The sequence below is a fragment of the Hakea prostrata genome, chromosome 7, assembly GCF_041222555.1.
Source record: "Hakea prostrata isolate BN-2017 chromosome 7, UWA_Hpros_2, whole genome shotgun sequence".
Classification (NCBI taxonomy): Eukaryota; Viridiplantae; Streptophyta; class Magnoliopsida; order Proteales; family Proteaceae; genus Hakea; species Hakea prostrata.
In genome coordinates this window covers 43873561-43945649 of record NC_142606.1, presented here as the reverse complement: position 1 = coordinate 43945649, position 72089 = coordinate 43873561, and the positions used below count along the sequence as shown (strand labels likewise).

The following is a 72089-nucleotide window of genomic DNA, read 5'->3' as shown; positions in this document are numbered from 1 at the left end:
CAGTCAGAAAAGGAAATAAAAACTACAGAAAACTAAAGATGGAGAAGAGAGGAGGGGTGATCACATACCTTGTGATGCAAATGCAAGAGAATTGACGAAGATCCAACAAGAAAACCACCAAGGATACAAAGGAGATGACTTGGGAGAGCTTTGGTTCATTCCAGGAAGTTTGGAGGCACAAAAGACGAATTGAAGTTGGGCTTAAATAGAGAAGCCAAGACCTAATTCCACAAAACAGATTTCATTGGTCGATTGATTGGTCGACTAGCCCAATCGACCAAGCAGTCGACCAATCAAGACAGTAAGGCCAAAATAGGGAATTGAAGGTCCAGATCAAATCCAAACTTAAAGGGGTTTTGCACACACACCAAGTGGCTTACCTAGCATGTAGAAAGGCCTTCGAACCAAGTCAGAAAATACTCTAAGTCCATCAACTAATCCCATCTTCATCAGGGTGCAATTTCCTTTTCAGTCCTGAACAAGTTTCCATAAATGGAACACTGTCATCAACTTCCACGGATTCTAAGCCAAACACCAAGTCTTCCACTGAGATTGTAAAATCCAGCCCTATCCTAACCCTGACCCTAACCAGGATCCATTGTTGTTTATAGGTCCGAAGACCCGAAGCGGTGGTAGAAGAAACTTGTGGACCCTTTTGATTGATAATCTTAAGTCGGAGTTCGAGCCCATGGACATTGACGATGATACCCCTTACTTGAGTACATTGTCGGTGCTTAGTGAGAATATGCGCATCAGAGAAGAGTGAATTAGTTGAAGTACCTAATGGACTCCCGTGCAAAATCCGAAGGTATTTCCCAAAACTAGACTTCTTGATTGAATTGTAGAAGAAAACCCCATTCAATTTTGTAGAAGAAAACCCCATTCAATTTGACCCTGTATAGCCCTCCAAATCCCTGTCCAAAGTTGCTGAACTAATTTTGATTTTCTGTTGAATTTTGTTTTGGTCGATCCATCGACCAAAGACCATCGACCAAAGTTTCCCAGACTCGAAGTTAATGATTCTTTGGAATATTCCCTATTCTATTTATACTAGCCTCGTGTTTTGAGCTCTATTCCAATCATTGTCACTCCTGAGAACGTGGGGAGAGCTTCCCAAAGCACCTCCTAGGCATTTGTGAAGAAGATTCCACCAAAAATCATTGTCTCCTTATTCCTTGACTCCATCAACAACTACAAGGTATGATTCATCACTCTCACTCTCTATTCTATTCTTTTCTATTCTTTCTATTCTTTCTATCCCTCTTCTTGTTGTTGAGACCTTGGAGATGGTGCTGCAACCTTGCCACCATCACTCCAAGTGCTCACTCTTGCTTAACCTATGATCCTCTCACTTGTCCCTTGATGCTATGCTTTCATTTCAAGCCTTGCACATGCATTCCTTGATTTTCTTCTTAACTTCATGCTTTCTTGTCTAAAATTGAGGTATATAGTGTGCTATATATGTTTATCACTAGCATATGATCATAATCAAATTCCTATAAGTTCCCCTGCTAATGCATGCCTTTCCATTGCAAATGCAATTGATTTCAATCCATGCCATGATTCTTGTCTATTGAACTTAGTAGTCTAATTTGGGGCTTTTAATTTAGACCATTGGATTGTGTTAAATTCTTGATTTGTAGTGTTCTTATACTGTTCTTAAGCATCCCTCCAAGTTCCGGATCAATCCGAGCCCTAGAAGACCAATTTTGGACCAAAATCCCCAAAACCCATTATGCAACCCCGAAGACAATTTTGGTCGATCATCTTTGGTCGATGCCATCGACCAAAAGCATCGACCAAATTTGTTGTTGATAGCAACTTCAACCAGTTTTGACCCGTTCAACATCCGATCTTCCTGATTTCTTCTCTAATCTATTATTTATGTTTGTTTAGGGTCTTAACACTACTTTTGATCATTCCTTGGTAACTCTTGAATTGTCATCAACTCAACCTAAGGTAAGGATGGTTATCGCCATAAACACATAGGCTATGTACTTATGTTTTGATGCTTATAACTTAGTGAACATAGTCTCTTAATTGCTTCGAGTATCATAGGACTGCTATACATGTTTTAGAATAGTAGTAATGTGATTTCATACTCTATTGTTATAATGACTTATTATTCTTGCTACTTGTATATATGATGGATCACTTCGATGTTATGATTTAACTTTTATCATGATGATGTATCAAATGTTTGAGATATGATGGACTTGAGTATGTGATTGCTTAGGTATAACTTGGGATTGGGGAGTGTCCTACTGACGCTTCTGTCCTTGGGCATCAGAGGGAATAGTATGGGATGTTCTCCGAAGGTGCCTATTGACACTTTCTCGGGTTATTGGATGACATACATAGGATTGTCTAGTTGTGTGGCTAGGATTGTCCTTGTCATGTCAAACCCGAATCGGAAGGGCATTGAGACCAAACGACCCGTGGTAGTATATGGTTTGATGGGCACTCAAGACCAGTAACCAACCCGAGGGAGGACATAAACCATGCTACGGATACCCGAAAGGGGCCATTTATTGGTAGGGTTGCAAATAGCTAGACTTGGGCTCACGGGCGCTCGAAGATCGGTGAGTCATATCCGTGAGAGGACGTGAGAGCTTCCCGAATACTCTTTGTGGATGACCAATAGGGTTGATGAGTTCGGTGGGTAATATCCATACTCTAGTGTGAAGGATATCGGAAAGGATTGCCCGGGGCAAGGAATGGACGTATCCGGATCTGACTTGATACGACTGAGTAAATGACTTCCATTGGCCTAGGCTTTACCTTGACATGCGCCAATAGTTAGACCAAATGGTGATGTGAGAGAGCGGTGACCGAAACCCAAACCATGGATTTGTCCGAGAGGGATGCAAGGACCCAATTCCCCCCGTATTGAGTGGCTGAGACTTACCTAAAGAAGTATGGTGCTATGGCTTAAAGCATGTCTACCATAGAGACTAGCATTCATAGAGTTAGAATCATACTTGCATCACATGTTTCATATCATATTGCATTATGTTATGATTTGTACTCATATGGTTATGAATTATGGAATAACTACCTTGCTGAGTTCTTTTGAACTCATTCCTTTTGTGCAAATGTTGTTAGATTTTCCCGTAGGTGTTGAAGACTCTGATGACAGAAGAAGTTCTTTTGAACTCATTCCTTGACTCATTCCTTGTACATCTTGGTGCTTCCTGGGTGTATAGTAAAGACTGACTGGTGTGCTTCCTTCAATATTTCCTTTTTAATTTCTTCGTTTGCAGGCACGCACAGGCTTCCTCTAAACAATAAAGCACCATCCATGGATATACCAAAGTCGGGGTCCAACTCAGGATTCGATGAAATCTTCTCAACTTTGATCAAAAGTTCTTGATCGAACTCTTGGCGAGCAACAATCTTATCTTTAAGGCCAGATCTTGCCATCATGGCAGAAAGAATAAAATCAGAATTCTCAGGGACAATTTCCAAATCAAAAGCTCTCAATAGAAGACCACAATGGTAAACTCAAAGCATTCAAATCCAAAGTCTTCTTCTGGTTCTTCCTACTAAGAGCATCAGCAACAACGTTTGCCTTCCCAGGGTGATACTGAATATCACAATCATAATCAGAGACTAGTTCCAACCATCTCCTTTGTCTCATGTTCAACTCCTTTTGGGTAAAGAAGTATTTCAAACTCTTATGATCCGTGAAAATGGCAATCTTCTCACCGTAGAGGTAATGTCTCCAAATCTTCAAAGCAAAGACAACAGCGGCAAGTTCTAGATCGTGAGTGGGGTAATTCCGCTCATAATCTTTCAATTGCCGAGAAGCATAGGCTATGACCTTGCCATGTTGCATCGATCGCAACCCAATCCAATCTTTGACGCATCGGTAAAAGCGTCCTGTCATACCACCGGAACTATCGGGTATAGTCAAAACCGGGGCACTTGTCAATCTATCTTTCAACTCTTGGAAATTCTTCTCACAAAGCGTCGGACCAAACAAACTTCTCTTCTTTCCTGGTCAACTTAGTCATAGGAGCAGCCAACCGAGAAAAGTTCTCAATAAACCTTCTGTAGTAACCCGCCAATCCAAGAAAACTTCTTATTTCCGTTCTCGACTTCGGTCTTTCCCAATCAGCCACAGCTTGGACTTTTTCAGGATCGACACGAATACCTTCGGCTGAAACCACATGTCCAAGGAATACTACTCTCTTAAGCCAGAAATCACACTTGCTAAACTTGGCGTACAACTTCTTTTCTCGCAATCTTTGCAAAGTGAAACTTAGATGGCTCGCATGCTCTTCTTCGCTCTTCGAATAGATCAAGATGTCGTCGATGAACACAATCACAAACTTATCAAGCACATCGTGAAATACTCGGTTCATGAGGTCCATGAACACCGCAGGAGCATTGGTCAATCCGAAGGGCATGACCCTAAACTCGTAGTGGCCATACCGTGTTCGGAAAGCTGTCTTGAAGATATCACTAGACTTCACTTTCAATTGGTGATATCCGGATCTTAAGTCAATCTTTGAGAACACAACTGCACATTTTAACTGATCGAAGAGATCATCGATTCTGGGCAGCGGGTATCTATTCTTGATAGTCAGCTTATTCAACTCACGGTAGTCGATGCACAGGCGCATACTACCGTCTTTCTTCTTGACAAACAAGACCGGAGCTCCCCAAGGTGATACACTAGGTTGTACGAAACCTCTATCAATGAGCTCATTCAACTGGTTTTGCAACTCTTTCAACTCAGTAGGAGCCATCCTATACGGAGCTTTAGATACCGGAGCGGCACCAGGGACGAGATCAATAGAAAACTCGACATCCCTGTCTGGAGGCACTCCTGATAGATCATCAAGGAAGACATCAACAAAGTCACAGACAACCCTGACTTCATCGACTCTTTTCTCCACTTTACCCTTGCCTTCAGATGAAGCATCATCCATTAGGGCATAGACTTGCATCGGTCTGGAGACAAGCACCTTCTTACAAACCCTTCTCTTCTCACCATGAAATTCTAAGACCGGACTTCCACAAATATGGAACTGAATCTTCTTTGAGGAACAAAGAAACACAGCTTTGTGGGCTGTTAACCAATCAATTCCCAAAATAACATCGAAGTCCTTCATATCAAGAAGTACAAAATTGGCTTCCAAGTTCTTCTCACCAATCAACACAGGACATTTAGATAACCCCTTATCTAGTTTCACAACGGGACCAGTAGGTGTACTAATCAATAAACAACTAGACAACTTCTCGGGGATTAGGTCGGTCTTCTTGATGAATGCGAGATGACATGAACGAATGAGATGCACCCGTATCAAATAAGACAAATGCGAAATAGAAGCAACTAACAATGTACCCGTAATCACTTCATGGCTTGGATCTGCTCGGCAAAGACCGGAAATACTGAACACTCTACCCGAGGGAGGAGTAGGAGCACTCTTCACCACCGGAGCGGGGCTGCTTTGGACGAGCCCGCCGGACAGGCACGAGCGAAAGGACCAGCTTGCTTGCGGTAAAAGCAAACGGGATTGCTTTGGGTCCAACGGGGGTAGCTGCAACGAGGGCTTCTAAACAAAAGGCCTAGGATTCGCATTCACAGGCCTAGCACTTGCACTCACTGGTGGTCGGTTTCCGCCATACTGTCTAAACTGGCCGGGCTGCTGAAAACCCGAGTTCTGACCTACACTCCTAGGCTGAAAAGTAGGAGTGGGGTAGGGTGTAGGTCTCACAAAACGCCGATCATTACGATCCACCAACCCAGGGTTCCTTGGCTGCCAGGGCCTTTGCACACGTGCACTCTCCTTCTCTGTTTCTTCCAACTTCTTTGAGTTCTGCACCACTTGAGCATAGCTCACTATAGGCTGAACTGTGAGGTAAGCTTTAATGGCAGGGCGCAGTCCTTTGAAGAACTTCTTCGCTTTGGCGAGATCGACCTTCAGAGAATCTGGAGAAAAGAAATGAAGCTCCTCAAACTTCTGTTGGTACTCCAACACAGACAAAGATCCTTGTGTGAGAACCATAAACTCAGCTTCCTTCGCATCTTTCACCGCCTCGGGGAAATAATTCAAGCAAAAAGCCTCTTTGAACAACTCCCAAGTTACAACTCCTGCATGCAAACCTTCCAAAACATGCCGAGTGGAGGTCCACCATGCATCGGCTTCTTGTTGCAACTTCGTTCAGCAAACAGAATCTTCGAGCTTCCGAGCATTGCGGATGTCGGAAAGCCTTCTCCAACTCACGAAGCCACTTGTTAGGAAACAAGGGATCCTTGGTAACTCCGGTGAAAGTGGGTACTTGCATCTTGAGAAAACTCTCCATCAAAGCAGTATGAGGAGTTCCAGCTAAACCTCCCGCATTCAGGACTGCGGCATGAGGATTCACATTAGCACCAGTTCGAGTCTCATTATGTAGAGTCATGAAACCCACCAACATCTGGTTGAACTGAGCTGCTTGCTGCTGCATCATATTGCCCATAATATTGGCAATATCACGGAAGCTTCCAACATTCGGGGCACCGGGTATCTCATGGGTACCCTGATCAACATTAGGTATCTCACCACCTCCATGAGGTATTTCACCACCCCCATGAGGTATTTCACCATCTCCCTGAGGTATTTCACCACCTCCTTGACCACTGGATTCACCACGCCCACTTCTCAGAGTAACCATTCTGCAAAAACTGAGAACATCAAAATACCGAATTTCGAAGTTTCAACATAAACCACAAGTCCAAATGATTTGAAAACTTAAATCATGCTTAAATATATTCATATAGTCATCAAACAATAATCCATAAGGCAAAAATCACATTTTCAAAAAATTCAACAGCAAATGAGGTCTCTGTGACCATTGGTCGAGTGATTGGTCGACTGACCCAGTCGACCAATGAGTCGACCAATCAAGACAGAATGCGAAAATTCGCATTATAAGCCTCATTTCCACATTCCAACTTCATTTTTTCCTCCTTCAAAGGTGAGAGAGCTCTAGGGAAAATCTCCAAAGGTTCTTACAAGTGCTCTTGAGGTGTTTTGGTGCTTCAACAACAACACTTCAACACACAACCATCACAAACAAGGTAAATCTTTCATTCTTTCTTCCATTTTCATCTTCTCATTCTTGCATTTCCATCAAAACCATGCTTTGCTTGTATCCAATGCTAGAAGTCATGCTTAGGAATGCTTAGAAACATATTACTTAGGTTTTAAACACAATGCCATGCATAGACAACAAGTTCTAACATATTGGTGTTCATCTCGCAACGTTTTCATACCGAAATTGTTATCTTTAGAAAATTTTCGTTTTCTCACAAACCGCTTGAAATTTCCGCACGAAATCAAATGCTACATGCTCAAGATGATATTGTAGATAGGTCGATAAAATTTGATTTAACCAATTTCAACTTTTCAAAAATCCAATTTTGACCTAAATTGCAAAATCCCCAAATTTTCCTTCTTGCTGAATTTTTCGCTTTAATTCAAGTTTTCGATCGATTTTCTTCAAACAAACTTCATAGACATGAAATTCCAAGTATTGCGCACATGCTAGTATGTTCAAATCAAATTTTCCCCAAATTTGAAATTTTTTCGAAAAATTACGAAAATACCCTTTTTGCTCAAATCTTAAAGTAGCACTAACTGGAAATGTCTCTTGTCTCTTTCTCAGATACACACTATGCAGAGGGGAGGGCGAGGTAGAGGTAGAGGTCGTGGTCGCATTGTAGGGGCACTTAGGGGGCGAGGGTCGGGTTCCTTCAGAGCCTAGACAGGAGGTTCGGAGACCGGACATGTTCGACACACCTCAAGCCGAGTTTTTGTACGAGGCCTACTTTAGTTACTGTAACATCGAGTTGGGACATCTGCTTCACCTACGCCAGCTCAGAGTCTGTAGGATTCGGCAGAGATTCGACACGTTGTAGTGGACACATCTCTTCACTGAGGATCTGCCGGTATACCCGGAGCTAGTGAGGTTGTTCTTCAGCAACCTTACCTACACAGAGGAGGCTCGAGGTCAAGGACATCCACTTAGACTTGTCCTAAGGAGCAGGGTCTTCTAGACTCAGATTCGCTTTTCCACCCGAGCACTAGGCTGAGATCTTGCAGGTTCCTTACTATCCATAGCAGTGTGTGTGGATACCTGCAGGAGCAGATTTGGACAGCTATCTGATGCCGTACGAGCTACGCGAGATATGCTCTACACTATGGGATAGTCGTCGATGCTTCACTCCGTGGACTAGCGGACGGATGACGGATTCTGTACGGATTATCGATCGCATAGTCGGCCGAAACATTATGCCGAAGGCCGGACATCACCATCGGGTCACAGTGATGGAGGCCTTAGTCATCTACCGCATCTACATGGGCTTCGAGATCGATCTCTCCTACATCATTCAGCAGGTCATGCTGGACTTGGTTCTGCGCGGCCTAGCATGCGGAACCTTTGCTATGGGAGGCTACCGACCTTGATCTTCGGCATTTCGGGGTGAGTTTCGAGGATACACCAGTGGACACCGGTTCACGGGGGATACGTCATCGGGACTCGGACCATTCGTCGGATGAGACTGCAGCGATCCGAGAGATCTCCCGGTCCGGAGGGTGAGGAGGATGATGAGGAGTCGGAGGATGAGGATCGGGAGTCGGAGGATGGAGGAGAGGATATCGGTCCCGATAGTGATGATCAGGCCGGAGACGATACTGAGAGATGCACGAGGCTGAGCCGGTGCATCACGAGTTTCCTTCATCACACTTCGAGCGCGGTGGCCCTTCTCATGCAATTCCGGAGACTTCAAATCTTGGGGCACGAGATGAGATCGATGACTTCCATGCTAGAGAGGATGGAGGTCGGACAGGAGCAGATGTATGAGAGGATGGAGTCACGACAGGGATAGGATAGAGCATCGGGTGACTCGGCTAGCGGAGGAGTTCGGAGCATACGAGAGATCGGAGAAGATCACCTAGATAGACTCAGTACCCTAGGATTTTTATTTATGCATTTCAGATGCAATCGTTGTAAAAGCTTTTGAAATTAATGAAGTTCATTTTGTTTCACTTAATTATTGTATATTATGCACCTTTCTTTTATTTGCATTAGTGACATTTGTTTAAGTATAATTATGGTATGTTATTCAGAAATGTTCTGTTATGCTTCATAGGTTAAGTTTCTAATCCAAGTGTTCTATTATTCACTTCTAAGAGTAGAGGAGTCATTTCAGATCTATTACTCAGGAATGTTCAGTTATTGTCCTTTGTGGTTAGGATTTCCTCGAACCTTGGGCTCTGATACCAATCAGTCACATCCTCCAAGCCGGTACCCTATCTGGCATACCCGAGAGTGTGATCCACAGCCCGAAGATCAGGTATCGAGTAATCAACCTCCCACATAAACAATAACATAATCATGAACAATAATAATAGATGTGCGAAAGATAAACCATAGATCCAAATAAGGAAAGAATGAATCATATATAAATCAGAGTACTAAATATAATGAGAGTGTCTAAATCAGATAAGTAAAGTGAGGCGAAATCCCACTCTACAACCAGCGGAAAAGTAGTTCTAAAAGAGAAGAAACAGGATAGAATCTAATCCCAATAGCAGGTACAATAGGTAACTAAATTGTTCTCAATCTTATAGACAATATGCCTATAAGTATAAATCTCATAAACGGCACAAGGGCGCTTCCACTCTATGGTCGGACTAAGCATCGTACGGAGCATAACCACTCGCGGGATCTTCATTGTAATTGTCGTAACCGCAATCACCTTCCTGGAGATATGCCTCTTCTCCTTGCGCTTCTTCATACGAGCCATCATGATATTCAGAACCTGTAGAATAGTCTAACAAACATTGTACAATAAAGGAATGAGTTTCAAAGAAACTCAGTAAGGCAGTTAAATCCATAATAACATAAATGGCAAGATTACAAAACAAACATAGATGCAATATGGTATGAGACAAACAATGAATGTATGAATCTAACTCTATATATGCTGGTCTCTATTGGCAGACATGCTTTAAGTCATAGCACCGTACTTCTTTAGGAAAGTCTCAATCACTCATCATCAGTTGGTAATGGGTCCGGCATCCCTCGGGACATTCCATGGCTGGGGGTATAGGTCACCACTCTCTCACATCACCATTGGTCTAAGTACCGGCGCATGTCAGGGTTAAGACTAGCCAAATGCAAGTCTTCTACTTAGTTACATCAAGTCAGATCCAGATACGTCCATTCCTCGTCCCTGACGATCCTTTTCGGTATCCTTCACACTAGACTCCTCATAGTCCCTGACTACGGACTCATCAACCCTATTGGTTATCCACATATGGTAAACGGGAAGCTCTCACGTCCCCTCACGGGTTGGTTACCGGTCTTGAGCGCCCGTGAGCCCAAGTCTAACCATATGCAACCCTACCAATAAATGGCCCCCACAATGTGATTCCTGTCCTCTCACAGGTTGGTTACCGGTCTTGAGCGCCCATGAATCCCCATTGCTACCACGGGTCGTTCAGTCTCAATACCCCTCCGATTAGGGTCTGACATAACGGGACATCCTAGCCCAACACTACTAGACAGTCCTAGATATGTCATCCAACAGTTTAGGAAGGTGTCCAGAGGGCATCTCCGGAAACATCCCATAATATTCCCGTAGTAGTCCAAGGACAGAAGTGTCAAAAGGACACCTCTCCTTTCCAAACCATACTTAAGCATACACAAGCATCAATTCATAACATCACATATATGGTAACTTCATATATGGAAAGAAATCAATAATTACAATCAACTTGTATATAACTGGTAAGTAAATCATACATGAGTCAATTCAATATAAATAAGTAATGCTACTGATATCAAGACAGTACCACAGTAGTATAACATTATAAGAATCTAATTAAATAAATAAATTAACAAGATTTAAATATGGAAACTAAGATATGCAATTTATGTTGTTAAAGAAGTAACCATCCTTACCTTTTATAACTTGCAAAGGAATCCTAAGAAATCAAGTAAGATCTTGACAAACTTGAGAAGAAGGTCCTAAACAAATGTATACAACATATTAGGAAAGATCCCTAACAGAAAAGATACCAAAACATCCAAAACAGACCAATTCTGGAGTTGCTGTACTCATTGGTCGATTGGATTGGTCTACTGCCCCAGTCGACCAATGAAGACAGTAGCCTACAAAATCAGAGTTTTAAGATATAAAATCCGAATTTGGTGGTTCAAAAGGGTACTAATCAAGGGGTAAACTACATTAGTAGTATCCTAACATATAGGGGACCTCGAAACACTAATCGAATCAAGTCTTCAAGATACAAATTAGGAAACAAAAAGTTACCATAATTAGATCAATCATGGTTCTTGAAGAATTCAAGATAGAAATCATAGACAAGAACAATAGGAGAATGAATCATTGATTCAAATAAAGATATCATGGAAGGCATACTTAGATCTTCAAGAAAATAGACCTAAGAGCATAAATCTAAATAAGGAAACAAAACCTACCATATATGTAACTATCATGATTCATGAAGAAAGCATGGAATGGTAGAAGAGAAACAACTAGAGATTGATAGATCATGGATCATGAAAAGAAAACACAGCAATTGACTATTAACATGATCAATATAGTAGATCTAAGAAGATCAGAATTCAAATCAAAAGATAAACAAAGACAAGATCATGATTTGATCATGATTCCTTCAAAAGCTTGCAATGATCATGGTTAAGATCATTGCATTAGCCATTAATCCTTAGGAAGATCATGAGAGACAAGTCCAGAGATGTTTGCAACAGAGAATGCAGCATCTCCTCTACTGTCTCAACTCAAAAAGGAAAGAAAAACAGAGATGGAGGAGAAGAAGAGAGTGTAGACATACCTTTGATGCAAAAGGAAGATTTTTGACGAAGATCCGTCAAGAAAACACCAAGGATGCAAGGGAGATGACTTGCAGAGGTCTTTGGTTCGTTCCAAAGAGTTTGGAGGCAGAAAATACGAAGTAGACTCGAGATTGGACTTAAATAGAGCAAGCAAGACCTAATTGCCAAAGACAGAACCCATTGGTCGAGTGGATTGGTCGACTGGTCCAGTCGACCAATCAGTCGACCAATCAGTTCAGCAACTCCTAAACAGGGAATTGAAGACCCAGATCAAATCCAATCCTAAAGGGGTTTTGCACACATATCAAGTGACTTACCTAATAGGTAGAAATGCCTTCAAACCATGATAGAGAGCACTCCAAGTCCATCAACTAATCCGATCTTCATCAAGATTCAGTTTCCATAAATAGAACCTCATCATCAACTCTCATGGATTCAAAGCCAGACACCAAGTCCTCCACTGGGATGGCCCAAAGCAGACTTCTTACTTTACTTCGGGTCACTGGACCTACAAATAACAAGGTTTCCGGGTCAAGGTTAGGGCTGGGTTTTACAAATAATCTGGGAAAGAGTCAAGGGGCACCATAGGAAATGTCCCATACCATTTTCACTAATGTCTAGAGATAGAAACATCAAAGGACATTTCCCAATCCCAAATTATACTTAAGCAATCACATTCCCAAAATCAGTCATTCACTTACACAACCGATAATTCAATACATAGAAAATAATCAATATGAACAAGACCTACTGTAGTTGAAGAAAGTACAACAGTAATATAATAATCAGAAAAATAAGACAACAGTAGTATGATCATGCAAATCCGAATCATAAACCAAAGATCATGCATTCTAGGTTATTAGAGAATCAATCGTCCTTACCTTAAATAACTTCGAATAATTCCAGAGGAACAAAGAGGATAGGTCCAAGGTTAGCAAACAAGCCCTAAACAAGCATAGTTCAATCATTAGGAACAACCCCTAGAAGATTAGAAGTCAAACAGATCAAAATAGATGAAGAAATCCACTACTGTCAGCTTGGGCTAATTGGCCGGGTCGATTGGTCCAATCAACTTAGGCAGTTGACCCAATGAACAGTACAAAGCAAAAATCAGAATTTTGATTCGAACTCATCTTCTGGTATTCAAAACACTCCAAAAATTCAAAGGAACTTCTAGAATAGTAATCTAAGATTAACTAGTATAGATTAGACATAAACATTGATCAAAATAGTAGAATTCTAAATTGATAAAAAAAAAATTGGGTTTTCAGAGGAAACAGTCCGTGGATTCAACGGAGATGCTAGAGAGAATGAGAATTCACTCTAGAAGAATAACAACAATAGATCAATGATAGAAACCAATATATGAGTGAATCTAGCATGCTGTGATATCAAAAACAATAGAATGATCATACCTTCATGAAGATTTCACAAGATCTCTTCATGAAATTCAATTGTGTAGATCATAAGACCATTAGAGTGAATGGAGATTCACTCACAACAACAAAGATTGAAGAAGGGGTGTTTGCAAGGATACAAAACCATCTTCATAATCACAGCGATGAGAAACCATCAATAGAAGAGTAGAGCATAGAAGATTAAGAGAGATTACTAACCTTAATGAGGAATAATTGCCGAAGAACTTGGGAACTCGCACTGGATCTTTCCACACACCAAAGAAAGGGCTTGAGAGAGGTTCTCCACATTTTCCAGAGGTTTTAGAAACAAGAGTGGCTGAAAACCACGTAGTCCTATTAAATAGAGCATCAAAACCCTAAATCAGGAGTTTAAAACTAAACCCTGAGACTGTGGGTTGATTGGCTGGGTCGATTGGCCCAGTCGACCCAAGTAGTTGACCCCAGGCTAATAGCAAGCCCAAGTCAGGGAATTGAAGCACCAAACCTCAATATTTTCAATGGGGCTTCTCCCAACTCAACAAGCAACTCACCTAGCATGGAGGAATGCCTTCAAACCATGTCCATTTTGCTTTAAGTCCATCAACCAAGCTCTTCTTCATCAAGGTGCAGTTTCTTCTCCAACTCTGACAAGGTTTCCAAGTATGGAACTCCATCATCATTTTCCATGGGTTCTAGGTCAAACACCATGTCTTCCATTGAGATGGCCCATGGTTGTCTTCTACCTTCACTTCAAGTCTTTGGACCTACAAACAACAGGGTTTCCGGGTTAGGGTTAGGGCTAGATTTCACACAAACGAAGTAAAATACAAGTTGAACAACCAGCTCAAATAGGAACATTGTATCAGCAACAAGATGAAAACAAACCTAGAAAAAACCCTACTCGCCATTCCCAAATTCCACCCTTGTACCACCATCTTCTCAAACCCAATCTATATCAATATGAATGTGATGATAAGCTTAATGAAGAATGCACTTGCAAACCACATCTTCCCCTTGACTAAGGCCTTGCTCTTGTTCATGACATGAAAACCCTTGAATTTACGCCAGATAATACTAATATAAACAATTCCACTTAAATACAAGACAAGAAGAACAATAACAAGTATGTACCGACAACAGTTCAAGGATCGACTGTGATTAGGGCATGCACGAAGAGAACCACTTCAATAACATTGTAAATGAAAACTATGAGAAAATTCCACAGGAAAGTGACCATGAGGCATTTCCAAACCTTAGGGACAACGGTCATGATTTTCTTGAAGGTCAATTCTTTGCCGTTATAAATAGAAGCCACAAATTTTACAATGGAAAATGTGGAAATAAGGGAGAAGATGAGAAGAAAAACGAGGTATGCCACCTTGAAGAGTTAGAAAGCGATCCATTCCAACTTCATTCATGTACATGCTCTCTCGCTCACTGTCTCCACCCACTGCAACTACCAAGTCTAGCGACGACCATTGCAATTCACTGTCTTGAGTGAAGACAATGACTGAATAAAAAATGGGGGTATTTATGTAATTTTTATCCAAAGAGTACAGAGCATGGTAGGAAAAATTGCCGAATTTCGGTTGTCAGCGAACCAAAATCCTTGCCGAGATTCAATCTAGCGAGATATCGCCGATTTCTTGGCGAAATCTCTCTAATTTATCGCCAAACTGGCGATATATCATGATTTAGAATTTCGGTGATAAATGTGAAAGTTCGCCAAATTTCGGCGAATTATCCTCTTAATTTATTTAATTTTCTCTCTCCTCCCCCAAACCTCCCAGAGCTTCTCTCTCCTAGTTTTTGGTGTTTTGGCCATATTTTCGTCCGATCTTTGACATGAAACCTTAGTTCTCACTACATTATTGATGGGTATAGCATTATTCGCGACAATCAAGCGAGATTTCACACAGATTTGAGTGTTTTGTGGAGTTTTTCATTTGAGAGGTAAACTGTTTTTCTCTAAACTTTTTTTTTTTTTTAAATGCATGCCATAATGTTGTTGGATGGGTATGAAATTAATATATGTTGAATATAGTAGGCCGATCTACAAACTCACGTAGTTGGAATTTTTTTTCGCTAAGTAATTTATTTATTTATTTTCGGGCGTCAAAAATTGTATTTTTCTACATTTTAAATGCTTGCTTTTTGCATGATATATGTGTTGTATCGTGATTGAAAAAATATATGTGGATCTTCATGGGCCGATCTACAGACTCAAGGAGTCGGAATATTTTTCGACCCAATAAATAATTTTTTGATTTTTTGAAATTTATTAAAATATTAATATAAAATATAAATTTGCTTAGATTTACTACCATACTTGTATTCTCTTAGTACAATATTACTGTTGTAAGTACTTCAAGTATAGTAGTACCTTGTTCATGTATTCTTTATTATTTATGAATACTTATTCTTGTCATTTACATATTCGATTGATCATGTTTATATGTATCTGTCTGTATGATGAGATATCAGTTGTGTATGTTATGACTGAATTGGGGATGTGATTGATTAGGTATGATTTGGGATTGGGGAATGTCCTTTTGACATTTCTGTCCTTGGACATCAGTGGGAATAGTATGGGATATTTTCAATGGTGCCCTTTGACGCTTTCCCGGATTATTGGTTGTCATACCTAGGGCTTGTCTAGCGGTGTTTGGCTAAGATGTCCCTGTTATATTAGACCCGATTCAGAAGGGTATTGAGACTGAGTAACCTGTGGTAGCAATGAGAATTTCTGGGTGCTCACAGACCAGTAACCAACCCATGAGAGGACATGAGAGCTTCCCGTCTATTATTTGTGGATGACCAATAAGGTTGATGAGTCCGTAGTCCGAGTTGGTTGTAGCCTTAGGATACGCTAACTCTAGTGAGAAGGATACTGGAAAGAATCGCCCGGGGCGAGGAATGGAAGTATCTAACTCTGACTTGATATAACCAAGTAGATGACTTGCATTTTGCTAGGCTTTACCTTGACATGCGCCAATACTTAGACCAATGGTGATGTGAGAGAGCGGTGACCTAAACCCTAGCCATGGAATGTCCCGAGGGATGCAGGACCCAACTACCACCGGCAGACTCAAGATATCAAGATGGTTGAGGGGGAGTGATTTGAGACCTACCCAAAGAAGTATAGTGTTATGACTTAAAGCATATCTGCCTATAGAAACCAACATACATAGAGTTAGATTCATACATGCATTGTCTGTTTCATATCATTTTGCATTTGCTATGTTTTGCTATCATGTTATTTATGTTGTTGTGGAATAATTTGTCTTGCTATGTTCTTTTAAACTCACTCCTTTTTGTGCAAATATTTTTGTTAGATTATCCTGCAGGTACTGAAGAATCTAAAGGCCAGTACTACGAAGCGCAAGCTGATAAGGCATACTACTCTCAAGGTGCTAGCAGTTACGAAGATTACGTTGAAGATTCTTCATGTGATCATGCTGGTGTACAGGATTAGCCCTACCTTGGAGTGGAAGCGGCTGTGTTTAGTTTGTTTAGTTTATGAAAATACACTTTATAAGTTAGAAGAGACATTAGCTTAGTTTGATTACTTCTTTTCTTTCCTTTCTTTTGGAAATCGGTTGTAATCTTCTTTTTAGTTTTCGTGTTACATTTCCGCTGTAGTTGTGGAGTGACTTTTCCGCACACTCTACATTTTGATTTATATATTGGTATCATTCTTTCCGCACTCTAATTATGTTGTCTTTCTCTTCTTCTTATCTTGATCTCATTGTTTATATAATGTTATTTTGATTATATGTTGTTCATGATTATGTTATTGAATATGTGGGAGGATGATTTCCTCGATACTTGATCTTCGGGGCTGTGGATCACACACTCGGGTATGCCAGGTAGGGTACTAGCTGGGTGGATGTGACATATATAATTATATAAGTAGGATTTTTGGTAAGCATTAAAGTATTAACTTAATTTATTTGTGATAATGTAGTTGAGTGGTGGGTTTTGTATGGGGACAATGCAGAAAACCTATGGACAGTGGCAATGAAGATCCTCTCCCAAACTTGCTCTGCCTCTGGGTGCGAGAGGAACTGGAGTACGTTTGGTAGGATTCACTCCCAGAGGAAGAACAAATTGGGAAGTCAACGCCTGAATGACCTCGTGTATTGCCACTACAACATGAGGCTGAAGTTAGAGCATGCCAGTTTAAATGGTACCCGTGAGATGGACAGGGACATCCAGCTCGATGATATCTACGAGGTCACTGCAGATGAACAGCATCCCCTCACTGATTGGTTGTTGGACAAGGGTGAGCTAATGTTAGATCAGCCTAGAGGTAGGCCAGACCAAATCATTGCTCAAGTTGCAGGAGTTTATGTAGATGAGTACATGGCATCTTGAGAGGGGCAAGTACATGTACAAGCAGCTGACGCCACAGCGGATGAAAGTTGGATGGTGCAGCCTGGCACGCACGAGGATGATCCAGATGACACCCTTGCTCCCAGTCCTAGTCAGACTCGGAGGGATGATGATGATGGCGATGATGATGACGATGGTCTTGGTGGTGGTGGTGGAGGAGGAGTACATGAGCGATTACATGTTCCATTATCAAAGACACAACATCCCCCCCAGAGATACACTGGAGAGACTCAGTACACACATGCCACCCAGGATGACGATCATAGTGGTGAGCTTTTATAGTGGTCGTCCTATAAGCTACACTCGGCCAGGGAGGGGGAGGCTCATGGGGGGAGCAGCAACACATGCATGGGTATGGGCCGTATGGCTATGGTTATAGTGACGATACTCAATCATATGGCTCATACGACCATTTCGATCAGATGGACAAGTTGTCGGGAGTGATGGGGTCCATGAGCTTGGAGGAGTTTGTAGGCTCCACACCTGCTTATGACTATGGTGTCCCTTCTGCTTATGGACACAATGATACATGCCTGTCTTCTAGGAGTTCGCACTACCATGAGTATAATGATGGATCTTCCATGAGCTTGTGTTCGCAGGATGGTAGCACGTATAGGGGTTATGATGGTTGGGGTCATCATCATCAGAGTGTCCTGCTTATGCCTCCATTTGGCTCGGAGACAACTGCTATGTTGGAGGCAGCATACCGCTATCCTTTCGATCATATGATGCCAATTGAAGAGCTCCGTTCATGTAACCCCCCCTGATGGGAGTAGTTTTACAGCCATAGATGATGCCAATTATAGAGCTTTGGTTTCTTCGTATGTCAACAACCATCAGCATGAGATGTCTTGGAGTGACTTCAAGAAAATAATGGAGCATAAGTTTGAAATTGTAGCCTTTGGGCCTTGTGCCACACTATCAGGGGACCCTGAGTGACGAATCCACCAAGGCATAGTACTTGGTATTGAGTATTGACTGGTACATAGTTGTATACTTGTATTTGTATTCTAGTATAATAGTTTTTTTTAATGATGTTTATCACTCTATTATCATTGTGCATATTTATGTGTTGGTGCTAATTTTGCCGATCGCCTTGAACCGTCACCTTCGCACTGAACTCCTCAAATCTGGATCGATCTGGTTGGTTTGATCCTTATGTTAGTCTCTCGTTTACTGGAAAAATGAAACACACTGATTAGAAATGGAGCCGATCATCTTGATCGGCGTCGCGTCTCCAACGATCTAGTTAGGTTTTTATGACGATAATTCTTCAGAGCTCGAAGGAGCTTCTGAGGTGTTTTAATGGAGTAAAACTAGGAAAAAATCCAATGTTCATGATCTGAGAGCTTACCCTTCTCGAATTCTCCTTTTTCTTTTATATGGATTTTCCCGCTAGTAATACTTTCAATCATGGCCGTTGGATCATTGCTCCTTCTTGAATGGTGTTGATCATCTTTTCTTTATAATCTCGAGTGAACCCATAAGTTCTTTTAATCTCATCAATCGAATCCGGTTAAGCCTGATTAGACCTGTCACATCCACCCAGCCGGTACCCTACCTGGCATACCCGAGTGTGTGATCCACAGCCCTGAAGATCAAGTATCGAGGAAATCATCCTCCCACATATACAATAACATAATCATAAACAGGAAATAATCAAGGTTTAAATATTATAAACAAAGATCTAAATCAAGAAATGAATAAATAATATAATCAGAGTGCAGAAAATGATACCAGATATCCATAGATATCAAAAGCAGTAGAGTGAGGCGGAAACTCACTCTACAAATACAGCGGAACGTAGTACGTAAGTCTAAAAGGAATTACAACTAAATCAAAGGAACTAAGAAAGATAAACTAAACTTAAGAGTCTTCTATCCTATAGATGACATCTTCAAAATAGTGGATTTTATCAATCCAACAGAGATGCTCCAACACCACGTTGCCTTTAATCGTAGTACGCATCTTGATCGCCTAAGGGATCATCAGAGTAATCTTGATTGTCGCCAACACCTTGCGTGTAGTATGCTTCATCGGCTTGCACTTCATCGTACTATCCGTCATAGTAGTCGTTCCCTGTAGAATAGTCTAACAAGAGATTGTACAAAAAGGAATGAGTTTCGAGGAAACTCAGTAAGGTAGTTAATCCATAACAACATAAATAACATGTGGCAGAACATAACAAGATGCAATGCAATATGAAACAGATGATGTATGTATGCATCTAAACTCTATGTATGCTGGTCTCTATTGGCAGACATGCTTTAAGTCATAGCACCGTACTTCTTTAGGAAGGTCACACACACGGCTCCGGTTGGTAGTGGGTCCGGCATCCCACGGGACAATCCATGGCTGGGGTTTAAGTCACCGCTCTCTCACATCACCATTGGTCTAAGTACCGGCGCATGTCAAGGTCAAAGCCTAGCCCAATGCAAGTCATCTACTCAGTTACATCAACTCAGGTCCAGATACTTCCATTCCTCGCCTCGGGCAATCCTTTCCGGTATCCTTTCCACTAGAGTCCTAATAGTCCCAGACTACGGACTCATCAACCCTATTGGTTATCCACATATGGTAAACGGGAAGCTCTCATGTCCTTCACGGGTTGGTTACCCGTCTTAAGCGCCCATGAGCCCAAGTCTAGCCATATGCAACCCTCCAATAAATGGCCCCCACAACATGATTCCTGTCCTCTCACGGGTTGGTTACCGGTCTTGAGCGCCCGTGAATCACATAGCTACCACGGGTCGTTCGGTCTCAATACCCTTCCGATTCGGATCTGACATAACGGGGACATCCTAACCAAACATTGCTAGACAGCCCTAGGTATGACATCCAATGATTCGGGAAAGTGTCGATGGGCATCTCTGGAAACATCCTTTACTATTCCCGTAGTTGTCCAAGGACAGAAGTGTCAAAAGGACACCTCCCAATCCCAAACCATACTTAATCAAACACATTCTCAAATCAGTCATGAAATACACAACCAACAATTCATCATATAAAAGAGAATGTAAAAGCATAGTCCGATCAAGCAGTAATAAACATCTCATATACTTGAATAATGAAAAAGAATACATAAACAAGTGCTACTGTACTTACAGTAGTATATCAGAAGTATAAAGTACAACAACAGTAAACAAACTCATAGTTTCATAAAGTAGAAACCAGAGAGTATGCGATCTATGTAATTAAGGAAATAACTGTCCTTACCTTATATAACTCGCAAAGGAATCTTAGGGAATCAAATAAGACCTTGACTAAACCTGAGAAGAAAGTCCTAAACAAGTGTATACAACATATTAGGAAAGATATCAAAACAATCAAAACAGACCAAAAATGAAGTTATTGTACTCATTGGTCGATTGGATTGGTCTACTGCCCCAGTCGACCAACCAAGACAGTGGCCTTCGAGAATCAGAATTTTGGGAATATAGAACCGAATTTGGTGGTTCAATGGTACAAAATCAGGGGGAAACTACAATGGCAGCATACTAGTATATAGAGGACATCAAAACACTAATCAAATCAAGTTTTCAAGTTAAAAATTAGGAACCAAAAAGTTACCCAAATTAGGTTAATCATGGATCATGAAGAAAGTATGGTATGATCAAGGATAAAGAATGATAGGTTACAAATCTTGTAAAGAAAACACATTGATTGGCTATTAACATGATCAAAATATGGGTTCTTGATTTGACTCAAGAAACTAGGGTTTCAACCTTTATGGCTCTCATGAAAAGGTTGTGATCACAGGATGAAAGGGAATGAATGCTTGGCCAATTAAAACAAGAAAATCATAGAAATCATGTTTAGATTAACATAAATATTGCCCATGAGGTTTACCTCACATGGGAGGTTACCAAAGGTTTCCAGAAAGATCATTTAATGGTTAGGGTTTCAAGAAAATATTTGGCTAGGGTTAGGATCATGACGATGATCATAGATCTCAAAGAATAGAATGAGATCATGGAATAGATGGTTGCAAGAATGCAGCATCTCCTTCCTGATCTCAATCAAGAACAAGATTAAAGAAAAGAAATTCAGAGATGGAGAAGAAAAAGAGAGTGTAGACATACCTTTGATGCAGGAGGAAGGAGATTACTTGAGTTCTTGCGAGATATCAACCAAGGATGCAAGGAAATTGATTAGAATGGAGTTCTAACTCGTTCCAGAGGCTTAGGAGGCAGAGGAGGCGGAGTAATCCCGAGATTTAGACTTAAATAGAGTAGCCACGACCTAATTAGCAAAACAGAACCAATTGGTCGATTGGATTGGTCGACTGGTCCAGTCGATTGGATTGGTCGACTGGTCCAGTCGACCAATGAGTCGACCAATCAGGACAGCAAGATCAAAAAGTGGATTTGAAGGCTCAGATCAAGTCCAAACATAATGGGGTTTTGCACACACCTAAAGTGACTTACCTAGTAGGTAGAAATGCCTTCAAACCAATACAGAGAGCACTCCAAGTCCATCAACTAATCCGATCTTCAACAGGATGCAGTTTCCATAAATGGAACACTGACATCAACACTCATGGATTTCAATCTAGCCACCAAGTCTTCTACTGAAATGGCCCAAAGCTGACTTCTTGCCTTACTTCGGGTTGTCGGACCTACAAACAACAGGGTTTTCGGATCAAGGTTAGGGCTGGGTTTCACAAGACTGGTGCAAACCGGAAGTGGATATTTTAGCCACAACACAAGCCCCCAAGCCTGTTGATCAGGTTGAACTTATATGAGACTCTGATCAACAGGTTTGAAAAAATCATCCAGCATACCCTGATCAACTCTTACATCTTTTCCCAAGGTACTTTTTGATTTCCAAAGAACTATGACGCCAAGTCATCATATCATCATTAACTTGAAAGTTGATTCATGGCTCTCCCTTAACTTGAAAGTTGATTCATGGCTCTCCCCCATATAAAATCATAACTTTTGTAATTGTAGAACCATCTTGCGTGATTATTACATCTCTGTACTCAGCCCCCAAATCATCCTGTAAACCAGCTGAAATCTCTTTCTTGTCAGACTTTTCACAAATTCTTAAATATAACTTTTCATCTTCCTTAACGTTATCGCCGCTTGATCATAAATTTTGTCTCTTCCCCACGTCTATCATCATGTTCTCCCTTACTTGTCATATATCATCCTCGTATTCTCAACCACAATTTCCCTAAATTCACCGATTGATTCCATGCGTCGGTTATGAAAAGTAATGACCATTGATCTTGGAACATCGTGTATTTCCCCCCATTTTTTAAGAAATCTCCTTTCGCCTCTCTTCATTCTTTATATATTTATCTGTCAACTGTCACCTGCTCTCCTCCGTACTCTATCCTCCTCTTTCGAGAATATCAAATACACTTATCCGCCATTTTTCCCAATCACTTCTCTTCAAATTTTATCCTTCGAGTTTTCTTCTTCTTCCTTTCCTACTTCCACCATGGATCCTGCTTCCAACCCTTCAGCACCCAGTACCTCCACACAATCCATTACACCTCCAAGTATCGCACGACTGAAAGATATGTCTAGTGCTTCTTCTTCCCATTAGAACCCTTTAGACTAGAAACCCTCTCCATACGCTAATGGCGAAGCTATCGTCACTTATACACCTGTAGACATGTCCAAAGAAAAAATGGACCCAAAGTATGCAGGTCCTGAGTGGTATCCAACTAAGGTAAAGAAATCTCACCTGGCTTCTTATTTGGAAAGTTACCATTTCCCTTCTGACGCCAGAATATGGGTTCCCGAACCTTCTGACCGTCCTTATACAGTTGATCCAGGAGTCATCACCATTTATCTTGACCATCTCGATTCAGGTTTTAGAATTCCTTTGATCCCAATAGTCCAGTCTTTGTTGGATTATTATCATTTTTGTCCCTCTCAACTCACTCCAAACAGTTGGAGGTTGATTTACTGCTTTTTTGCTTTCATTCAAAAGGCTGCCTTGGAAAGTTGGCTACTTGAGCCTGACTTCAGAAAGTCGGAACCATCCTCAGAAGGAATGATCCATGATTAAGCTAGCATGACCGGGCTACCTGAGCCTGACTTACGTAAAGTCGGGACCACCCCCGGAAGGAATGATCCGTGATCAGCTTCAGAAAGCATGACCAGGCCTCGGAAGGCTGGCTATTTGAGCCTGACTTACGAAAAGTCGGGACCACCCTCGAAAGGAATGATCCATGATCAGCTTCGGAAAGCATGACCAGGCCTCGGAAGGCTAGCTACTTGAGCCTGACTTTCGAAAAGTCGGGATCATCCTCAGAAGGCATGATCCGTGATCAGCTAGCATAATCAGGCCTCGAAAGGCTGGCTACTTGAGCCTGACTTCGGAAAGTCAGGATCACCCTCGGAAGGAATGACCCTGGATCAGCATTGAAAGGCATGATCAGACCTCGAAAGGCTGGCTACTTGAGCCTGACTTCGGAAAGTCAGGATCACCCTCGGAAGGAATGACCCTGGATCAGCGTTGAAAGGCATGATTAGAAGACTGGTTCGCCAAAAATATCTTTTGAACTAAATGAAGAAGAATCCTTTGATGACAACGATTAATAAGATGATTTCTTCAAGAATACCAGAAAATCTTGTTTCCTTTCTATTGATAATATTTCTTGAGATGAATTGCATTCCATGGTCATTTCAAACAGCTCCCATAAGCATCCTTTAGCCAATATGTATTTCTGCTAACAGTTTTTGTCACCACATATGGTCCTTCCCAGTTTGCAGAAAGCTTTCCATAGTTCCTTGGATCCGATGTTGATTTCTTTCTCAAGACCAAATCTCCCACTCTAAAAGATTTAGGTCTGACACGAGTGTTGTAGTACACCGCTATTCTCCTTTGGTATTCTATATTGTGGTATAAAGCTCTCTCTCTGACTTCATCTAAAAATTCAAGATTTTCCCTCAACCCTTCTTCATTAGTCATCGGATCAAATCTTTCTGATCTGTCTAATCCCACCATAACCTCTACTGGAGCCAATGCCTCAGACCCATATTGTCACATCCACCCAGCCGGTATCCTATCTGGCATACCCGGGATGTGATCCACAGCCTGAAGATCCAGATCGAGCGACCATGCCTCCCACATACACGATAACATAATCATGAACAATATAATCAATGTATAAAGTAAACAACAAATAGATCAACTGAATGAGAAAAGGGTGATTAATCAGAGTGCGGAAACATTAAGTAACAACTTCTAAGTAACAAAGTCTCAAAGAGAAAGAGTGATCAGAAGTCACTCCTTCACAATCAGCGGACCAATGGTAAATCAAGTTAAGTTACAACCAGTGTTATGAACAAATCCATAGGAACTAGAGAGAGAATATCCAAATGATTACAATCATCCAGGGAAATGGGGCCTACACATAGGTTTCCTCTATCCTAATGATATCCTCTTCGAAAGTATGGATGAAGTAAACTCAACGTGGCCGCTCCCTCACTAATGTGGGGCTAACCCTGGTACGCACTATAATCCTCCTCGGTATAGCAATCCTGACTCTCCGCGTAGCCATCACCCGAAGGGTAATATGCGGGATCATAACTCGGGTCATAGGACGTGCCATCAAGGTCTTCTGTACCTGTAGTATAATCTAACAAATTGCACAAAGGAATGAGTTCAAAAGAACTCAGCAAGGCAAGTCGTTTCATAATCCACAGTTCATCCAACACAAGTCAAAATATAATGCAATATGATATGAGACAATGATGAAATATGATTCTAATCTTAAGTATGCTAGTCTTTAAGGTAGACACGCTTTAAGTCATGGCACCATAATTCTTTGGGTCGTCAGTCACTCCCCCTCAATCATAAGATATCTTGGGTCTGCCCGGGGAAGTTCGGTAAATTCATCTCAAAACCATGGTTGGGGATTTAGTCACCACTCTCTCACATCACCGTTTGGTATAAGTACTGGCACATGTCACAGTAAAAGCCTAGCCCAATGCAAGTCATCTTGTCACATCCACCCAGCCGGTACCCTATCTGGCATACCCGGGATGTGATCCACAGCCCCGAAGATCCATAGTTCAGGGACCACATAATCCACATCGACGATAATACAATCATGAACAGATAATAATCATAAACTAACAATGAATGATCATGGAATCCAGAAATAAGGTGTCAGACATAATCAGAGTGCGGAAATAAATATCAATTCAGATAAATTAAGAAGGCAGTGGGCGGAATCCACTCCTTCACCAAACGGAAGTGAGGTCAAAATTTAGTTAAGTACACGTCTCAAGTTATAAAGGTAAGTTAAAGTTATTACAATTTTTCTAAGTATACTGTCACAAAAGAAGGGGTAACTACTCATAAGTCTCCTCCATAATAAATATATCTTCTTCAAAGTTGAGGACCATGGAGACCCAACATGACTGCTCCCATACAACTCCGGGGCTAACCCTGGTACGCCTAGTAATCTTCTTCGGTATGGTCACCGAAGTCTTCAACGTAGCCAGCCTCCGGATGGTAGTATGAGGTATCTGGGTCCGCCTCAGGGAGGGTGCCATCGGAGTAATCACCTGTAGAATAGCCTAACAAAATATTGCAACTGAAAAGGAATGAGTTCAAAAGAACTCAGCAAGGAAGTTTTCCCACCACACATAAACCACAAGATAATCATAAAATGATGCAGATTAATGCAATATGACTTTATTCTAAGTATGCTGGTCATCTATGGTAGACATGCTTTAAGTCATAGCACCATACTTCTTTAGGTAGTCTCGGTCACTCATCACCGGGGGAATTGGGTCCCGCATCCCTCTCGGACAAATCCATGGTTGGGGGTTTCGGTCACCGCTCTCTCACATCACCGTTTGGTCTAAGTATTGGCGCATGTCAGGGTATAGCCTAGCCCAATGCAAGTCATCTACTTAATCATATCATGCCAGTTCCAGATACTTCCATTCCTCCCCTCTCGGGATCCTTTCCGGTATCCTTCACACTAGAGTCACGGATATTACTCACCGGACTCATCAACCCTATTGGTCATCCACAAATGGTAAACGGGAAGCTCTCACGTCCCTCTCACGGATCATTTCACCGGTCTTGAGTGCCCGTGAGCCCAAGTCTAGCCATTTGTAACCCTACCAATAAATGGCCCCTTTCGGGTAACCGTAATGCAATTTATGTCCTCTCACGGAGTGGATACCGGTCTTGAGCGCCCACAAATTCACACTACTACCACGGGTTGTTCGGTCTCAATGCCCTTCCGAATCGGGTCTGATATGATAGGGACATCCTAGCCATACATCTAGACAAATCCTATGCATGTCATTCAATAACCCGGGAAAGCGTCAATGGACACCTTCGGAGAATATCCCATGCTATTCCCTCCGATGTCCAAGGACAGACGCACCAGTAGGGTACCCCTCAATCCCAAGTTATACTTAAGCAATCACATGCCCAAGTTCATCATATCAGTTCACAAGATACAACGTCATAATAAACATTCAATTGATGACATTGACATAAGTCATCATATATTGAAATTGATAAACATGATAAAACATTGAAGTAATATAATGTAAACACAAAGCTACTGTTAAAAGACATATGTAGCAAGTCTAACATGATAAGAATATGAAATAGAAACTATATTTACTAGGTTAGGAATACCAAGTCAAGATTTCCATATCCTAGGTAATTACATCGATAACTATCCTTACCTTGAATCGGAGAAGAGAATGGTCCAAGATCACAAGCAGGGCCCCAAATAGTCTTAAAGTCCTAAACAAGCATATATGAAAGGTTAGAGAAGAGATCGAACAATCGGAGATCAAACGAATCGAATCGGGCAAAAGTTGCTTTGACAAGAACTCTATTGGTCGATACATTTGGTCGATAGTATTGACCAATAGTATCGACCAAATCAATTCCGAGACAGCAAGTCGGGCTTTTCGGATTCTTGCCCGATTTGGTCTTCCGGGTCTCGGATTGACATGAAACTTGGAGGATAGTCTAAGCACAACATGGGGACACTAATTATCAAGAAACTTTCATAATCCAATGGTCCATTTGGAAATCCCCAAATTGACATATTAAGGTTAAGAGTTGTAGATCATAGCATTGGCTATAACTCAATGCAAATTAGGGGAAAACATGGGGGATTAGGTAGGGAATCGTTTAGAAGTAACATGGAGCACATATGCAAGGTATAGATTAGGTAAATCACGAGCTTCATCTCAGTTTTGGTAAATAAAGCAAGTTGGTAAGCAATAAATCATGGAAATGTGTAGTCAATGATCATGAGGTGAATCAATCATAGTCATATCGGTGAAAACATCATTGTATGGGGTTTAGAAGGTTCATGGCAAGGTGTATGCAAGGTTGCAGCACCTTGACCATGGTCCCAACAGTAAAATAGAGAAAAGATGAGTGAGAAAGTGATTAGGAGAGAGAGTCATACCTTTAAAGTGGAACAAGAAAGTAGGAATAAGTGGTTGGCAATGATTGATGAAGAAGATGCTTCACCACTACCAAGGAGGAGTTCTTGGGAGGCTCTCTCACGTTCCCAGATGTTAAAGACGCGAGAATAGGGCTCCAGTCTTGAGGAAGAAATAAATAGAAAAGAATATTCCAAGAATCTTTAAATCTGGGCTCAGCAGACTTGTTGGTCGATACCTTTGGTCGATGGTATCGACCAATAGTATCGACCAAAACAAACTCTGCAGAACTTTTACAGAATAGTTCAGCAACTTTAGGTGCGGACTTGGAGGGCTATACAAGGTCAAATTGCATGGGGTTTTCTCCTACAGTTCACTCAAGAGGTCTATTTTCAGGGAGTACCTTCGGATTATGCACAGGAGTCCGTTTGCTATTTCAACTGTCTCGCTCTTCATCAGTGCGCAGATTCTAATTTAACACTAGTAATGTGCTCAAGGAAGGAGCAGCATCATCAATGTCCATAAACTGGAATCCCGACATTACGTCATCAACCAGTAGGGCCCATAAGTCCCTCCTACCACCACTTCGGGTCTTTGGACCTACAAACATAACAATGACCGGGTCGGGTCAAGGTTAGGTAAAAGCTGGATTTTACACATCTACTTAGTCATATCATGTCAGATCCAGATACGTCCATTCCTCGCCCCCGGCGATCCTTTCCAGTATCCTTCACACTAAAGTCAGCGTAATCCCGGATTACGGACTCATCAACCCTATTGGTCATCCACATATAGTAAACGGGAAGCTCTCACGTCCTCTCACGGGTTGGTTACCGGTCTTGAGTGCCCGTGAGCCCAAGTCTATCCATATGCAACCCTACCAATAAATGGCCCCTTTCGGGTATCCGCAATATAGTTCAAGTCCTCTCACAGAGTGGGTACCGGTCTTGAGCGCCCTTCAACCATACTCTACCACGGGTCGTTCGGTCTCAATACCCTTCTGATTCGAGTCTGATACGACAAGGGAAATCCTAACCATACACCTAGACAATCCTATACATGTCATCCAATAACCCGGGAAAATGTCGATGGACACCTTCGGGGAATATCCCATACTACTCCCTCCGATGTCCAAGGACAGAAGTGTCGAAAGGACACCTCTCAATCCCAAGTCATACGTAGTCAATCACAATCTCAATCTCATCATATTATACTAAATCAATGATTCATCATATAAACAAATACATATCATAACATGATTGATCATACATGAATCATAAAGTAAAACTGAACATGATATTCTAAATGATATATACATTCTATTACTGATAAGGAAACACATAACAATCATGTATAGTAAAGGATTTCTCATATGATCATAACCAATAAGTTCACATAATGTAAGCATGTTGGTATAATTAACATACTTGAGTTAACGACTGTCCTTACCTTACTCAAGTTGTAAATAGATTCAATGATTACCAAGTATGGTCCCAAAATCAGTGTTGTTACCCTAGATAATCATACAATTAATGTCAGAGAAGAAAACAATTGAATTGGGGTTCGAACGGATCAAATTGGCTGAGTACAGGGCCTTAACAACTCTTGGTTGACTGGCTTGGTCGACTATCAGTCGACCAAGCAGTCGACCAAGACTTGTTATCTTCAGGACAGCAATGGAAACTTGATCCGAAACTGCCCTTCCAGTGCTCCGATCGTCATGAAATTTGGAGGGCATGTTTATAACAGTAAGAGGATATTACACACTAATTTTCATGATGATCCAACGGTTCAATAAAAAAAATACCCATATCGAATTTTAGGTTCTATATGATGCTTAGCAAGAATTAAATTGGAACTTATAGAAATTGAAAGGGATGATAAGAATCAATCAAATGAGTGCTAAGAATCAAGCTAGAATCTTAATTTCATTACAGCCTAAGCTTATCATGCATCTACATATCAGATTAGAATCAAAATAGGTTAGATTGAATAGAATCAAAGTGATGGAGTGCAATTAATCTCATTTGAATCATAGCATAGCAAGAGTAGGGGAGGATTAAGGAATTGAAAGGGGGGAAACCCATGGTTAAGTGTTTGCAAGGTTGCAGCACTTCAGCCATGGTTTCAAGATCATTAATTGATAGAAACATTAATAGATTAGAAGAGGAATAGGAGAAATCATACCTTGAGTTGATGATTAGTGTATACAATAAAGAATGGAGTCAAAGATCTTCCCAAACTTCAAGGAATAGCCCAAGAGAGTGCCCAACCTCGAGCTCTGGAGTGCAAATGATTAGTTTAGGTCCTCATTCACGTGTTCCAAAATGGGAAGAGATTTAGTGCAAAATCGAATTCCATTACTCTTGGTGGACTGGCTGGTCGACTGTCAGTCGACCAAGCACTCGATCAAGCTATGACAGCAACTTCAAGAGTGGATTTGGAAGGCTATACAGGGTCAAATTGAGCGAGGTTTTCTCCTACAAGTCAATCAACAAGTCTAGTTTCAAAAAATACCTTCGGATTGATCACGGGCTTCCGGGAAGTGATTCAACTAATTCAATCTTCATCGATGCGCAGATTTTTACTCAACACTGACAAGGTGCACAAGTGAGGGGCATCATTGTCAATGTCCATAGGCTCAGCATCAAGCATCGAATCATCCACTAAGAGGGCCCGCAGGTCTCTTCTACCACCAATTCGGGTCTTCGGACCTGCAACAGTATAAAATCCAGGCCGGGTCAGGGTAAGGATAAGGCCGGATTTTACAAGTATTATGAAGATGATGCTTCAGAGCTCACTGGAGCTTCTAAAGTGTTCTAATGGAGTCCAATCAAAGTGAATTTAGAGTTTGGTTGATTTCATAGACTTACCTTCCTCGAGTCTTCCTTTCCCTTTTATATAAACTTTCCCGCTTATAACACTTTTTCAATCATGACCGTCGGATCATCGCTCCTCCTTGGACGTCGCTGATCATCCCTCCTTTATTCTCTCAACTGAACCCAGCTAAGTCTGGTTAGACCGGTATAAACCGGAAATGGATATTTTAGTCACAACATAAGCCCCCAAGCCTACTGATCAGGTTGAACTTATATGAGACTCTGATCAGTAGGTTTAATCCTGCCTGTTGAAATCATCCAGTATACCCTGTTTAGCCATTACGCCTTTTCCCTAGGTACTTTTTGATTTCCTCAGAACTTTTATGCCAAGTCATCATATCATTAACTTGAAAGTTGATTTATGACTCTCTCCCTTATAAAATTATACCTTCTGGTAATAGTTGAATATAATAGTTGAATATAATAGTTGAACTGCCTTGCGTGATTATTACACTGTTGTACCCAGCCCCCAAATCATCCTGAAATCGGCTGAAATCACTTCCTTGTCAGACTTTTCGTCAATTTTTAAATATCACTTTTCATCTTCCTTAACGTTACCGCCGCTTGATCATAAATTTCGTCTCTTTCCCACGTATGATCATCATGTCTTCCCCTACTCTTCATACATCATCCTCATACTTTTCGACTGCAATTTCCTATATTCACCGATTGATCCCACGCGTTGGTTATGAAAAGTAATGACCATTGATTTTGGACCATTGTATATTTCCCCCCATTTTTCAAGAAATTTTCCTTCACCTCTTTTCACTCTTTATATATATCTGTCAACTGTCACCTGCTTTCCTCCGTACTTTGTTCTCCTCCTTCAAGAATATCAAACATACCTATCCGCCATTTTTCCTATCACTTCTCTCCAGATTTTGTCCTTTGAGTTTTCTTCTTCTTTCTCTCCTGTTTTCTCTTATGGATACTGCATCTAACCCTTCTATACCCAATACCTCCATATAACCCACTATTCCTCTCAGTACTGAACAACCGAAAGATATGTCTGGTGCTTCTTCTTCTCATCAAAGTTCTTCAAATTGGAAACCCACTCCATATGCTCACGATGAAGCCATCGTTGTTTATAATCCTGTAGATATGTCCAGAGAGAAAATGGACCCAAAATACGCAGGCCCTGAGTGGTATCTCACCAAAATAAAGAAATCTCACCTGGCCTCCTACTTGGAAAATTACCATTTCCCTTCTGATGCCAGAATATGGGTCCCCGAATCTTCTGACCGTCCCTATTCAGTTGATCCAGGAGTCATCACCATTTACCTTGATCATCTCGATTCAGGTTTTAGAATCCCTTTGATTCCCATAGTTCAATCTTTGTTGGACTACTATCATGTTTGTCCCTCTCAACTCACCCCAAACAGTTGGAGACTGGTTTACTGCTTTTTTGCTTTTATCCTCAAAATGAATCGCGTTCCCTCTGTTGAACTTTTCAGAAATTACTACACCCTGAAAGTATCCCACGAATGCGGATACCTTCACTTTGCCAGAAGAACCTGCATTTCAAATGAACTGGGTAAAGATTCCCAAATTTTCATCGATTCCTCCATTCCCCATGATAACAAGCAATGGCGAGAAAAGTATTTTTTCTGCGCCATTCCGAATCCAAACTTTCGGTCTCAATGGTGTTTACATTCCCTGAACTCCTTATCCCCTTTGAAAGTGTGTCCAGAACTCAATGAGTATGACCGAGAAACTTGGAATTTGATCTCTACTGGAACTCCAATCGATGCGGCCAAGTTAAAAACGGATGCAGGCCTTATCAGTCGTGGTCTCTTTCCAAGTAAAGGTGATAACAATGATATACCCTTCTTTCCTTTACCATTACTTTTCTTTTAAATCTTTTTCTTCATTCTTTGCATCTATAGAAACAGTTGCTCGTCCAATCCCTAGCGTTGCTGATCTTCGAAGAATTGTCTTAGAAGAAAAGAAATCTGACCCCAAAGTTATCAAATCTTCCAAGAAAAGGAAACACACTGCCCTTCGCCCTTCAAAGAGAAAGCCTGCTGAGAAGGAAACTTCCCCTGGTCAGGAAAAAGTTGACCAAGCACCAGAAGATTCCGCCAGAGAAAACATTGACGTTCAAATTGTGAAGACTGTTGTCAGCAAAACACCTGGTCCCAAGGTGAGGACCTCCAGAACTTCCAACACCCTGAGATGTAGACTTAGGTCTACAAGTCCAGTTTCTGATCAAGGTTTATCTGGCTCAAAGAAAAAGAGAAGAAAGGAATCCCATTGTGCTCCTACAGAAATCCCCACTGAGGAAGACAATCCTCATGAAGAAATTCTTGCTGCTACCGAAGCCAATGTTGAAGAAAATAGAGAAAGCTCACTGCCACACATACCAGCGGATTTATCCCACGATACTTCTATCTTCCCAGAAAAGATGGTTGAGGATGAAGATCGAGGTAAGGACTTTTTTGACTATTCTCTTGATCATCTGAAGAGAATTGCTGAAGATATATTAATTCATGCTGTAGGTAATATTATTGAGGAAATTGCTGACCAATTGTGTGATATGAATGTTGATATTGATGACTCTCCCTTGGAAGTTGTTGCCAAGGATAATGTGAATGAACCCTCTGCTTCTGTCTTACCCTTATCAATCCCCATGCTAGATGTTGTTGTTCCAGACATTAATGTTCCCCCTTTTGTTGAAGAAAATGATCAAGATGTTCCTCCCATAGAAGAAAATAATCAGAATATTCCTCTCCCTGAAGAAATTCATGAAGTTGCCCCACCAGAAAATAATGCTATCCCTCCGGAAGCTCTTATGGTAGTTGATCTTCAGATTGGTCATGAAGATCAAGAAAATATTGTTATGCATACTGATTCAAATGATGCTGCCGTAAATGTAGATCCTGAGAATGTAATTGAGGTTGTTGATCTTCAACCAATCCCTAACCAACCTGATGATACCATGAGTGTTGTTGACTCTGGAAACCCTTTCAATCCTGAGTGGCTTTTAAAAGAAAATCATACAGCCAGCCGCAATTGGGAGGTTGCCAGAGAGTGGGGAACCAAAGGCCGGATCCCCCGTGACTAGAGAAATACAGCTCGAATGTCCGACTCTGAGCTTTACTCTCACGGATGGGGGTAAGAAACAGATCCCTACTCTTATTCTTTTACTAAAATTGATTTACTATTGATTTATATATTTATTCTATTTAGTTTATATTGATTAATCTACAGATGTTTTGGAGCTGCTTTTAATGCATTTTCTGAAGTATTGGAGAGGGAAAAAACTTTATCCCAGGAAAATGATAATCTGATCAAGAGGAATTTTGAGCTGGTCAATGAGGTACAAGAACTTCGAAAGAATTTTGGACTCTTCAGAGAGAAAACTAACAGCTACTGAGTTCAGAGAAATTGATTTGATCAATGATCTTGATAGCTTGCACACTGATTATGAACTTTGCTCGACCATTGTGCTTGATTTGCAGGAAGAGATTTCCATGTTGAGATTTGCCATTTTGAATTATAATGATGAGTTCCTTCAGCTCGAGATGTTAAAAAATAATGCCCTTGACAGGGCCAGGATTGCCACTGATGAGAGAGAAAATTTCAGAGAAAGATTAACCAGAGCTTTTGCCTGGTCAAAAGATGTTGAAAAGGAAAAGGATGAACTCTTGGAAAAGTTCAAAAAGATTGAAGAATTGAATACCAACTTGGAGTTGGCCCAGGAATATCATGTGAAAGCTTTCAACTCAATTTTACAGGAAAAGTTTGCTTTAGAGGATAAAAAAGATGGTTTGGGATTGAGACTCTGCGAGGTGACAGCAGAGAAAGATAATCTTGAGGTTTCCTTAGCTTGATTTCAAAGGAAAAGGAAAGCCTTCATGCTCTTTTGGATGAGACTCTAAAATTTAAAGCCTTAATGCATGAAGGTTTAGAATTAGAGAGAAGACAATTTGAAGCAGAAAAGAAAATAATATAGAATGAAAATCAGATTGTCCTAAGTTCAGTCACCTCTTCTATGAAGGAAATTGGAGATAATCCAGCTTTCCTCGGATTTTGCAAAAGCATGGTGAAAGACTGCTCTGATCAAATCTTCTCAGAAATCCTCAAGATTCACCCTAATATAGATTTCAAATTGTTACCTCCAGATTTCTCCCATCCAGAACATTTTTTGATCTCAGGAATTTGAAATACCCCAACTCTGATAGTCCATCAGAAGAAGATTCTGATAATGATGAAAGTGAGTCTTCCAGCTCTGGCCAGAATCATTCTACCAATGATGTAGGTGACAATGATGATGATGACTCACCTTTTCAAGGTGATGAAGGAGTTGCTGCTGATGATGCTGCAGATGTTGATCCGTCTGACGATGTTGCAGATGTTGATCCGTCTACAAATTCAAAAATTTAAGAAAACACTCCCTTTTTTTATGAATTTACCTTTTTCCTTTCTTTTGTGAACCTCCTCAGTATATGAGATCCTTGATTATGTCTATCTTTTCATCAATAGAATTTGTATTTGACAGAATGATACTTTGAAGAGATTTTTGATAATATTGACTATCATCTTCTAACCACTGCATATTTGAATAGATATATACTCCTGACCAAACTTGTATTCCTCATTAGCTTTTGACGAAATATTTTGGAAGAGAAATCAGCTGATGAAAGCCTTAATAACTGATCAGGCATCCTCAGATAATGGCTTGTAAAAAATCTTTAAGCTTTCAATGAATAATCCCCCACATAATCTGCTTCATGAATTACTTTATTGATTAGCTTCTTCGTTCTTGATCAAAGGCTGCCTTAGAGAAATGGCTACTAGAGCTTGACTTCGAAAAGTCGGATCATCCTCGGAAGGAATGGTCCGTGATTAGCTTAGCATGACCTGGCTACCTGAGCCTGACTTACGGAAAGTCGGGACCACCCTTGGAAGGAATGATCCGTGATCAGCTTCGGAAAGCATGACCAAGCCTCGGAAGGCTGGCTACTTGAGCCTGACTTACAAAAAGTCGGGACCACCCTCGGAAGGAATGATCCGTGATCAGCTTCGGAAAGCATGACCAGGCCTCGGAAGGCTGACTTACGAAAAGTCGGGACCATCCTCGGAAGGAATGATCCGGATCAGCTAGCATAATCAGGCCTCGGATGGCCGGCTACTTGAGCCTGACTTCGGAAAGTTGGGATCACCCTCGGAAGGAATGACCCTGGATCAGCGTTGAAAGGCATGATCAAACCTCGAAAGGCTAGCCACTTGAGCCTAACTTCGGAAAGTCGGGATCACCCTCGGAAGGAATGACCTTAGATCAGCGTTGAAAGGCATGAAGGCATGATCAGACCTCGAAAGGCTGGCCACTTGAGCCTAACCTCGGAAAGTCAGGGTCACCCTCGGAAGGAATGACCCTGGATCAGCGTTGAAAGGCATGATCAAATAACTGGTTCGCAAAAATATCTTTTGAATAAAATGAAGAAGAAACTTTTGATGACAACGATTGATAAGATGATTTCTTCAAGAATACCAGAAAATCCTACCTCCTTTCTATTGATAATATTTCTTAAGGTGAATTACATTCCACAGTCATTTCAAACAACTCCCATGAGCATCCTTTAGCCAATATGTGTTTCTGCTCACAGTTTTTGTCACCACATATGGCCCCTCCCAGTTTGCAGAAAACTTTCCACAGTTTCTTGGATCTGATGCTGATTTTTTCCTCAAAACCAAATCTCCCATTCTAAAAGATTTAGGTCTGACCCGAGCGTTGTAGTACGCCGCTGTTCTCCTCTGATATTCTATATTGCGATATAAAGCTTTTTCTCTGACTTCATCTAAGAATTCAAGATTTGCCCTCAGCCCTTCTTCATTAGTTACTGGATCAAATCTTTCTGATCTGTTTGATCCCACCATAACCTCCACCGGAGCCAATGCCTCAAACCCATACGCTAGTCTGAAAGGCATTTCTCCTGTTGGTGTCCTGACTGTGGTCCTATACGCCCACAGTACATGAGGTAGTTCATCAATCCATAGACTATTTGCATCATCCAGTCTCCTTTTTATCCCCTGCAAAAGTGTTCTGTTGGTTACCTCGATTTGACCATTGCACCGAGGATATGCCACAGATGAGTGTCTGCATTCAATCTGATAATCTGCACAAAATTCTTTGAATCTTTCATTGTCAAACTGTGGTCAATGATCAGTCAGTAAAATATTTGGCAGACCATATCTGAATATAACATGATTCCTGAAAAAAACTTCTCAATTTGACTTGTGGTCGTCGTGGCTAAGGCTTTTGCCTCCACCCATTTTGTGAAGTAATCAATTGTAGCTACCACAAATTTCTTTCCTCCGGTAGTAGTAGGAAATGGACCAAGTAGATCCATCCCCCACATTGCAAATGGAAGGGGATTAAGTATCGATGTCAGCTGTTCAGCTGGGTGGCTCTGAATTGGTGCATGAATTTGACATTGATGACATCTCCTTACATATTCAATTGCTTCAGACTGCATACGCGGCCAATAGCAATAAAATCAGCCAACACCTGTGCTTTTATCACAGTTCTGGGTTTATAATCTATACCATGTTCTGTTAACTCTACTGCCCATGATACCATTCTCCCCGCCAGATCAGGCTTATGCAATATTTTCTTTAAAGGCCAATTAGTAAGAACAATAATTGGATGAGCCTGAAAATAAGGTCTAAGCTTCCTAGCAGCCATTATCAAAGCTAAAGCCTGTTTTTCAAATTCTGGATATTTAGATTCTGCATCTAACAATGTATGACTTACAAAGTAGATAGGATTTTGGACAGTACCTTCTTCTCGAATTAATACTGCGCTTACTGCCGCCTTCGAAGAAGATAAATATATTTGCAAGATCTCTCCTGGCTTTGGTCGAGATAGAACTGGTGGACTGGTCAGCCTCCTCTTTAATTCTTCAAATGACTTTTGACAATCCTCTGTCCATTTGAATTCGTTGAGTGCATTTAGATTTTTCAACGCCTTGAAGAATGGTGCACATTTATCTCCTGATCTCGATATGAACCTGCATAATGCGCCACTCTTCCTGTTGGACTTTGGATCTCCTTCATACTGTTGGGTGCCATCATATTCAAGATAGCCCTGATTTTTTTTGGATTCGCCTCAATACCCCTCTGCGTGACCATATAACCAAGAAATTTACCAGATGAAACTCCGAACGTACACTTTTCAGGATTGAGTCTCATTCCATTCCTCCTCAACACATCAAAGCACTCCCCTAGATCAGCAAAATGATCAGATTTGTTCTGACTTTTTACAAGAAGATCATCTACATAAACCTCCATATTTCTTCCAATCTGATCAGCAAACAACTTATTCATTGCCCTTTGATATGTTGCACCAGCATTTTTTAACCCGAAAGGCATAACTTTATAACAATAGCTTTCCCGATTTGTCATGAATGCCGTGTGGGGTTGATCCTCCTTTTTCATAAGAATTTGATTATAACCAGAATAAGCATCCATAAAGCTTAACATCTGCTGACCTGACTTAGCATCAATTAACTGATCAATTCGCGGCAAAGGATAACAATCCTTAGGACATGCCTTGTTCAAATCAGTATAATCTACACACATTCGCCACTTGCCATTATGTTTCTTCACCATTACCACGTTCGCCAGCCATTTAGGACATTCAATTTGTTCGATAAACTAAGATTCCCTAAGCTTCTGCACTTCAATCTTAATTGCATCATGCTTTTCTGATGAGAAATTCCTTCACCTTTGTTTTACTGGTTTGATAGAAGAATCTATCCAGAGACAATGTTCTGCCACCTCTCTGCTTATACCTGGCATATCCTGCGCTGACCAAGCAAAAACATCTGCATTTTGCTGAAGAAATTCTTTTAACCGGTCCTTGTCCTGATTGCTCTGATCAGCTCCAATAATGGTTCCTTTATCTGGATTTTCAAGGCCAAAACAAATTTTCTCTAGCTTCTCCATTGGTTCACCTCTTTGAACTTTTTCTTCATCCCTGTTGTCCATGACCTCCACAGTAAGAGCAAGAGCTTTACCTTGTGCCTTTGAATCCTTTAAAAAAGTTGTATAGCTTTGCCTTGAGGTTCTCTGATCAAACTTGCACTCTCCAATGCCTCCTTCAGTTGGGAATTTAACTTTCAAGTGTCTCGTCGAAACTACAGCTCCAATAGCATTCAACGTTGGTCTCCCCAAGATTACATTGTAGGCCGACAGACTTTTTATTAACAAAAATTTAGTAATCGTAGTTACTGTTTGTGGATGTGTTCCCAATGTGATTGTTAACTCCACAGTTCCCTCTACCGAAGTAGATTCTCCAGAAAATCCAAATAGCCTTGTCCCACAGGGCTTTATCTTGACCGCATCCAGCTTTAATCATTGAAAAGCTTCATAAGACATGATGTCTACAATAGATCCCGTATCGACCAAAACCCTGTGAATATCTCTGTTTGCCACCTCAATGACTACCACAATGGCATCATCATGTGGTTCCTGAATTCCATCCATCTCCTCTTCTGTGAAGACTATCTCTTTCATCTTTTTGATTCTTCTAGGAATAACATGAGATTCGACAGCACTTACATACCTGGCATGCGCCTTAGACTTTGAAATTGAATTCAAATCTAAACTTCCCAAGATGGTCATGATAGGAGATTGCTTCTGCTGAACTTGCTGGTTTTCCTAATGCTTAGCATTTTCATCTGGAGAGTTATATTGAAAATCTCCCTTCGGTTGATCTTCCCTTGCTGGTGGCTGGTTATCCCATCTTCTTGGTTGATCAGGAACATTTCTCCGGTTACCTCCATTTCTCCTTTGAACAAAGTGATCCAATCTTCCCTGACTGATTAATCATTCAATCTCATTTTTAAAAATTCTACAATCATCAGTATCATGACCATGATCCCTGTGATATTTGCAAAATCTATTTGGATTCCTCTCATCTGCCTTTGCTATCATTGGTAATGGCCATTTCATAATTCCTTGATGTTGAATTCGCATCAGAATTTCCGACCTTCTAGTATTGAGAGGAGTATAATTTTCCTGAAATGGCCTCGGAATATCCCTTCCGAATTGACGATCAGGACCATTTCTTGGAAAATTTCTGTTATTTCTTCGATCCCCTCGATTAGATCTCATGACGCCTTCCTCCTTCCTTTTGCTTCCACCGCCATCAATTTCTTTCCTCGCCTGAAGGATGTCTTTTATATTAGCATACTGATTACAACGAGTCGTCAACTCTGCAATATTTGCTGGCTTGTTCATGATCAAGAATTCCAATAAATGATCATCCGTCAGACCTCTGAACATAGCATTGTATGCTACTGCTCATTCAAAATTTTAATCTAAATCAATTCTTGATTGAATCTCTTCATATAACCTCGAACTGATTCTCCTGATTTTTTACGAATTGCAGCCAAATTATCAACAGTTTTGCTACTCTTCATACTACTTTGGAATCTCGACAAGAATATTTTCGTCAAATCTTTGAAATCTTTAATAGAATCTGGTAGTAAACTGAAGAACCAAGTTGTTGCAGAACCTTTCAATGAAGATGGAAAGGATCGACATTTTAGAACGTTAGAATTACCTGCCAACATCATCACAGAGTTGAACTGAGCCAGATGTTCCATCGGATCTGTGCTTCCATCATACATCGTGAATACCGGGAGTTTAAAATTGCGCGGCAATGGTGCTGACATAATCTCCTTAGCGAATGGATTTTGATTCATCACTTCCTCCACTTTTTCTCCAGAATCCTTGTTCGCCAATCGCTGAATTTGATCATCCAGGATACGAAATCTTTTACTGATTTCTGATCCGTAAACTTCAAATCTGCTACCTTCTGTCTTTCCTATTTCTCTCTTATCTCTCCGATCTCCGACACTTCTACTTTTTTTGCTTTGAATGTGACTCAATTGATCATCTCTGGATGATCCTCGGTCTTCAGTCTCCAGTGGAATATAGTTTGGATTTGCACTCTCTCCTGATCCTTCCTTCAGAATTGATCTTCTTTGGCCCTCTCCTGACCTTTGAATCTTACTCGGGCAGAAATTGCCTCGGCTCGGGAAAAAGTTCGAGATCTTCTAGCTAGTGAAGCCGGGACTCTTCCCTCCGGATCAATTCCAATCTGCTTGATGAATGTCCTCATCAAATTTTGTGTCTCCAGGATTTGATGCTGCATACTCTCAAATTGTTCAGTAATCCGATTTGGATCTAATTCCGGACGAGATGCTGCCAATGTATCCACCAATTGTTTCTCCTGCCTTTCAAACTGATCAGTAGGACGAGGTGAATGATCTTCTACCATTCTCTGTCTCTGCCGAGTCTGCATCATCGGGATATGTGGTACCGGAACCACTTCTCTCGTTCTCCTTTTTGGATTTACTCTCCTCGGCTCCCTTTGACTTGTCTCTGCCATTTCGGTTGGTAATTCTTCCTCCCGCTCAGGTCATTGAACCATAGCCTCTGTTCTGAACTTGTTCCAGTTACTGTTCTTCCCACAGGCGGCGCCAAATTGTTGGTGCTAATTATGCCGATCGCCTTGAACCATTACCTTCGCACCGAACTCCTCAGATCTGGATCGATCTGGTTCACTCTTCGATCAATCAACCTTTCACTCCTGAAAGAGATAGAACACTAGTAAGAAACGGAGCCGATCGTCTTGATCGGCGTCTCGTCTCCGACGATCTAGTCAGTATTATGAAGACGATGCTTCAGAGCTCACTGGAGCTTCTAAAGTGTTCTAATGGAGTCCAATCAGAGTGAATTTAGAATTTGGTTGATTTCAAAGACTTACCTTCCTCAAGTCTTCCTTTCCCTTTTATATAAACTTTCCCGCTTATAACACTTTTTCAATCATGACCGTCGGATCATCGCTCCTCCTTGGACGTCGCTGATCATCCCTCCTTTATTCTCTCAATCGAACCCAGCTAAGTCTGGTTAGATCGGTATAAACCGGAAATGGATATTTTAGTCACAACAGTATCCAACTTTAACCGTTGAAAGGCTTCATAAGACATGATGTCTACGGAAGACCCCGTATCGACTAGAACCCTGTGAATATCCTTGTTTGCCACCTCAATGACTACCACAATGGCATCATCATGTGGTTCTTGAATTCCATCCATCTCCTCCTCTGTGAAGACTATCTCTTTCATCTTTTTTATTCTTTTAGGAATAACATGAGATTCGATAGCATTTACATACCTAGCATGTGCCTTAGACTTTGAAATTGAATTCAAATTTAAACTTCCCAAGATGGTCATGACAGGAGACTGCTCCTGTTGAACTTGCTGGTTTTCCTAATGCTTAGCATTTTCATTTGGAATTGAAAATCTCCCTTCGGCTGATCTTCCCTTGCTGGTGGCTGGTTATTCCATCTTCTTGGTTGATCAGCAACATTTCTCCGGTTACCTCCATTTCTCCTTTGAACATAATGATCCAATCTCCCCTGACTGATTAATCGTTCAATCTCATTTCTCAAAATTCTGCAATCATCAGTATCATGACCATGATCCCTGTGATATCTGCAAAATCTGTTCGGATTCCTCTCATCTGCCTTTGCTATCATTGGCAATGGCCACTTTACAATTCCTTGATGTTGAATTCGCATCAGAATTTCTGACCTTCTAGTATTTAGAGGAGTATAATTTTCTTGGAATGGCCTCGGAATATCTCTTCTGAATTGACGATCAGGACCATTTCTTGGAAAATTCATGTTATTCCTTCGATCCCTCTGATTAGATCTCATGACTCCATCCTCTTTCCTTTTGTCTCCATCGCCATCAATCTCTTTCCTCGCCTAAAGGATGTCTTTCATATTAGCATAATGATTATAGCGAGTTGTCAACTCTGCAATATTTGTCCGGTTTGTTCATGATCAGGAATTCTAACAAATGATCGTCCGTCAGACCTCTGAACATAGCATCATACGCTACTGCTTCATTCAAGTTCTTAATCTAAATTGATTCTTGATTGAATCTTTTCATATAACTTCGAACTGATTCTCCTGATTTTTGGCGAATTGCAGCCAAATTATCAACAGTTTTACTACTCTTCATACTACTTTGGAATCTCGACAAGAATATTTTTGTTAGATCTTTGAAATCTCTAATAGAATCTGGTAATAAACTGAAGAACCAAGTTGTTGCAGAACCTTTCAACGAAGATGGAAAGGATCCACACTTTAATACATCGAGTTACTTGCCAAGGATCATAACAGAATTGAACTGAGCCAGATGCTCCATTGGATATGTACTTCCATCATACATCGTGAATACCGGAAGTTTAAAATTGCGCGGCAATGGCATTGACATAACATCTTTAGAAAATGGATTTTGATTTATCACTTCTTCCACTTTTTCTCCATTATCCTTGTTCGTCAATCGTTGAATTTGATCATCCAGGATACGAAATCTTTTATTGATTTCTGATCCGTGAACTTCAGATCTGCTACCTTCTGACCTCCTTGTTTCTCTTTTATCTCCCCGATCTCCAAGGCTTCTACTCTTTTTACTTTGAATATGACTTAATCGATCGTCCTTGGATGATCCTTGGTTTTCAGATTCTAGAGGAATATAATTCGGATCTGCACTTTCTCCTGATCCTTCTTTGAGAATTGATCTTCTTTGGCCTTCTCTTGACCTTTGAATCTGAGGTTTGGAACAGAGATCGTCTCAGCTTGAGAAAGAGTTTGAGATCTTCTAGCTGGTGAGATCGGAACTCTTCCTTCTGGATGAATTCCAATTTGCTTTATGAACGTCCTCATCAAATTTTGAGTTTCTAGGATTTGATGTTGCATACTTTCGAATCGCTCAGTAATTTGATTCGGATCCAGTTCCAGATGAGATGCCGCCAACGCATCTGCAAGTTGTTTCTCCTGTCTTTCGAACATCTCAGTAGGATGAGGTGAACGATCTTCAGTCATTCTTTGTCTCTGTCGAGTCTGCATCGTCGGAATTTGTAGTATTGAAACCGTTTCTCTTGTTTTCCTTTTTGGATTTACTCTCCTTGGTTCCCTCTGGCTTGTTTCTGCCATTTCAGTCGGTAATACCTCCTCTCGCTCAGGTGATTGAGCCATAACCTCTGCTTCAAACTTGTTCAAGTTACAGTTCTTCCCACAAACGGCACCAGAATGTTGGTGCTAATTTTGCCGATCGCCTTGAACCGTCACCTTTGCACCGAACTCCTCAGATCTGGATCGATCTGGTTGGTTTGATCCTTCTGTCAGTCTCTCGTTCTTGGAAACTGAAACACACTGATTAGAAACGGAGCGGATCGTCATGATCGGCGTCGCGTCTCCGACGATCTAGTTAGGTTTTTATGACAATAATTCTTCAGAGCTCGAAGGAGCTTCTGAGGTGTTTTAATGGAGTAAAACTAGGAAAAAAACCAGTGTTCATGATCTGAGAGCTTACCCTTCTCGAATTCTCCTTTTTCTTTTATATGGATTTTCCCGCTAGTAATACTTTCAATCATGGCCGTCGGATCATCGCTCCTTCTTGAATGGTGTTGATCATCTTTTCTTTATAATCTCGAGTGAACCCATAAGTTCTTTTAATCTCATCTTTCGAATCCGGTTAAGCCTGATTAGACCGGTGCAAACTGGAAGTGGATATTTTAGCCACAACATTATGTTAGTTTAATTGTTTAAAATAATGTTGTAGAATTACAGTTTTACCAGTATACAGTCGGGTATATGCCAATTGAGAACACCAATTTGGGTGAGTTTTTAGGTAAAACCAGCCATTCCATTGTGTTTATTGGCATCAAATTAGGGTAGACATTAAGTTTCAGCCCAAATTGACCAAAAATACCCCCTGAAACGGGGGGGGGACAAAATATCGCCGGGTAGCGAACCTGGCGGATCAAGCGATATTTCGCACCTTGTATTTGAGTAATTGAACCTACAAATTAAAATGAGGTGTATGGGGCTATTTCAGTAATGTATCCTCAAGAGGTTATTTGCGTAATTGAACATGAAAAATCAAAATGAGGTGTATGGGGGTATTTACGTAATCTATCATTAGGAGGGTATATCCAAGGTGCAACAGTTCGGCGAATTTTGACCATCTTGGTGGTGGGCGAACTGAAACCCACACCGAAACCGAATTTACAATATAGCACCAGAAAATCTACGATATTCCGACGATTCGGCGAAATACTAGGTAATATCGTTGAGATCCTGTCATGGATAGGGAGGCTAACCTTCCAAGCCCACCTGCAACCTCCATGGAGTCTCGAGTGATTACGAAGTCTCTATAATGCGTCAACTTCGACACCCAAACATCATCAGGAGTACGCCAGAGGCGGTGAGTTACTCTCCAAGATTTCTCGGTGTCAGTGTTTCACAGAAGCCATCGCTTGTCGATATTTCCAACAACCAACAATTACTCTTAGCCCTTCAATTCAGTCACAGAAACGGTGCCGACTGAGATCTCAAGCCCCAAAACCTCCTTCTCGACGATCAAAGCAACCAAAGCAGATCAGGCTGCAGGAATAAGGTCTCTGATTTCGGTCTCTCTTCTCTGCTAGAGCACTTGAAAGATGGGCTTCTTCACACGGCCTGTGGTATGCTGGCGTTTACAGCTCCTGAAGTGGTCGGATGAAAAGGCTACGATGGAACCAAAGCAGAAACTTGGTCTTGTGGTATTATCCTCTTTGTTCTCCTCACTGGATCAAGCCCACCTGCAAGTCTGCAACCTACAACATTACAAAACAATCTTGCTTCTCTTGTCCCTTCTCGGCGAAACTTCACTGAAACTTCGCACCTTGGGTATATCAATAATTGGAAATTTTGATTTGAATTGAGGATATTATAGTCATTATACCATACTGAGGGTAAAATGACCATTTCACTCTTGACTTAATAAAATCTTGAATGAAATGTTAAGAGTGTGCGTGCAACTTGTAATTACTAAAGCGTGTAATCTTAATTTAGAATACTATAATGTGCAACCTATTTAAGCCCCACTAAAGTCTACAATCTTTAAATTTCTTATAAATTAATAAAACTAACTTTGATCTTTTATCACGGGTAGTTTCGTAAAAAGAATGAATATCCACCCCAGGCCCACTTATGACATACCTCACCATAAAAAAAAAAAAAATTGCAATTGTAAAACAATTCTTCTTCTTCCCTAACTAAAGCTTCAATCCCAGCCGCAGTCGTGACGAAGGTTCGTCGTCCCCATCTCCGGTAATCCAGTCCATCTTCTCTCTCTCACTTGCAGTGGTTCATCCATTTCATCTTCTGAAGGTCAGGTAAACAAATCTCAGGTTTATTGGATTCCTTTAAGGTTGTCATTGTTCTGTTTTAGGTAATAAGGTTGTCATTGCTCACGAATTTATGGTTAAGCAAATGTGAAAGTCAAGTCTTGTGGTGAAACTATTATGTTTTAGAGTTACCTTGTTCTTGTCACTTTAGTATTCATTTGATTTGCTCCGAGTACCTATTCCACGAGAGCATGTAGTCTAATTGATTGGTATATGGTTTCAATTTTGTTGGGAACCAATGATTCAGAGTAGCTGGATTTTGAGTTTTCTTGGATTTTCATTCATTTCAGTCTACGATAATTGGTTTGTTAGTTATCTTTTTGACTTTATTGTAGTCTAATCGAGAGTTTCCCCTCTCAGCTTTTGTACTTGGTGAATTTTGAAAATCCGGGTTGGTTTACCAGTTAAGGAGGAAGAATGCAATTTTTTGGAGGATCAGAGATCAGCCCGTCTCCGCCAGCACCAACTGGATCAGGAAACAATGCTCATATGATGTACATTTTCAACAGGGATGGGGTGTGCTTGCTGTATAGGGAATGGAATCGCCCTCTGAGGACCCTAAACGCTAACCAGGATCACAAGCTCATGTTTGGTCTCCTATTTTCCCTCAAGTCTTTCACTGCTAAGATGGACCCCACTGGGTAATACTCATTCTCTCTCTCTCTCTCTCTCTCTCTCTCTCTCTCTCTCCCCCCCCCCCAAAAAAAAAAAAAAAAACAAAAAAAGAAAAAAACTACGAACGCTGAAACCAAATGTCTAAAGCAATATTCTAATTTATTGCTTGAAGTTAGTATGTCAAATTAATTGCACTTTTACAAGTAGATCTATTCAAGGTTAGATGGATTTATTGGTAGAATTGTACCATGAACCGAGATCAGAAACTCATCTTGGGGAAAACAACCATTTTTTTTAGTTTTGATCTTAATTTTATAGAACTAAATTATGTTAAGTTGTCATGCCTGGTTCATGATCTCAATTGAAATTATTCTGTCAAAATTTTCTAATATTGACCTGTCTATTAGGATTATCCATTTGCTTGATGGCCTAAGGAACCAATATAATATGCAAGCACTGTATATTTGACATCAGTTTAATTCTTTGATTTAGTTATCTTCTACTTTTAGACAGGGATAGGAAGACTTTGATCAAGAGTTTAAAAGACACGTGAGTATCTTACAATAAGGAGGCCAAGCCTGCAAGAGTAGAAAAGGCAAGTGAGAGGGGAAAAAGAAGGGGTAGGGTTGCTGAAACAACAATCAACTTCACATCTTAGCACACATGGAGGAAGGCCTATATTTCCAATTACAATTACCCTCAGTTGTACCTCCTACTCAAAGTAGTTCCTCCCAGTTTTTCCAATTACATCTTTGCTAGCAGTTTATTACATCTGATTCCAGAATAAGCTGCCCTTCCTTTTATTGGAATCTGTACTTAAGGAAATTGTTCTCCGGACATAAATTATGAATTGTGCCTCCTGTATGTCTTGTCTCTTTTCTTCCTTTTAGATTTGTCATGTTGTTGCCTATGACATGACCTGTAATAAGCGGTCACATTAGATTGTCCCCATAATCTAAGCCAAGTGCTGAATCTAGATGATCAATACATTTTAACAGTCTATGCTCTACATATTATGGGCTCACAGACACATTGTGTCATTTTTTTAGTTCTTGAGGATGGTGACATTGTCGTCTTCTTTTTACTTTGAAGCTTTTCTTGTATTTCTTTTGGGGTCCCTTGATTCCTTTTTCAATACATACATTTTGATATATCAGTTCTTTTATTGTTCATTCTTTGCTTTGATCAGTGCTGAGAAAGGGAATCTTGGGGTGCCTCAATTACCAGGACAAGGTTGTTCTTTTCATAGCTTTCGTTCAAACACATACAAACTAAGTTTTATGGAGACTCCTTCTGGGATAAAGGTTAGTTCAGACCTCCTTTCAAGTGCCTTAGATTGAATTTATCTTGATATCATGATTTGTAAAGCATTTGGAACTCATATTAATAGGATCATCTGTTTGAGACTATTAGGATTTGAATGGGCATAAACATTTAAGCTTATATTATAAATTAGATGTTGTCTTTGTCACTTGTAACATTGTGGAGGTACATGGTAGGAGGCAGTTTGAGTCCTAAGGAGCTTGATATAGTAGGTTGGATTCACTTTTTTATCCCTTTCTTCCCAAAACATTAAAATTTTCTTTGAATTTTACCCATCTTTGAACATGTTGATGGTACTGTTTTATCATAGTTGTCAAGCATTGCCTAGGAATCTGGGTTTTCTTTGCTTGAAGGGCTCCTAGCTGCTGTCTCCTATCACCTAGGCACCTTTTTGGTGTTGCCTTGATTTACCCCCTCCTCCAATGGCTAGGGTTCACCTAGACACTGTTTCAACTATGCTTTCTTTCTTATTGTTATCGGTAATTTAGGTTCTGAAATCATTATTGAAACAATTGCTTGATTTATGTTATCAATATCATGGTGATAGTCTTTCTCTCTGCTGAGTAGGAATCTGGGTTTTCTTTGCTTGAAGGGCTCCTAGCTGCTGTCTCCTATCACCTAGGCACCTTTTTGGTGTTGCCTTGATTTCCCCCCTCCTCCAATGGCTAGGGTTCACCTAGACGCTGTTTCAACTATGCTTTCTTTCTTATTGTTATCGGTAATTTAGGTTCTGAAATCATTATTGAAACAATTGCTTGATTTATGTTATCAATATCATGGTGATAGTCTTTCTCTCTGCTGAGTAGATTGTTATTACCAGTTCGGCATCATCATCCTAAACTTAGCAATGTAGTTGTTCCAACCTTTTTTGTAATTGGGTATTCTAATCTCCCCAAGATTTGGGTTAGACAACCTCATATAGCTTCAAAAATGTAGTGAATATATGAAACAACACCAAAAAATGAGATTTGATTAAGTAGAGGAATAACAAATCCAATGTGGCTATGATTCTGGTCAAGTAGGGAAGGAGAATCCTAAAAGGTTGAACCAGATTCGACTGTTGGATTTGAGCTCATGAGACTTGCTGGAAAATTAAAATCAGTTTTAGAAACATCAGTATAGCAGCAACTACAAGTGTGGGGAATGAACTAGAGAGTAGTGCAAAACATAATAGTAAATGTTGTTCAAAGTAGTATGTAACATACTTACTAGAAACAAGCAAAGCATGTTGTTGCCACAAGTTTCAACTAAGACAGACTAATGCCATCAGTGATAGGAACCGAGGCGAAAAGGGGAAGCTAAAAAACAAAAAAAGGAACGAAGAAGATGAAGGATATGAACTAGGCTTCCCCACCAAGAACTTGAATAGGATCTTACTGATCTAACTTGGCATCCCCCAAGGTTTTACCACATCTCATAATAAAGCAATTCTTTAATTTTCGGAAACCAGCTAGCATGAGCTTAACAATTATTTGGGTTATGATCCCTTGCTCTCTATTTATAACTTCAGGGAATAATAAAAGTAGGAAACCCGATGTACAGTAGGAGAATCCCTTCTTATGTTGTCTTCAAATAAGAAACCGTGTTACAACCTTAACAAGATGAATATCTATTACTTAATCCCATATAAAATTTCACTTGCTAATATTTGGAATTATAGAATTGGCGCATTACAATTGTAATTCAAAAAATATTAAGTCTGTGGCACACCTAACCCTTTGAACAATCAAAATTGAACATATTGGTCCATTCTTGGCCCAGTCCAATGGCATTTTTCAATGGCTGGCCTTCTTGTTCTACTGGACAGCAGCTATTCTCCTTATTTTGAAAAATTTTATCCACGACTTTTGTTGTATCTGCACGATCATCTTTCAATTTTAGGTAGAATTCACTAATTTTTGATATTGGGCAGTCAATGTAGTGACTCTGCTGTCCTTCCGTTGTTCTAATACCAATTAATGGGTATATTAAATCACTTAAGGATTAAGGTTAGAAAACCTTTTGTAATTCTAAATTGTAGGGAGCATAGGAATTAAAACCAGTGATTGAGATTTTTTTTCTAAACATCAGACTTGTCAAATGTGGCAAAAATTCTGGTTCAGTGGGTTAACAGGAAGGGGATTAAACCCTTGTTTCTCTTGAGGGGAAGATGGGATGGAATTGTTGAAGTGGGACCCTCATATTACTTTTTGCACGAATAGTAATGGTGGGACTTTTGATAGAGACTGGGTGGGATTTTGAGTTGCCACATCAGCAGACAAAGCAATTAATGATATCCCTTAGCTTTTGCAAGTTTACCACCCCAAATCAACCAAACAAGGTTATGGTGGGATTTTGAAGTAGCACATCAGCATATTCTTGCCCTACCTATATCCTTTCTAAACAACTGTGGCTTTAAAGTTGGAGCCAGATTCAACAATTGTAATTTAGCATGCTAGAAAATCACTAAAATAATAACTTGCTGAGAAATTGAAATATTGGTAATAACAACTTGAAGGTAGAATAGCAAGATAGACCAAAATAGAAAGTGAGGAGTTAGAAAGTGCAACTTGAAGGTAGAATAGCAAGATAGACCAAAATAGAAAGTGAGGAGTTAGAAAGTGGTACAAACTGCAAACATGATAGCAAGTGTTTTGCAAAATAGTAACTAAAAGGGATAATACAAACAAGGCCAAAAATAGTGCTTCCACACTGTTCAATCTATGGCAGAATACTGTTATTTGGTTATTGGAAACAATGTGATGTAAAACCAAGGAGAGAGGATCAATTTTATTTCAAATGATGTGCCTCACAGCAGTAATCATAGGGTTTTATGGGTTGGGATTAGGGAAAATTAGGGACGTGTGGCTTAGGAAATTTGTGAGTAGAGGGCTTGCGGCTAGGTTAGAAAGGGCATTGTATTGAATGGGAATTCTATTCAAGGGTTCTTGGCTGAATCTTGCTTTTCTTCTCTCTTTCCTTTCAATCTTGAGCTTCTTGAATTTTCTGTTTTAGGGTTCTTGACTTGCACAAGAAGGGGAAGCCAATTTCTAGGGTTAAAGGGGGTGGAAGGGGTTGATGTTGTAACTGAAGGCTAATGGGTAGTCTAGGGATTGTTTAGGCTGTAATTTAGGATTTGGGATGGCTGGACAGCAAGGGTTTAGGGTTTTCTTAATTTAGAATATTCAAAGGGGATGCCACAGGTAGGGAGGAATTGAGGGAGTGCTGTAGCGGCATTAGGCAGGGTTTCCGGCTGGGGATGGTTACTTGCTGCTCTTGAGGGAGATGATGACTGTGAGCTTGCTGCTGTATGTGACCAAAAACCAATTAAGAACTTAGAGAGAAGAGAGCTTCTCGAAATCACAGGGTCCCCCTCAAAAGGAACCCCAGTCAATACCTCCTTGGCTATAATTCTCAGCAATTTTATTTATCAAAAACTGATTCGTTACACCAGTAGGCCTTTGAATTTATAGCCCATTATAATGAGACTCCAAATAGAACTCAACTCTAAGGAATTTTAATTCTAGAAAGATCTAGGACTCCAACTTGGACTCAAACTCTGATGTGAAACAAAATTCAGCCCCTAGCCGAGACCCTGAGGCCTTCCCAAAGTGGCGCACCTAGGGCCGGCCAAATCCTCTTGGAGGGGTATTTTGGTCAATCCAGCCCTAAATTATTTGCTCTAATTTTCAGAATTTTTTTTTAATTTTCAGAAGTCTCTTGGTCTGTTAAAGACTTAAGAGTCTAGTTTGAGTTAATGATGAGTCTTTGGGATTTTTCTTTAAAGATAGACTCTTATCGGTCTTTATTTACAAGAATAGTTCCTTTAGTATTTAAGTCTTATGGGGGAATCTATTTTCAAGGAAAATCCATTAGGTCGTTAATTAATTATTTGGACAATTGATTGAGATTAATTATAAGGGGATCCTAATCTATAAAGGAAACCCACCTAGATTGAGAGTCTTTTAGAAGGCTATAAATACCCTATTCTTTCTTTGTAATTTCTTAAGTCTGATTATTTGAGCAAGAATTAATTGAGTTGTGGATCATGGTTCCTGTTGGGGGGGCCATGGTGGAGTTCAGGGTTAAGTTTCTTCTTCAAAGATTAGCACCTTTCTTCAAGCTTCTTCAAGTTCTTGGATCTTCCTACACCATTCAACAATTTCCAGCAGCAGCCACCATCTTCAAGTAAGTACAGCCTCCCCGACCTTGCAATCCAACCAAGAACCCCTCCCCTTCCTTCCTCCTCCTTGCGCAAGCAGCCCCAACCTTTCCCCCACCCTATCAGTAACCAAGAAACCCCTTCCCTACTCAGCAGCAGCACCAAGAACCAATCCCCACCGGCCCTCTCTCTTTTTCTCTACTGACTTGTGGCAGATCTGAAACAAAGAAAAGAGAGAATAAAAGAAAGAAAGAAAGAAAGAAAGAAAGAAAGAAAGAAAGAAAGAAAGAAAGAAAGAAAGAAGAAAGAAAAGAAAGAAAAGATAGAAACAAAGATTGCCCAAGATCTTCAAATCCTCATTCCCAAAAACCTTAAAATTCTCTTTATCAATTCGATAGGCCCTTCATATCTCGTGTGTATTCTTGCAAGCATAAGAAGAAAGCTGGATTTGGCGAACAGTAGTTAGGGAAAGCAATCAGATCTGGTCCTGAGAAGGGAGCTTGCTGAATAGAGAAAGCAATCAGATTCTGGTCCTGAGAAGGAGGTTGCTAAATAGAGAATGATTTGCATAATATTGCAGAATATTTACTATTGAATAAGAGGGACGTGGGGACAGACAGAATATTGCGAATGATTTGCAGAATATTTACTACTGAATAAGAGAGATTTGAGGACAGACAAAATATTGCAGAATATTTACTACTGAATGAGAGAGATTTGGGAACAGATTTGTCAAGTGGTTAATTTAGGGAACTATCTAGTATAAGTATTGGAGAGGATAATAGGTTAGAGTAGCTTTTTCTGTAAGAGAATATTGGGGTGAGGGCTATTGCTCTCGGGTTGCTGTAGGAATGCCTACTGTGGTGTTATTCTGAGTTTAGGAGATTACTAGTTAATAAAGTATAATTCTCTCACTATTTCCATTGTTACTGTCAAGTTGCTTTGTTGAATCTGGGTTCTTATCAACTTGGTATCAGAGTAGTGATGATCTGTGGGAATAGATGGACAACGGATTGTCCATGTTTTCCAGCGAAGGCAATGTGCAAGATGGCTTCTTGAAGTGTTATTATTCTGTTGGGAACATCAAATTGAGTAGGAGAGAAGGTTGAGTGTGGTTCTCCAACATTTGGAAGGAGATGTGCTGGATTGGGTGTACGATAGATCTTGGTCAGAATTTACTTGGGTGAGTTTCCAAGAAGCCATTAAAATAGATTTTGGTTATGGCAGAGAATCAAAATGAATTTTGAGTTCACACAATCCTGAAACAACGATTAGCGTTAGTGAAGACAACCATGCTATGCAATCATAGGGAAGAGGAAGCGGATCGACAAAGGCGGAAATTGCGGATGAAGCCGTGATTAATTTCAGACCTATTCAGGCTTGCACTGATAATCGAAAAATAAGGAATTTGGAGTTGGGGATCGGAGGGGGGCACAAAGGCGGAGAGTGGTGGAGGAAGAACTAAACACCATGGGATGTTTTTTTTTGGGAGGGGGGGTGTCGGGCCCCGCCGAGATGAACCAACTGCGGCATGGTGGTTAGACCACTGGTGGGGAACCCTTGTGATGATCTTTTGGATGGTGCAGGGGGGAATATCACGGGGGGGGGGGGGGGGGGGGGGGGGGGGGGGGAAGGGGGGGGGGGGCCCCCCCCATTCATGTGGGTCAGTTTTTAAAAACAACGAAGTGGGCTATGGGAAGCCCAGTTACTTCAAAATACCCACAGCCCACTTATTTGAATTATGGTTTAACTAATCAAGAATTAAGTTATGGGCCTCTTACCAGTTTTAATTTCAGGCCCAGCCCATCAGTTTTGTTTTGGGTGTTGTCAATAGTTGCCTAGTTAGGAAATAACCCATTGACAAAGCAAAACTCCCATGGGCATTTATGGAACAACACTGTTCCTCAAGGGGTGTTAGCAGTGTTGCTTAAGTGGAAAGGATTGCCACCATATGAAAATACTTGGGAGGACTACGACGTGGCAAATAACCAATTTCTTGATTTTCACCTTGAGGACAAGGTGAGATTGTTGGAGGGGAGTATTGATAGGCCCCTCATATTTCGTGTGTATTCTCGTAAGCACAAGAAGAAAGCTGGATTGGCGAACAACAGCTAGGGAAAGCAATCAGATGTGGTCCTGAGAAGGAGCTTGCTGAATAGAGAAAGCAATCAGATCTGGTCCTGAGACGGAGGTTGCTGAATAGAGAATGATTTGCAGAACATTTACTACTGAATAAGAGGGATTTGGTGACAGGTAGAATTTTGCGAATGATTTGCAGAATATTTACTACTAAATAAGAGAGATTTGGGGACGGATAGAATATTGCAGAATATTTACTATTGAATGAGAGAGATTTGGGGACAAATTTGTCAAATGGTTAATTTAGGGAACTATCTAGTATAAGTATTGGGGAGGGTAATAGGTTAGAGTAGCTTTTGCCGTAAGGGAATATTGGGGTGAGGCTATTGCTCTCGGGTTGCTGTAGGAATGCCTACTGCTGTGTTATTTTGAGTTTAGGAGATTACCAGTTAATAAAGTATAAATTCTTTCACTATTTCCATTGTTACTGTCAAGTTGCTTTGTTGAATCTGGGTTCTTATCAGAATTGTTTCACCCAAAAGATTTATCCTAAACCCCCCCCCCCCCAAAAAAAATAAAAATAAAAAAATAAATCCAACTACAAGCTTCCTTTTCTCCTCCCATCTTACCTAAGGGTAAGTCTGGTACTGTTATCTGAAATTAACTTTGCATTTATTGATTGTTCCCATTGATAGGAATCTTTAGACACTCTACTTGCTTAATTTAAATGCATGTTTTATTGTGTTGTGAACATGGGTTTTATTTAACTGGAACACATGAAACACAAACAGTCAATTTCATCTGTTGCTTGATCTGTCCCCATGTTGCAGATAATCTTGGTTACTCACCCCAGGACTGGTGACCTACGGGAATCCCTGAAGTACATCTACAACTTGTACGTGGAATGTGTTATTAAGAATCCACTTTACACTCCGGGAGCTCCAATTAGGTATTGTTTACTCATGTCTTTGTGAATAACGGGAGTTTTTTTAAAATGTAGTCTGCAATATGAGATTATCAGGGAAAAGTGTCCAGATGCATGGTTTTGTTTGAACTTTAAAGTCTACTGATGCAGTAATATAATTCATAATTCTAGTTGACAACTAAGGACAGTGTTGCTGCTGTAATATGGCTAATCCCAGATCTGTATACAATAGGGGTAGACTGGACCAAAAAGGTTATTAAGATGGAAAGAGAGTCAGTAATTAAATCTGAAAACTTGAATAAGCTGAAATCAAAACTGTAATATGCCTAGAGTTGGGATCATGTAGAGCTATTGATGGATTAGCCCGTAAGTGAAACTGCTGAGACTGAACTATACCATATTTTGTAACAACTTTCCCTTTGCTGAGACTGAAACTTTTGGTGAAAATTCTGTTAATTTTTGGAATTTCAGTAAATGTTGCATATAAAGTTCAAGAGTCATTTCATTTTGGTTTCTTGTAAAACCAAAATATTATGGTTAGCTTGCAAAACTTAAAACTTAAGCTGTGACACAGTAGATCTCTCTGAATCTCTGATCTGCCAGACAGTCCAAAATGTTGATGTGGAGAGAAGGCTAAAATGGGTGAGGTGATCGGAATTTGGGAGTCAAACTCAAAAGCGGTAACACATTCTGATATGTAGAGAATATCACTGATAAAACACCAGAAAAGTGAAAATAGTGAATAAGAGTTCAGAAATGATTAGTAATTGAAAAAAGTAACTGTAAAATAGACTATATGAAGAATGGAATATAGAAATAGAAGAAAAAACAGTGATGGAAAAGCAAGAGAATATGACCTATTATGTCTTCCACTAATTGAGAAGTTCGATAACGTAAAAGGAACTGAACAGGAGAAGAAGGAGAGAATCAATAGGAAGAGATGGAAACACTCCACAGCTTGTCACTAATGACATGGAAAATTTTATTTCTCAAACCGCTAACCATGCATATGAGGTAGCAGCTTGTCTAAACTTGGATTTCGACCCAAGAAAAGGCTGAGATTTTCAGGTTTTGACCGAAATTTCGGAACATTTTGAGTTTTTCCTGAAGTTTCAAACTTCAGCTTTGAGCCTTATATTGACCCAAAATGATTTGGATCTTGCCTCCTACCTATTTCAAGCATAATAAACACAATGAAACTACTAGTTTACGAAAAAAGCCATTGAAAAGTTAACACTCTAGTGTATATGAGACGAACTGAGAATATTACCAAGTATAAGTCTGCGTAATACATGTCTCCCTCTTCCCTTTGCACCCCATACCAAACACAATACATGTCCTAGGATGTTTGCTCCATATAGTTGTCGACGCAGCTCTATATGTAGCCTTATCCACATGCTTTAGATGTCTTGATGGGGGAAAGTTGGGAATCTTTAGATAATGAACTGATTCAATTGTTGATGGAAGGGTTGGTTGCGGTTGTGGTATAGAGTGAAAGATCTGTTCAACAATGAAGAACTAGCTTGGTCATAATGATAATAAGGTCCCAGTGGCTAACTCCGATAAGTGAGAGTGAGTGGGACACCATAAACTCCATGACCATAAGGTTCCACTGGTGGCTGACTTTGAGTTTGATAGTCGGGAGGGACACCATAACGTCCATAACCATAAGGTCCATAAGGCGAACTTGTAGAACCAACATTGTCCATAGCAGTATCATATGGGGACTTTACGGGCTAATGCCATCTAGATCCTCTAGAGGTGGAGTCTCTAAAATCATCTATGCTCATCGATCGTATAGAGCCTACCAAGCTCTCTGCATCAGTAGGACGGTAAAACCCATATGATAGCATGTCCTCTATGCCATATTCATGCTGTTTCCCCTTCACCTTCTTCGAATATGTCGACGAAATATTTTTTTCCTCGGGATGCAGCTTCACCATGGTTTGAATCATGTGTCGTATGGATGAACTGATTCTCATTTATGAATCTCGATTGTCGTCCTCCCCCTCCCTGACTTTTACATACTGGTGGTGGTGGTGGTGATGGTGGTGGTCTGTCTCTAGGATCAGTTGATTCCTGATCACAAGGTCAAAATCCTCATCATCCCCTCTATCATCGTCATCATTGTTGTTGTCGTCGGGGGATGCCTGAGTCGCATCATCCTCGGTGTCGGATCAGACAATCAAATCCTCACTTTGGGTGGAGGCACTAGGGTGTGGCACGAAGGGAGGCGGGCATTGCATGTGCACTCCCCTCCTGGGCCCAGAAGTCATCCAAATCAGCCCCCATCTACTCAACAATTTGTTTACTAGGACAACTCCCTCCTCATCCAGCAAGGGCTCTCCATTGTCCTTGATCCACTCAACTACTGGGCTATCATTATCATCCATATCAAATATGTCGGCCAACTCAATTATGTTACTCTCTCTGTCCATCCCTTGTCTAATATGATCCCCCCTCAGTCTCATATTATAGTGTAAGTAGACAAGGTCCTCGAGACGCTTCACACCTAATTAATTGTTCCTCTTTGAGTGGATGAGGCTGAAGGTGCTTCAATTTCACTCACAACTAATGGCAAAACATGTCTGGGAGAGCACTTTGCATGCAATCGTACTTAAGTGGGGTGAGTCACGGTCAAATTGCAACCACCATCTAGCTGCAACAAACATAGACTCCAAGTCTTAAGTAAATAACTTGAAGATAGAATATAACTAATTAAATATATAATGAATTAACTTAACCCCAGGGGCAGATTCCTGTCCCAATATGGCCACGGAATGACCAAAACTCCCACTGCCATCCCTAAATGCCTTCATCTAATACATAAAGAAAAAAATAGAATTACGTTAATACTTAATGACTTGGTATAAAACTATGAATTGTGAATATCGAATCACAATTTCACCTCCATAAGGCTGATTGCGTGTTTAGATGGATCTGGTTCCAACCACTTCACAACAGTTTGAATGGCATCTATCAAATCTTACCTTATCCCAACCATGTCTTTGTAATGGTGCTTGGGATTTAAATGGTATGCCGTGTCAGAAAAAGCAAGAGGGAATAGTCAATAGTGTGATAATATAATGAAAATTAAATTAATTACTAGACTTAACAAGTCACTAGCCTTATGTAGTGGATGCTGCAACTGCTTTTCCCATCTATGTTGGATGATGTCGATGATTTTCTTGTTGCCCTATGGGTAGACTTGAGCAACTTGCTGTTTCATCCTATCTACTGCAGTCCATATGTATGGTAGAGCAGGTCTTCTTTGCTGATCTACCATCCTCAACACATGCATCACATGCTCAAGCACCTTCACCACTATTCTCACATTATTCTAGAATGTGTCATTTGAGTATGGTCAACTGTGCTCTCATTCCTCCTATGGATGGAGAACCCTCCAAGTTAAACCAAGCTCTGAAGCAAGCATGCTCTTAAAGCCAATCTTCCTACTCTCAAAGCTCTGCAGTGCTATCCAATTGGTAGCAAATCTGGTTATGCTTGGCCTTACTAAGTCACCCTGACACCTGTCCCTCATCATCTTTAGTGTATAAGTGTGGTTATAGATGAAGGTGCTAACTTATTTGGCTTACTCGACGGCCTTCTTCACAATCTTGACCTTCCCCATGTCCTTCAGCATTAGGTCAATGCAGTGAGCAACACATGGAGTTAAAAGAGCCTATAATGTCCAAATTATTATTGATTTACTGAACCATCAAGGCATCAATATAAAATCATAAAGTATATATGTAATATAATATGTATTTAAAAATCAAAATTAGTATTAGAAGTAGAATCATGTTTTGATACCTAGGGTTCTATATCATGTTCAACCCACTTTCTTATAGTTGGAGCCATTATTAGTCATAATTTGGATCACATTCTCCACATCAACCTCCTTCACCACTCACTTCAATAATTTGTAAATGTATTTTGCGTCCTTCTCACTAGATGCATCTACTGAATTGAGGAACGCTATCTTCTCACACAATTGAACATAAAATTGATAATGGACTGTTTAGTGGGACCAATCCAACCATCAACCATCACAGTCACTCGATAATGAGGCCACATGGGCTTTAATCCATTAATGTATTCATTCAAGTCCTCTTTATGCTTAGGCAAATAGACATTATATCTCATGTGGGGTTGGCCCCTGTACACCACTCCTAGCCCGGGCTATATCCTCAATCATATCCTTGTAGTAGGGTCCTTGGGCTGTATGTGTTGGAATACTATGGGACATAATCCATTTGGAGAAACCATCCCCACTTTCTCCTTAACACTCCCCCACAAGTGCTTCAACTTTCTTCGCTTTTGCTCTGGCCTCCTAAATAGGGCCGAATCATTACGAAGAATCTCTAGATCCGGATCTATAGCATGTGCTAATGGAGCTCGACCCTGTGTTGGGGCCCATGGGATAAGAATCTCCTCCTTTACACTCTAACTCATCCTCATAGGGACTTGGGAGTTGTGTGTGCCTCAATTGCATGCTGGCTCTCTAGAGGACCCACAACCCATAGCTTTTCCTACCTCCTCATGTCATCAATCCTCGCCTGCTCCCTACTCATCATCATCGCCCTCCTCATCTGTGTGGAATCTGAGTTAGGCTCACACCCATACTCTCCTGGCTCTTCTGGATCAAAATCTTGCTCTCCTAGCTCTAGAAGGTCATCCAGACACACATCCTCGAACTCCTCCCTCTGTGTCCTCTTCTCTTTCCTTTTTTGCTCTCCCCTAACAAAGTATGAGGCCATTGCCTTCTTGATCTATGAGGGCACCTTTTGGCATCCTGTTACATCCCTACTTCCCCTAGATAGATGCACCTTCAGTCTAGTGGCCCCATCTCCTTCTATCTGTTTCTTGCAATGGTTGCACTCACTTTTCTTTTTATCGGCTGTCAGTGTCCTCCCATGTTGTTAGGCTATGTCTGACATCTTTTAAGAGAGTGTCTGATACAAGAAATACACATTAAGTATCTTAAAAAACGTTACAATTAGCTTAAAAAGTCACATACATGCTACTATAAACTCCTATTTTTTAATATATAACAAAAATTAATTGTTATTTCTTTATATTTAAATAAATTTTGAAAATATTTTAATATTTTTCAAACAATTAAAATTGATAATTAGCAACAAAATAATCTGATTCAAACACCATCACAACATAAATGAAGTGATGGTGTCTCACATTCATCAATTTGAACCTCATACATGAGTGTACATGTGTATTTTAGGAATATACATATTTTAGAAAATAATTTTTAAATTTAGAAAAATAAAAATAGTAGCAATATCAAAAATTTAATTTTAATTTCAGATAATCATAAGTCAACACTTTAGACTAAACATACTTCAATTTAAAAGCAATCTAAGTTGATTTGAGGCATAAACAAAACAAAAATAAAAAAAATGAAGAACTTTGTTAACTCACCTTGTTTGATTCTCAAAAACCCAACAATGGAGGAGTAACAGTGGATAAGTGGAGCTGGAATGCAAAGGAGTTATTAAAATCAGCTGAAATGAGGGTAGAATGCAAAAGAAATGAGAGAAATATCATTTGGTGTCGAAACTTGGAGGGGCGGAACTGTCGGTCGGAACTAGCTGAACCTGCGAAATTTTGCTCGAAAGGGGTAACTATTATATGACTATGTAAGTTTCGGTGCGGTATGAAATTTTGTGTCGTATTGACCGAAATTTCGTACAATTTTGATCAAACATTTGATTTCGACAAAAAATTGCTTGTTTTGTTTCGAATTCCAAAAATGCAGTGATTTTGGTCGAAATTTCGACTATTTCGGTCAAAATTTATTCCATGTTCAAGAATACATTCCAACACCAAACTCATCCTTAAATTTTACGAAACCTGTGGTTGAGTTTTTCTCAAACACTGAGAAAGTTGTTGCAGTAAAGAATGTCCAAAAGGGTTGCTGGGCCTTGACATATGTGGGTTCCACAGATGTTAACCTTCTTATTTTTGGGTTTAAGTTTCTTATTTTAAGCTTCTTATTTTTGGGAGTTATGATGGTACACAGGATCTGGTGTTAAATTCAATAGTTGATCTAGTGTTTTCAGTTAGATTAGGATGGTTAGTTCATGGATATAGTTCTATTTTGATCTTATTTAAGTCTACTAGATTGATTAAAATTTCTTTTATTAATCAAGTTAGGAATTTTACAAGGTTTATATATATGTAACGTATCTGCACTGATTTGATGATGAATTGATAAATTAAATTTTTAGTTCTGTTTATCCTGCTGGTGAGGTACAATTTACACAGCATCCCAAACCCCCCCCCCCTTCTCTTTCTTCTATCTTATACAATTTGTCCCTTGCTTTTGTGATTTCTATCCTCTCTTTTTCTCTTTCCTTCTCCCAAGCCACTAAAACATCTCTCCGTCCCAAACTAACCATTAGATTCCATTAGAAGTCCATCACACATCCTATACTTACCATCCTCTTCTTCCAGTCATGACTATACATCAAATCACTATCCAAGATCCAAGGTTATAAGTTATAACCCCTTTCTTGAATTTTCGTACTCCCCCAAGAAGCCCTATTATCCACCTTAGATCTACAGCAACATAACCATTAGAATGGTCCCAAACTTTAGGGTTCATTCGTATATATGATTTTTTCTCCAAGTTTCACCCTCTTCTAATAACTTTTCATCCCATATCTCAAGGATCTACCCATCCATCGGTATACCCCATTACTTTGGACCCCTCTCCAAAACTATGCAACCACTATAATCTATATGTTCTTATGTATCCCAATTATAATTTCCAAAATTTTATAACCCTAAACCGTTAGCTTTTGAGTTAAGATCTTGGAAAGCTGACTCTAGTTGAACCTCTTCAATCTAGGGCTGCATCAAGAACAAGATGACAACACGTAGAACCTAAGAAGCATGTACTTTTTGATCTTTTAATTGATGTAGTCAAAGTTTCTGCTTCCACATTGCAACAGGTGCTTTATTGTACTACTGGTCTAGTCGTTAACTAGATCGAAGAGGGTGGATGCTGATTTTGCATTGCAAATCCTACTGATATACGAACTTGGGAACAAATGTTTTGTTTTTCAGGTGATGGGGAAGATGCAGTTTCATTAGACTTCCCCTATGTAGGTATATGTACAAGCTTGGGATGACTCAGAACGTGCTGGAGCCAGTGTAACGTTCTTAATTTGATGATGATGATGATAATAATAATAATGTGGGATTGGTATACCATACATTATTTCTTCTCTTCTTCCCCCCTAGAAGATCAATCTTGTATCTTCCTCTCTTTTCATCGTTCTGATTTCTTCTCTTAAACTACACACCTGCTCTATATATATAGATATATGTATATCTATTTTAAATCTGATCACAGATTTGATAATTGGGTCCACTTGCATGTGATATTCATAATTTGCATTTTCAGATTGTATTAATATCCCTCCTCCTTTACAAAGGGGCCAATATTGAATCAACAGCTTTACGTTTTCGAGATTTTGTTAAAGGAAAGGGTCTAGGCAGTGCACAAGGCTCACACCATTATCAGGTCATTAATTATGCAGCCTTAACACCCGCTTCTCAGAGAGGCTGAATCCAGTCACTAACAACAACAACAACAACAATAAGCCTTGTCCCAACTAAATGGGGTCGGCTACATGGATTCTTGCCCTCCAATCAGTTCTGTTCGAGGCCATGCTAGATACAAGGCCTAAGCTATACATATCCTTTCTCACCACTTCTCCTAAGGTTATCTTAGGTCAACCCTTAGCTCTTCTAGTTTCTTCAATATGGATTATATCACTTCTCGGTACAGGGGCATTTATAGGTCTCCGTTGAACGTGGCCGTGCCACCTCAAACGACTTTCTCAAAACTTATCACTTATGGGAGCAACTCCTATACCAACTCTAATATGATCATTTATTATCTTATCCATCCTAGTTTTGCCACTCATCCATCTTAGCATCCTCATTTCTGGTACATTGAGTTTATGTATATGATTCTTTTTAACAGCCCAATACTCTGCACCGTACATCATAGCTGGTCGAACAACGGTCCTATAAAATTTTTCTTTAACCTAAAACAATCACTCTGAGGAATCTCTTTATAGTCAAGTATCACCACTAAGTGGATGGTATTTCACCCATCCTTTAAGATTCATTGAAAAATTAGTTTCTGATTTATCTTGAACACTACTAATACAGAAAAACAAAGAAATGGTGCGAAGTTGACACCATTTGAAACTAATTGCTAGGATGAACAATTATTAAAAGTTGAATTTTTTTTTTGGGGCCCAAGCCTTTCTATGAACCCATCTAATTGGGGAAAGGGCCCTAGCAATACCTTTACATTGATCTGTCCATTACGGTTCCTGACATGGAAGCACCTATTCTATTATCTTTTCTTAATTTTACTTTGTATTTTTCCTTCTGAAAGCATGGAGATTGATTTCTTTGCCAGGAGCTCCAATTTTCTTACAGTTTTGTTTCTTATTGTACATGTAGTTGCTGCACAATCCAATAGTTACATACTCAGATGGGGGAGTCTTCTGTCTTTGGTGCTATTATATGTGACATAAATATTTGATAATTTTAGATGGACGAGGGAACCATTTCTCATTGATTTTAAAATTGAAAGATGAATGCTGTGTCATTTGAGAGTTGTGATATAAGTACTTTCTTTCTGGCATAGTTACAAATATAATTCTTCTTGGAACCTTTTTCTCCATTTCATATATATATATTTTTTCTTTTGGGTTAAAACTTCCTTTTTGATTGCAAACTTCAGGTAGAAAATACCCTACTGACTGATTTTGTCTTTTATTTTTGAATTTAGATGCGAGTTATTCAACACTTCTCTTGATCAGTATGTGAAGAACCTAGTATAGTACAAAGAGGTGAAGTGTAATCATCTTTTTATTATATGGGGCTTACTAAGTGAAAGGAATGACTAATTGCACGGTGAATTTTTCTCTTTTAACAGATTGTGGAGACCGTGATAAGAAAACCAGCCACATAATTTGATTTAGTTGATTTTATGGGAGAAGCTTAAGGTGGCCAGTGTCCAATTGTATGGTCTGTTGATTTCACAGGGCAATTGGGACTAACAACCTATTCAATATTTTGTTTTGTGAAATGTCGTCATCTTGTTTATTAACTTCTCTTCCTCTTCTTCTTCTTCTTCTTCTTCTTCTTCTTCTTCTTCTTCTTCTTCTTCTTCTTCTTTTTCTTTTATACATCTGTTGAGAATGCCAAGGATATCTAATCACCTTCTGGTTGAAATTAGGAATCTAAAAGTTAAATTAATAGATTATGTGTAGTGGATCACTTGTAGTGGTTCTTTTCTCTGTATTTAAATGTTATAACCATATTCAGATTCCAACCCCCCCCCCTTCCCTTTTCACTTTGTTATATTTTATTACGAAAAGCAACTGGAAGATTGTCCTCAATTACACTCTTTTTCCAATTTATTGGCTAAATGTGTATGCATTCATGTGGTGCATCAATCCTGTGTAGGCTCTTTACGTATTATTTCATATCATATGTCCTGCCATTGTGAGAAGTAGAATACTATATTCAGAGAATTAAACATAATATGTTCTGAGAACATATGGACTACCCTTGTACTGTAGAATGTCTCTATGTTGACTTCAAGCTACATGAGTAGTGAGCAACAATAGTATATATCTCCAGTATCAAACATCACTGACAGGTTTATCCAAGGTAACCATCATCATAACAGTTTTCATATGCTTTAACTGTTTTTATGTAGTTTGCTTTTATGTGATGAAATAGAAAGCACATTTTGTTAGCAAGAAAACAGAATTTTGCATTGGATTCTAACATCATCTAATTAGTTATTAGGGAATTAGGAAAGGTGACTAGGATGATTAGTTGATACTTCAATGTTGGCATCTTGTATCTGGCTTTGTTGGGAAATCAAATGTTGTTATAAAATCTTCACCATTGATGAGAGACACCAGCTGCCAATCCTACAGTACAGGCACCTTCTGTTAAGCTTTGGTTCTACTTGTCTAAGGACTGAGTTTCAGGGTAAGGTAAGACATTGTTTTGACTGGTGATCTTGAGTGGTGCAAAAACCGACTTCGGAACAGGAAAATAATGCTTTCTTGCCCACAACTTTCCTCCCCTGCTGCTGCCGAAAAGTAAACAAAGCATGTGATCTCATTCCGCTTGAACATGCTAGGGTTACACATTTCGCTTTACAGAATTAAGTTCTTATAAATTGTTGCAGGTATGGACTCTTCATCGCTTGGGATATTAAGTACAAAACATCAGTTCATTGATAAACAAATTACTTATCATCAATTACTTACTTGCTCTACGGTGTTTTGAGACTAACAAAGTGGGCTGCATTATGTTATGTTTTCAAAAGTGATTGTGATTTCATGTTCTGTGGATGGGAAAACTTGTTACATTCAAAAGCAAAAGGATGATTGTACATGCTGCGAGGGTACAAGTTTGGCCTTATAGGTCCAAACCTGCCCTAAAGCCATATAGGACCTGTGCTACAGATTTTTGGCCGTGGGTCGGTGCTGGAAATTCCTGAACTTAAGGTTCGGTTGGGTCACTGTCGAGGTCCCAGGTTGGCTCGGTCTAACCCCTGATTTAAACCCTAAGTTTGACGATTTAACCCTGATTTTATATAGTAATGTGGGAAATTTTAAAGGCACCCCCAAGTTATTTTCTAAAATGCCACCCACTGATTTATCTAATTTATCATTCAAACTCCTTATTACTAACACTGTTAGTGTAACTCCATATCTTCTAAATTGTGTGGGGACTTATGACTGGGAGAAGGTTAAGAGAGAGAGAGAGAAAGGAAGGGACAAAGCTTATGAAGGTAACTTCAATTTTTTAACCTACCCTTGTCTCTTCCCTTGCTATATTTGACAACATGAAGCTGTAACTTCAAGGATATTCTTGTCTTTGAAAAGTTTTACTGACCTTAGCTTCCTAATGGTAGGGGTGTAACTAATATATTTTCATTATATAGTGGGCCCAACTGATAAATTGGATAACTAAGAGGGTGGCATTAATTTTAGGGGTAATATGGTGCAGTATCGTCATGCTGAAAATTTCCCCAATAGTATTTGATGTATCATAACAAGGGCTCATTATCTATAAAGACACCAACTACCTTCAGAAAAAGTTTGAGCTTTAAGGAAAAGTAGTGAACCAATCAATCAGGGCAAACACTGTGATCTTTAAATCTTTAAGCACAAAGAAAGGAAGGCTAGAGGTGCAGGAAAAGGGTCAGAAGAATTGCTGGCTGGTGATAAAAGTGGGGAAATAGAGAGCATCCGATCACCCCATCTCAAGCGCAGACGGGTTAGCGAGCTGGCACCTTCTCAACCTGAAGCCCTACCCGTATGGACCCTATGGATATTCTACTTTATAATCTGGAAACCACCCTTATGAATTGCTCTAAACCCATCATTGTTTTGAATAGGTTTATTAGTGGGATCCAGCTTAAATATGGTAATATCATAGTCCAGGACATTGCTCATATTGTGCTCAACGGCCAAAATGCTCATGATGAGATGACAACACCAGCTCCACACGCCTCGTAGGTTTTCCCCTATCATAAATACTCATTTCTTTTGATTTCTGTTTGGTCTTTTTTATATCACCACTTGCTATTCTTCATTTTCGGAGTAGGAAAATCCCATTTATGTCCATGAATAGATTTTGTGCCTAACTCTTGTATTAAGTTATTTATGTTGTTTGTTAACTTTGTTTATGTCTTTAGTTGCCTATCGTTTCTGGAGTCTTCGATCTTTTTAATCATATATATATATTTTTTTTGAAAAAATTTCCCTATGTTCATACTCGATTTTTGGGTGTGGTGGGTAGGCCTTTCGGGTTTTATTCCTCAACTATTGATCCCATCTCAGTGTTTGTCCAATTCTGCAATAATGAACATCCTTTCCTAGAACGTTAGGGATATGAATGGAAAATTTACTCTACAATGCATCTCTAAGATTCCCAAAAAAATTTGCTTAGAGATTGCTTTCCTATGCGAAACAAAATGCTCTAACCATCCTTCACTTATGGATTCCCATAAAAGATTGTTCAATGGCTACAAAATTCTGTGTTTTAACAACAACGAAGGAGTGAAGGGTCTTAAAGGGGGAAGTGCTCCTCACTACAGACACAAACTTAGTTTCTTTGATCTTGGCTGATAAAGGATTCTTTATTTTGCAATGTTCTTCCCAATCTCTGTCCTAGTACGCAGTTTGTTTATATGCTCCTCCTTCCTATGCTGAAAGTAATGAATTTTGGCAAATGATTCAGTCTTTGCTCTAGTATCTGGATAAATCATTTGTGCTCATTGGCGATTTCAATGAAGTCCTTCACCCGGGGTATAAAATTGGGAACCACTTTAAGGCTTCTCCAACATTACCTCTTCTAAAGGACACTCTCCTTTCTCTATCTCTCAATGAACTGTCGGGACCCAGGGATATTTACTTGGTCAAACAAGCAAAAACCTCCTAATTTGATCAAAGAAAAATTAGGTCTTTGTTTCACTTGTCTGAATTGGACTGCTATGTTTCCCTATGCTCAGATCCGTAAATTGCCAGGAATTGGATCGAAGCATAACCCTATCATGCTCACATAATAAAAAAAATAAAAAAAATAAAAACCATATGGAGGCGGAAACTGTTTCATTTTCAAAATGCATGGAATTTCTATCTAGAGTTCTTGGAAACAATGAAACTTGCTTGGACTGGAGCAAGACAGCCTAATTTGGACACAAAACTTGCGACCCTCTTAAGATCTCTACAAAGTTGGAATCGGTTAGTGTTTGGGAATATTGATAATTTATTCCATAAAATTTCGGCCGAAATTCAGGCACTCCAATCTCAGCCTATCCCCAATGAGGAGAAGATTAAAGAAAAAAGAAACAGTCTCATGTGGGTCCTGTCTGCTAAAGAACACTTTTGGTTTCAGAAATCTAGGAATCTATATATTTCTGATGGGGACAGAAATACTAGGTATTACCATCTCTTCCAAAATAAACATACACATGAACAAAATTCATTTCTTGGCCATTGATGGAGTTTCTGTTATCCAACCACATGAAATTGTTAAAGGGTTTGCAGACTTTATGCAAAACCTTTTTTCTTCCTCCAATCCATTGGAACCTAACTTTGTTGAAAGCCTCTTCCCACCCATTTCGGATTCTCAGATCCTCGCTGGAATTTCTTCTATCCCCCATCTCGAGGAAATCAAAGAAATCATCTTCTCTTTGGGTCCACATAAAGCACCTGAGATGGAAGGCTTCAATGCTTTCTTTTACTAGAAACATTGGGAATTAATAAAGACTGAGGTAATTAACTTTGTAACAGATTTCTTTATTAACCCAGTCCTACCCAAGGAACAAACCATACCCTGCTTTGCTTCATTCCAAAGAAAGACCAACCATCTTATCGGATTTTCGACCCATTAGCCTGTGCAATGTATCTTACAAAATTCTTCCAAAAATTCTTGCTTGAAAACTGAGGCCAATTCTATCTACTGTTATTTCACCTTGCCAAGCAGCCTTTGTCCCTAATCGCCAAATCACGGACAATATCATGGTGGCACAAGAAATTTTCCATGGGGAAAACTAAAGCAAAAACTAGATTTGTGGCACTAAAGCTAGACATGTCCAAGGCTTACGATAAAGTGGAATGGGGGGTTATAAAAAAGCTTAATCACTTTTGGGGATTTGATTCCCATTGGACTCAAATGATCCACTCCCTCATAAGCTTAACCTCTTTTTCAATCAAGCTCAATGGAACTCCATACCACTGGTTCTCGGCAACCAGGGGACTAAGAAAAGGGTGCCCTCTAAGTCCATATCTGTTCTTGATTATCATGGAAGTTTTCTCCAGATTACTCGCATAATATAGGCGACTAAATCTTTTCTAGGGAATTAAGGTGGCTAGAAGAGCACCATAAATTTGTCACCTTTTTTTGCAGATGATACTTTTCTTTTCTATCGAGCTGAAACAGACAATATCCTTGCACTTAAGGTGGCAATGAAACTGTTTTCAGACCTCACAGGCCGGGAAATAAACTTGCAAAAAAGTGGAGTCATGTGAAATGTTCCCACGGAAAAGAAGTAAGCACTTTTGTCAATCATTGGAATAAGCAAAATGAAAAAAGACACCGTGTATCTTGGAACAAACTTATTCCATGGACGATCTAAAATAAAAAATCTCCACTTCATTCTAGATAGAGTGATGAGAAAACTGGCCATGTGGAAAGCGTCTAATCTCTCCTTTGCAGGAAGGGAACTCCTAATCAAGTTAGCTCTCCAACCACAATCCATCTATCACATGCAATGCTTCAAATTTCCAAAAAGTTTATGTTCTCAAATTGATTCTATCTGCCAACAATTTTGGCTGGGAAACCCAGCCAAAAGAAAGCAAGACGTTGATTTCTTGGAACTGATGTTGTAGGCCAAAAGAAGGAAGACTAGGCTTTAAAAAAATGGCCAACATCAATGAAGCATCACTACTCAAACAAGGGTGGAGAATGCTACATGAAGAAGAATCTCTATGGGTCGAAGTCCTGAAGGCAAAATATTTCCCCAAAACATCTCTTTTTTATTCCAAGACAGAAAAGAAAAAAAGGATCATGGACTTGGAACAACATCTGTGCCCTACTGCCAATTTTGCAACAAATGGTGTTGACCAAGTGAGAAATGGGAAAAACAATTCATTATGGTTGACCCTTGGATAACAAACACTTCTAATCATCTGTTGGGGGACCCACAGTTGGGACCTTCACTGCTAATATGGAGAAAATATGACGAACTTGGTTTATTCTTGGTTCGACCCTCGACTCCAGTCGGGACGAAGGGAATCATAGCTTACTGAGGAAGAAAACTAACTCAGCCACAAGCACGCCCTAATCCGATACTATCGGAATAGTTTGATCAACCTAATGACGGCTAGCAGTTTTCGACGGCTGTCACTCATCGCTATCATACAGATAACCACCAAATAACAATAGTGGTATCCTAGGAGTCATCTACTAGTCCAAACTAGTAGAAGTCTATCACTCAACGGATCTATCTGTTAAGATCCAACAACTACCCAAAGAAGGCTCAAATGCATCCAACAATGGAGATTCAAAGGTACACTCTATATAAGACATCACCTACACTCAGATGCTTGCTATCTAAATCGTATTCTTATTATTCATTCCTTAGCTTTGTGCTCTAGCAGAGCCGTTTGTGATTAAGTTCATCAACTGACTTAGCCTTCGAAAGTGGACTCCCGATCCCAGCGGTCAGGCCACATCTAACACTTTATTTTGCAGGTCACTCTCAGGAGATCTAAGGGCTGAGCAGATTTTGGACCATCATTTGGCGCCGTTTGTGGGAATCGTTCAGAAAGCTATGGTGACTAGATTAGTAGCAGCAGCAGCAGCTGCTGCACAACGAGATGCTGGCGTCCAAATTCCCGGAGTAAACAATCCAGATATTCCAGAGGGAAGTCGACCCCTTGAAGTTGATGGGGGTCAAGGAGGTAATAATCCTCCAGATCCACTCCAGTATCAACTGAATCAAATGAAACTCCAGATGTTGGAGATAAGTCAGGCACTTCGTGTGCTAACCAGACAAGTGGTGATACCACAAGCACCCGATCATCGTGATGCGGGAAGGCGCGCGTCACAGCGGGATCAAAGACTGATTGACGAGCAGAACGTCGGTCAAAATTTTTGGGAAGGCGACCGGTTACGCTCAAGAGAGCCTAGGAGAACTGAAGATTTCCCTAGAGAGACGATCGGTACGACAGACCGCAAGGAAGTACGACAGATTCAAATACAAGGTTGGGTGCAGGAGTATGAACTCACTCACCAACTATCAGACGTGTTGCTCGAGAGAATGATCGTGATGCTCGAGAGAATGATCTTGTCGTTCGAGATAATGATCGTGCCGTTCGAGATAATGATCGTGTTGCTCGAGGGAGTGATCGTGTTGTCAGGATCGGTCAGCACATATTGGTCAAGAATTGGCCAATATCAATCAAAAACTCGGACCACTGGCGAAAGGGAGGATAACTGATGATATCTATTTGGTTATTCAAAAGACTCCGTTTGCGGGGCCCATTGCCGGATACTAGTTTCCTCACAATTTCAGTCTGCCAACTTTTTTCACGTTCGATGGTTCGGGAGATCCCACGGCCCACATCAGTTATTATCAGCAGACTATGGCAGTTGCAGGTAATTCTAATGAGATCCTTTGCAGGGTCTTTGGTTCATCCTTAATTGGGGCTGTAAAACCTAGCCCTAACCTTGACCTGGAAAACTTGTTATTTGTAGTTCCAGTGACCCGAAGTAAAGTAAGAAGTCAGCTTTGGGCCATCCCAGTGGAGGACTTGGTGTCTGGCTTTGAATCCATGAGAGTTGATGATGAAGTTCTATTTATGGAAACTGAATCTTGATGAAGATCGGATTAGTTGATGGACTTGGAGTGCTCTCTATCATGGTTTGAAGGCATTTCTACCTATTAGGTAAGTCACTTGATATGTGTGCAAAACCCCTTTAGGATTGGATTTGATCTGGGTCTTCAATTCCCTGTTTTGGAATTGCTGTCTACATTGGTCGACTGATTGGTCGACTGGACCAGTCGACCAATCCACTCGACCAATGGGTGTTTGTCTTTGGCAATTAGGTCTTGCTTGCTCTATTTAAGTCCAATCTCGAGTCTACTTCGTATTTGCTGCCTCCAAACTCTTTGGAACGAACCAAAGACCTCTGCAAGTCATCTCCCTTGCATCCTTGGTG

At 40.2% G+C, this 72089-nt stretch overlaps 1 protein-coding gene across 3 annotated transcripts; it reads left to right on the top strand.

Moving 5' to 3' along the window:
- The first annotated feature begins 46035 nt into the window (after positions 1-46035).
- On the top strand, positions 46036-64651 carry LOC149011240 (SNARE-like superfamily protein). Of its 3 annotated transcripts, none has more exons than XM_089160893.1 (6): positions 46036-46183; positions 46605-46841; positions 48005-48119; positions 55189-55307; positions 64120-64180; positions 64267-64651. In XM_089160893.1, the coding sequence occupies exons 2-5, from the start codon at positions 46618-46620 to the stop codon at positions 64169-64171; spliced, it is 510 nt and encodes a 169-aa protein (XP_089017019.1). In that variant the 5' UTR covers positions 46036-46183; positions 46605-46617; the 3' UTR covers positions 64172-64180; positions 64267-64651. The 3 variants fall into 3 exon arrangements, with proteins under 3 accessions (XP_089017019.1, XP_089017018.1, XP_089017017.1); XM_089160892.1 differs by having other exon boundaries at positions 46036-46188; XM_089160891.1 differs by having other exon boundaries at positions 46037-46188; positions 46561-46841.
- Positions 64652-72089: the final 7438 nt, after the last annotated feature.

Excerpts from the sequence above, each read along its gene's own strand:
- LOC149011240 (XM_089160893.1), top strand. The coding sequence starts at position 46,618 with ATGCAATTTTTTGGAGGATCAGAGATCAGCCCGTCTCCGCCAGCACCA. Across the intron at positions 46,842-48,004 it reads GCTAAGATGGACCCCACTGG|TGCTGAGAAAGGGAATCTTG; the intron begins GTAATACTCATT and ends TGCTTTGATCAG. Across the intron at positions 48,120-55,188 it reads AGACTCCTTCTGGGATAAAG|ATAATCTTGGTTACTCACCC; the intron begins GTTAGTTCAGAC and ends CCCATGTTGCAG.